This window comes from Varroa jacobsoni, unplaced genomic scaffold (assembly GCF_002532875.2).
Source record: "Varroa jacobsoni isolate VJ856 unplaced genomic scaffold, vjacob_1.0 contig00818, whole genome shotgun sequence".
Lineage (NCBI taxonomy): Eukaryota > Metazoa > Arthropoda > Arachnida > Mesostigmata > Varroidae > Varroa > Varroa jacobsoni.
Window position 1 is genome coordinate 39 of NW_019214534.1, and position 72,089 is coordinate 72,127.

The following is a 72,089-nucleotide window of genomic DNA, read 5'->3' on the forward strand; positions in this document are numbered from 1 at the left end:
GTTAAGTGAATAAATATACAGAAAACAATCGTAGGGTATGTATTGACCACGGCAGTGGTTAATTGACGGTATGATAATAAAGATACTATTTTTCAATAGCGAGTTTGCTTGTTTCATGCGACGTATTTACCCTTCACATGAAGATAGTATATCTGTGCAAGTAGCAAAGTCGCACAAGGTAGCAAGTTTATCTGCTACGATCAAACTCTGAAACAGTGGAAAATTAATCAGCAGCTTCAAACAAAGGAATTCAACAAAAAGCTTTCCTAACCCTCATAATAAACCGCAATTTTTTTCGATTGAAGCTAATTCTCGTAGATAACTCGCTTCTAGCATGCTTAGCTATATTCTTGAAAGGAAGATGTCCACATCTCAGTTACGATGGCATCGTGGCTAGAGTTTTTCTTTTTTACTGTATCATTTAAGAACGCCATTCTTTTACACGCATCATGAGCGGTCAAAATGGTAGTTTACGCCATACATATCATTTGACGATTGTCCTACACACATATTGACGTTTTAGATTAGATAGACATAGCGGTCTCCGGTACGCAAGGCCAACATAAGCCGCTCAGTCCCGCACCTTAGGCTCCCTCAAATTGACCGACCAGACCGGAAGGACAGATCGATGACTAAGATAAGATTCTATATCGATGTAGATCGTACCTAAGTATATTTGTAGGCAGCGCTTGTCATAAAGCTTGTCCATGTGATCCATTTCAGGTGAATCGAGCTCCACTTAGTCGTAAACACTAGGTTATTTAAGAGGTAACGATATTGTAAGGGATACGATTTCATTTAGGATAGAAGAAATTTACATAATACCATCTAAAGGACCTTTAAATTAAATTTTTATTCGCATTTGTTATAGGCTGAATGACACTAGCACGTATTCCTGATTTGTGGTTACTATGGGTCATGACAATTTGGATGGAGTGGTCACATGTTTAGGCCATCATCGTATCGAAGCTTTTCGCATAAGACCATGACGAACATTTGAAGGCCCTGTTTCCTGAACATGGGAATTCGCACCTCTTGGTCACCTTCATGAATTTCTGGTTACGTCTCGACGTATTTTCACGTGTTCCTTTTTATTTGTAACACATACGCAATATATGTTTCCATCATTCGTAATATCTCAAGATTAAGAAGACTGAGTAGAAAATATAAAGAAGTATCTTTCGATATCACTATAAATAAACGTTAATCAAAAGTAAGTGTTTCGAATGTGGGAAACCTATCCGTTCAAGCGGTGGCATCTTTTCGAAGCACTGCTGTCTCGTTGCGGGGAGACGTTGAGCAATTCACGACTCGACGCCACCACCGGAAAGGGACAAACGCCATAGAAAGACAAATTTAATAATCAAGACTCGTACGCGTTGTACTTTGCTTCATATCGGCTGGGGTTCGCATGGACCCTGAACATTGATTACCTGATGCAGAGCCTCCCTACGTAAGGCCTCGCTGTAGGATCTCATAGAGCTTGAAAACAGATATATGGTATAGTCATGAAAATATTTCAATGTTCTCGGAGTCCTTCCAAAAGCACTCATACGAGTAGACAAACTAGTTTGTTAAGCACACACTAAAGAGATTGACTATTGAATTTTTCCACAATATGGATTTCCACATAGGATTTTTTTCAAGGACAATCTGTCCGAACGTACATATATTACCCATTGTCATAAATAACATTAAAAGAAAAACTATTGTGAGAAGGATACTTTTCTCATATATTTCTTTTTCATAACTTTTGTTGTTACCGTCATTAAGTATACGTATGTTGGAGTCGTGAATGGTGCACTTGTTGAAAGACAGACGAGGGCACGTCACTGGACATCGCTGATCATTGAATTTGATTGCCCCCCGTACGTGTATGAGTTCGATGGAGAAACGCTAGCAGGCGGGGCGAGGACGTTTCGAAAATACTAAACTGTGCGCCTCAGGCCTAATTCGACGAAAGTGAGAATTTTTAAATATTAAAGATGGGTGGTCTAACTAGAGGTGGTCGAAACATGCAGTGAGACGATAGGCGAGAGTGAGAGAATGAGGGTGCACTCGGTACTGGCGTAGATGGATAATTTTGAAATTATTCTGTATTATACACCTTCATAATGCAGCCTACTAGTTTACTTAAAAGTTAAACGTTTGGATAAATAGCAAAGTAGTAATGTTTGGTGTAATCTGTACTCTAAGCCATTACCGGTAAGATTATAACGAGCGATATAGAATCCTAACTTCCTCAAACTTACGATTTATAATTGAGGGAGATGCCAAAGATGGACGAGCGGGTAATCAAAGGCTGAGTAACTGTAATAGATTAGAATACATGCAATGAAACTTTCGCTATGGTTTGCACTATTAGTAGTCATGAGATAGTAGTTTTATAACAAAACGTTAGGTCTAAACGGCATCCGCAGCAGAGCTGAGTTTGTCAATTATCGCATTTTTTTCAGTAGAAAAGTTGTATGAGGCCATCTGGGTAGAGGTTGTATATTAGAGGAATTGCCAGTAAAAGCTTCTTTTTTTTTTTATTTGTAAAGAGTAGCGAATTCTCGATGGATCAATGAACGCTGCAGTAGAAGCGTACCAAACCGATATGCAGACTCTATGTTTAACTTTACGAAGGAGTTTAAGCAAACTGGACATGTCATTCAAACTTCGAGTCGTAAATAAAATAGCCAGACAAAGGTATATGCTAACATTCGAAAGCTATAAGATCATTAAGTCTCTCTTTTTCGCTATAAAAAAGTATACTTAACCAAACGGATGACTAAGGTGAAAGCGACAGATATGTACCTCTAATGGAGGCTAGAAGCCATAGAATTCTGGGGCTTCTGAAGCAACAACAATTACTCGTTATGATAGCGCAGTGGTTGACGAGTTTGCATGGTGAATTTGGTGGTCCAGGTTCGAATCGGCGCGTAATCATGCTAAGGGTGAGCCGCGTGAAGTTGTTCCGAAGGCATAAAAACCAGACGTAAAAGGCGAAAAAAATCGGTTCACTTATAGAGGTACAATGAAGAAGAGCAGCTCCAGGTTTCGTCAATAAATGACACATACGATCTTACTCATTCTAAAAGTAAGAGAAAGAAACCAATGCAATGCCCACATCTTCTATTTATTAGAATTTCTAATCGTCACTTCTTGGACACCAGGGGTGTGATTGGCTGTCTGCTATTTCAAATACTGTACTTCCCAGCGTTCGTACGACAGACGGTACAACATACGTCGGATTTTAGCTCAAGCAATCGTGGCCATGGACAAATATAATCTATCGATATATATTCTACAATACAGGTGTAAACTCTTAATAGAACAAAAAATCAGGTAACCTTTTAGTTTTCATTCGTTTCTTGTGTTTTCCATGAAAAGCTTCAAAGGGTCACGGCTATCGGTAACGGGCGCTGTCGAGCTTCTCTAGTCTAATTCAGCCACGATCAGAAAAAAGAGGGATCACAAGCGAGTCGAGCAATGAAGCAGCGTATTATGGCAATGAAGATAGAGAACTTTTATACTATCATAGCTGCCGAGTCCAAAACTCTTCCCGATTGTCCCACTTTCCCGAGCCTTCTCCCTCATTAATCTCTTCGAATTAGCGCCTTAGATGGGCAGTACGTAAACTTGACGCTAAGCAATTAAGGACCAAGGAGATAAGGTAGGGGAGTATTACAAAACGCTGCTGTCACCAGAGGTCATCAAAGCAAGAAAACCAGATATCGTGCAGCTTTGTTTGATTCTGTTACGTCGTGACGATGACAAATGGCGTTGATGATGTAATAACGGCCTGTAAGACGCTATGGCTTCTTGTCGGCAGCTTATCAACTAGTTTTTTCGAGATACCTGTCTCTAATACTAATAATAGGATAATCAGAGGTCATTCATGTACATAATAAACCTACAGTTAAGTTGTTCTAGCTTGATCTTCGTAGCGCTATTATAATGTTTGTATATTTAGTGGAACTGCAAACGTGCATATAAAAGCAAGATGGCAGGTAGTGTATTCAAATTGTACCGCTTGCAGAAAACGCTTACATGCGTTAAGCTTCGATCTGTTACACAATCGACGTTGTCTCGGCTGTATATATCCTTAAGGAGGAGACAGTACGGAAAACATGGAGCTTCTCGATCATGTGGTGATTTAATCGCGCAGAGAACTGCTACAAAGGCACTTTGGAAAAGTGTCGAAAATGTAGTAAATGCTTAGCAGTTTAAAGGTAAACAATAAATGTATTGGTAGTAAATATTTTCAGACCTAGTACTTATAAAAACGCTATATATATGTATAGGTTTCAAGTGGTAAGATTATTTTTAGTGGCAATCTTTTTATCAGCTGAGATCTTTTCATGAGTGTCCTCCAATTTTGGAACGATCTTAAATAACGCAGCAATAAAAATAAGACTTGTCGCTACTATCCGCCGGCATTTCTGCATTTAGTGTCCTATATTTCACCTTCGTTTACAATATCGATACCAGTGAATGCTCAACTTGTAAGCTCCAAAATTTCACGTAATCTTACGGTAATATATTCCGGTAATATATACTCATGATATGAGATATATATATAAAAAGATACCATTAGGTAATTATATTAGTGGATTTTTCCTGCCGCTTCACGTGGCCTTCGTTACAAGTAATCAGTTGTATTAAAATCAGCCCTGAGGTCAGTTTCTACACTGGGAAAGAATAATACACTTCTCTATGGTTACATTATCAAAATTCCCATTTGTCGATCTGCTCAGCCCAATTGACTGACCTACAATATCTTGAAGCTAAACCCATAAAAAGACGATAGCCGATGATATTTACGATTCGCTGCCAATTCTTAGCAGTTCCATAAGACTCCCTTTAGTCTAATAGTTGAATTCAAATTCTGTAAGTGTGTTCTGAGAAGTTCTCCTCATCCTATAGATCGGATACCGTCTTATATATATATCATGTGTTGTTTTAGATAAACATAAGTCGATGGCAGGTGCTTTGCCAGCCTGCCGTATCACGTACAGGATTTTGCTTTGGGGACATGGTAATTTATGAGTCATTTGTATTGATCGTGCTACATACGGAGCCATAGACGAGCAAAGGTAAGACGTTGATTGCTCGAGCTGCAGAAATTTGACCTGAAAGCTCCTCCTGGATGAGTTTCTTAAAGGTCTTTGATATTGACCTCAAATGCTAGGCTCAACAATCCTATATAGCCAAAAGAAATATGATATTTATGGAAAACGATATTTCCATCAATCTACGTTATTCAACGAACTCGTTTCAAGTACAGAAAATGTCCATCCATTATGATTTAGTTTTTTCGTAAGGAGATAAAACGAACACGCGGCTGTGTACACTCGCGTAGGGTCACTTGACAAAGTTTTCAACAACTGCGTTTAGTGGTGTCGTGAAACTATAGCAAATCATCATAAATTAGTTTCCCAAAAATTAGTTTTAAGCAGCTTTTCTTACACTGTCACACAACTATAACGCGTTTTTGTTATATATAGTAGAACCATAGTTAGGGCACTTCTCGTTCGATGGCTTCGGCCTCGCTTCCACCTTGTTAAAGGTAACGGGTGTCTCCGTTGTCCTTGACAAGGTGGGGCCTTTATTTTATTAATTACATTATACAGAGGAATTAATATCTAGCAATAAATTTCGAATGATTTCAATGACGAACGAAGTAGGTGCATTTAAGCGCACGACTGAGCAAGTGTCGTTGCTAGCAGATAAAAAAAAAACCAAATCAATGCTTTCAGGAGATTTTTTACTTGCTCTAACTTCTGTAAGCGTAAGCTGTACAGTTGGAAGTGGCGGCATCGTTTAAGTCGTTTTTTTCAATTAAGGGTAAAACCTTTAGCGACAAACTGGTAAAAATATCAATTTAGCCGATGTATTAGTACCCGATAGCGGGGTACTACTAATACTATTGCTAATTCGCTCTAAAAGATTACGTCCAACTGTGTATATTTGATACAAACATGGTAAGAGGGACACTTAAACCAGTATGTGAGTACCTTCGACTCATTTGGCATTTTAGTACAAATTTGGACGCTATAGTCAAAAGCAGACCCTGCTTTTCCCGAGATCTGCTGGTTTCGAAGTCCTATCGGAATTGCCGGATCCTCATCTCTATAATATATACATATATTATACACCCTCCCTTTTGTACACATATATGTGTACAGAAGGGAGTGACACTTGCAGATCGAACTGATAATACAAAGCTGAACGAGAGTACAAGTTTTATTCGGAGTTATGTGTTTGAGAATGCACTAATCCATTGTACAGCGGTCCTTTTTTGCCTGTGTCGATTCAGTCTCATAGTTCGACCTTCTCGAAAAGAGGCCGTTGTACCAACCCAGTTTTTATTCAGAAAAATTGTGTAGTCGTTTGGCGGGGTGGGGTGGGGTGGGGTGGGGGTTGAAGTACCAATTTCTAGTTTCTTTTAACTACAGACATTGGCCAGAGCGCTGAGCTATCTGTATGATAATTTTTAGTTTCAGAGATTGTTGATGACTGCTTAGATGTATTGCAAATCCCATATTGTTTTCACGCTAACTGTGGCTTACTATTTTCCGTCAATATGGTCTATCGCTGTTCGACTTGTAAGCGAATAAGTCGCTTCTACTATGCCAAAAGGCTTTGTATATCAGTTCTGGATGGGAGGCAGCTGGTAATCGTGCTTCAGGGACACCAAGATACCTGTTCAGGCCCAAGTGCTGGCCGTACCACGCTACAACCTGATGATTACAATTATGATCTGCGCTTTGAACGAAATATACGGCTACGGTATTGGCCGGACGGCTGAAAAGCAAAGAGATTTAAATAACTGACGACATTTTGAGCACTCTAATAATTCTTTAGACAAGACATATGCGTATATGATTGGGTTATACTTACTGAGCTTTTATGAATTAATTAAATGATTTTATCTATCCCTTAGATTATGTTCATAGGGCATGTATGTTTAAGTTATTTTTATTGATCCGTGATAATAGAGCATGTTTACGAAGACGCAAGAGGATCAAAGAAGCTCAAAGCGGAAACTGACGCTTCAATACGTGCATGAAAACGTTGCAGGACGTACGTGCACTGGTGTCCTCGATGCCTAACCTAAGGTCACAAAGCGCTTATTAAATCGTCTAGACATATGTGAATAGTTTAAGGTCAGCAACTGGCATCGGGACTCCGAAGTATAAACCCTAGCTAGCGGTACCCTGTCTGAACAATGATCATCACCTGACTATATATACTTAATAACGTCAAATTCGTAATCCAAACTAAATAGGGTTTGACTCGATTGAGATACCTGGCTCGTAGATCGGAAGTTACTAACGAACACAATCGTTTGCTTAGCGCTGTTCAGACAGATGGCGAAATATGACAGCCCACTTAAATTACTCGGGTAAGTCTCAATTTTCTTTTAATTAATGCAAACGCTAATATTTTTATGTTTCAGAGTGGCATAGATGTGTGAAGTGGCTCATCTCTGCGATCAGCTTCAATTTTTTAAACTTAAAACGAACAAAAGCCTGACACGGCGCAGTAGCCGTATGTTAAACGGCTGGCTGTTTTGGGCTGCATAAAAAACGTACACAGGCCTAGCATGTGTATAACTCATTGTGTTACTGTACCTGGGTTATTACATTACTGCACCTGGGTATGACTAGCCCAATATTTCAATGGTCGAATCTTCCATATAAATCGAAGTAAGATTTGAGCTTTCAATAGTTACGGCTACTCTGAGCCAGAATAACTCTTCTGTGTTAGCTTCTATAGACAGCCCATTGACGCGCAACTTTTTCTATGTGTACCGAAATTTTTGAACGTTTGCATGATATTGCATAACGTCTACACGCATAGAGCTGACATCGACTTCTAACCAATCATATCATGTCCGTGCGGGTCACGCCAGCAGAGTTTGCGTGTTTCAGAGCATAATATAGCAGCAGCATCAATTTGTAGGCGAGCGCAGGACAAGATGTGACGCTTTTGTTATGGGTAATTACCCGTAAACAACGCACTCAGCTGCCCACCGAGGCATACCCCGATACGCTTAATTCAGCTTTCTCATTTATTCTTGGTTTTGGTATCCCTGGCATGCCTCTCGTTATGTCACTGTAGAGTACTGCTGGGTCCCATTCAGTGGGCGGCAGCTTGCTAGAATACAATAGTTAGCAGGTAACTCATGAGCGTGCTGGCCATTTTAGATAAGCAGGGTCCCCGAGACAACCAACGAGGTAATAAGTGGTGAACCAGGACAATTAGAAGTATATCTTGAGAAGACACATTGTAGTTTTATCCCCTGAGCTCCAATAACAATACTTACTGTATCTAGGAAAGACAAATACTACGGAACTACTCTGAAGTTAGTTTACACCGCCAGAGTCAACTTTATAATTTGGAGAAAGGCTGGTGACTTATTTTTCTAAAAAAAAAGTAGAGCTGCGGCTAGTTTCTGCGGGCCGTTAGAGTGTCGCGAAACATATTCATAGTACTATCCAGGGCATTGCGTCTCTTTTTCCATTCATCTTCCACTCATGGCTGCATCAAGTAATACATGCATTTCGAGATGTCAGAGGCTCGATTTCCAATGGCGCTCCGTCTTTGAAACGTAGTGAAATTATATTTTTAAAAGCTAGAAACAATAATCATCATGACGGTTATCGCATGTTGTGATGGTAATCAATACGATCTTTATCATTCCTGACGGTCACTAACTTCGGATCTGTAGAAATTATTCGTACCTACAAAAACGATCCGATCGAGGAGTAGTCATCGTGCATGCATGAGATCAGCATCGAGAAACTTAGCGTGACTTTGTGTTGGCTTCAAGCACATTAGAGAGCAACAATCGTCACCCCAAATGCTCGTCTGGCCCACACGAGTAAATCAATTGTTCGAAAACTACGTTTCGAGGGAAGAGGTGGTTCACTAGATAATTGCCTGACATAATATCGCCATGATAGCTACGTCTGTCTACATCAGTGTAATATGTTCGCGGCTCACGTTAAGTACCTAATATCTGTGCTAACCTATCGCTGCTTCATACGTTGCTATGATATGTACCGCAACGCATCTATTAGATAACACTCACGTGTTATAGTACTTCATAGTAAGTATTTCAGAAGACATTTGCCGCGGAAACTAGTTTGACCTAGATATCGTGCGCTTCCCGGCAATACACATTTTAAATGTCGAGCTTACCGAAAAACAAATTTGATAAAGATACAAAGAGCCATGGCGCTGTATGTCTGTCGCTGGTGTGCACACATCTATATATTGTCGAATGTAAACAATAGCAGGGCAAACGGCACTGCTCGCCGTCTGCTCTCCATTCAAGCGGATGCCTCGACAGACAAATATGAGCTTTTCTTCGATACGGATCTTGCGTTATAGCCTGCTGCTGAACGTATCTTTTAGCTTTCGGAATCTAAAAGCCTTATAAGTTTTATTTATCAAAAAAATCGGCAAGAGAATAGATAGTGGTGTCGAGAACGGGACGGCTTTAATACGGGTGCCCTACGGAAAATTAGCCATTCCTCCTTTGATAACTTCAGCGTTTTAAATGTGTATTATCAGGTGGCATTGTCTTGCTGTAAACATATACTAATCAGAAAAAATTAATTCAGTTTTGGTCACAAAATGCCCTTCGATACGCTTTTATAACAAGAATCGCTGACAGTTAAGCACGATTATTTTCACTCCATAAGGTGATGTTCGTAAATGGTATGAGGGTTCTTATAGATTCGCATGTGACTCTTTTGTCTTCCAGGTAGAAACACGAATCAACTGAAGGAATTATTTTCAATAAAAAATTAGGACCGATGCTGCACCTGCTATTCGGTCCGTTCATGCAGTAAGCTGACAACAATTTGTGTAATCGATAGCCTTTTTGTGTTTGTTGAATCTTGTAGGATCAAACATCAAAATCTTCTTGCGCCATGTTCCAGCTGACACCGTATGACTGGCTCCATTGTAGCAACTAGCACAAATTGGAAATGATCGGATTATACAGCCGATATCAAGGGACTGCGCTAAGGACTTTTCCGCTTAGGCCCTTTCTGAGTCCCTGAGAAGTGGATCGACTACGGCAGGCCCACTAATTTTGAATCTTGGTATCAGATAGCATAAAAAAGTCCTATAAAGAGCAGCATGTCCACTGTATACGATTCGACACATTGGGTCCGAGGACGGTCGTTTTTAAAAAAAGAAACGCCGATAAACCCAGTCCTACAACTTAAGTCCGTGATAACATGGCATTCCTTGCAGGTTTTTATGACCAATAACACGTTTGCGTCTGCGGGTCCTTCCGCAATTGTTTAAATATAGTTTTAACATATACTAGAGATGGATGACATTACATATATATTATGTATAACGCTTAATTATGTCACTGAAACATTTAGCTGGCCATACCGGATACAATCTTTAGGCGTAGATCCCTGCCGCGTAACGTTCGTCACCACGCGGATTTGCGTGTTCATGTCATTCGTGTTGCAAGCTATTATGTGGATCACGTCGCGAAGGTTCTTAAAGTGGAGGGATCAGCCAAGGCGGCGAAAAAAAGTTGCGAGGCAGGCTGCGAGCATTTGAGATCATTCAAGTAAGAAGAGTGTTGGAGTGACATGAAGTGAAGAAGAAACATGAAGAATCATTTTGAGCCGCTGGTGATTGGCTATGTCCATCTGCTTTTGGTCCAACCAAAAATGTTGCCAGATATATGATTCGTCCGCGGTGCGCGCTGAGAGTCAGATTGGATTATCCTTAAATTGGAGGATCCCTTTTTTTCGTTAGCTTACGTACTACTCTGGAAAATATCTGACAGAGATCATCGTCCTATTATTGTTATTATTATTATGGTACGATAACCATTGCAGGTTTTAGCGCCTGAGAAAACATGCTCTCAAGAAAAATCTGCAGTTATGTGAACTCCTTGAAGAACATTCGACATAATTCCGAGCTGAGACTTCCTAAGTGGCACATTGTGATGTTTAAATATGTGAATATTCCGACTGAATTTTCCAATCGAAGACAGACTTCAGCATTGATGCCCATTAAAAACAAGTAGCATGGTAAATAATACATCATCAGAATTTTAGTAAAACCCTCTTCACGAGAGAGGCTTTAATACTTGGACGTTATCACATAAGGAATTGGATAGCCCGTATTATCTATCACGTGTTCTACGATGCTTAATACATCTGTCGACCTATAAGAATTGGCAATGTCTGCGAACGCCTGCTACGGAGCAGGGCTTTTGTCTGAATCAGTGAACGAATTTGCTATAGCGGTTTGGCATGATACAGTGCTTACCATAGTAAAAGCACCGTATTGATGAGAGAACTGCACAATTCCTGGGAAACATTTCCTAGCAAATGAATTCCACGCGAACTAGTTGTAACTTTAGCCAGATTGCGAGACGGTCTGTGGATATTGTACGTGGATTGGTTACATATAGGCAGTGACCTATAGATTTATTGATTTGTTCATTCATTCAAAGACATTTGTCCTGAGAGAGTAATAATTACATGGACTGGTACACACTTTGGCCTAATTAGAGTAGCTATATGAACTGAAGCATATAACTGCATAAGATGGAACGAAACATTCATCGATTTGATACAAGATGGACATTATTTACGGATGTGTTTCAGAAATGTGTCCTAAAGTAGATCTGAAAAATCTCGGTTTACCCTTCCTCTATAACTCCGAGTCGTCAGACCCATGAGAGCTAGTACGCGGTGCTACATGCTGCAAGCCGACCGCTTAAAGCGCTGCCTAACGGCGGCACCACGTGTACAGGTAGGACATTTATTTGCCTTATTAGGCTTGACTTAGTACTGTGACCAGTCACTACATTAGCTCGACACCTGAGTAAAATCAAGTTACCATACCCGCTCCACGTTACTCTGTCAAAATTCCACGTAGCTGTATGCATAGTAAGCTTCAGTATTGTATTTGCATAACTATCCGCAAGGTCTTCAGAGACACACATATCACGCCGGGCTTCGTCGCTTCGACACCGCCTAAACTTCATTCGCATGAAAAAGTAGCGGATGAATTTTCACGCCCATAACAACAAGTTATTCTTTAGGTTACTTTTTTGCCAGCGAATGACGCATTTTGCGGTCAATACAAGAAGGATATGGAGGCGGACGCCTTAGAGGGCGGGGCGAAAATTCCGCTGTCCTTTACAATCTAGTACGCAGTCACCAAACGGCCAAATGCGATTCGCTGGGCGGAACGAGGTGGTGAGGGCATATCGGCGCTGGCTCGTTGGCTAGACTCATCAACAGCAAAACACTTCGGCCATTTAGAGCCTGTCGGCATCAGTAGCAGACGCAACGGCGATATCAGCACCAAGGTTGGAAGTTAACTGCCGGCTGATTAGATCTAAATAATGGCCAAATAGAACACAGACGTCAACCTTTACCGGCCAGTCACGTTACATGTCTGGGTTCAGTCATAGGCCGAGCGAAGAGAAGATATGTATATGCCAGGCGCGAAAAGGCTGTGCCGAACAGTAACAGCAACTGGCGCCATTGTCATTGTCGCTAGCACCCGTCATCGCACCCATAGATCATATCAACACAGATGCGTTGTTATATGATATTGTAATATATATTACCCGACTGGTGCCTTTATATAGTTGGTAATGCCTGCCAGTGCTGCCATCTGCCGGCGTTCATTGTGACACTACAGATTAACCGCTGGAACGTCGAGGTTTAGGCGCTGGTGGAACGCCTCCTAAACACATGCCCCCTGCCGGATACACTCGACATCTTTTCTAAAAGTACTTTTTTGGAGATTCACCCTTATGAACGTGTTACGTTCGGTAGAGTATAGTCATGCTGTAGCTTCAAATACTTTGACTGTACATAATATCACCGTTAATCTTTTGTAGCCTTTCATTGGCCACGGCCTAAGGTTCGTTAGTGGTACTAAAATTTAATCAAATACAATTCACGATAATGAAATTGTAGTAAATAATACCATTGTTCCACCGCAGTCTTGTACGCACGTGCCTCCAACCTCTTTTGGACAAACTTGCTCAGAAGGCATGTTGCTTCAAGGGTTTGTATCGGCTCAGACGATAACGTACATTTATCACTAGAGCTTATTTAAGTAGATCTCAGTGGCTTAAAGACCACCTATTTTGTAATCATAATTAACAAATGCATAAGTTCAAAAAGTGTGTGACTACGTTACTGAATTGCTTACTTCGTAGGAATCGTTGCGACTATTCGATTTGATATATTGAAGATCAAACTACCAGATACAACTGGTTCATTCCAATCGGGAACGACGTATATAGACCAGCGCTTATCTCAGGACAACATTCAAGCCTCTTTGTTTAAACTTATGAATTTAAGGATTTGTAGATATATTTGATATGTGGTATCGTGTAGTAATATTAGTACGTCATAATTAGAAATAGCAGCTAGCTTTCCATACTTGTATTTCTAATTGTACAGTTTAATATCCATACGATGATTTTTTTTCTCCGACTATATGAAGTGCAGACATAAAGAGATGGATTTTCTCTTTTCTATATAGACGGGTTATTCGACAAGTTTTTCTCGACAACAACATGGCGAGCCTGACAGATTGCAAACACAAATTCGTCAAATATATACTTTACCTCAAATCAACTCACTGATCTAAGCCCCTAGATAATCATTGAAATAGATATTTTTACGTCAACATAAGCATTTAATAAACCAATTTCTCGTTCGTGGAGTAGTAGTTGATAATACTTGAATAAGAGTTTTCAACGTTACACAATAATACTAGATTATCCGAAGTTATTTAAAGTTATGTACTGCCAACAGGCGAGATTTATTAAATATCTACACCCAGTCTATGGCTATCTAAGACTGTATAGCGATCGAGTGCGACTGAGTTCTATCGGAAAATAATGCCTAGACACAGTCTTCATTTAAAACTGAAAATCAAAGCTTAGTTATTATCTATTTGCTTGAAGTTAAGAGAGCTGGTGGCATCTATTGAAGTTTAGTGGTACAATTTGATGTGAATCGAAGGGTGACGACATTTCACGACGCTAAACGCAACAACACGACAAATTACGATGATCACATAAGCCACCTGCCTGTCGTGATTATGTGCTTCAAATGGTGTTAACGATAGTTACGTCTATGTTCTTATCTGTGCCAGTATCAATTTGTGAGAACCATCTTTTATATGTCTTACTCATCTGTACTATTTTTGTTACGATTTCATAGGACGTACTTTGGAAAGTCTCGTATCGGTTATACGAAGAACATGTGCAGCTATAGTTTACTACAAAGCTTCGCTTATCACGGCAGCTCGTTTGAGGTCCCGGGACATAGCCCTATACCGCGTTGAACCTCCTAAAATTTTTCTTTAAAATGATGGCACCAATCGTTGCGTATGCCAAAGGCGTTTTTGGTCAGGGTTTTCACGGGCGCCCTCATCATGAAGAAACTTCTTTGATGCTACTCAGATGGCTTCTAGCAGTAAATATCCAGATACTTCATATAGGCATTTACAACGCACTGTCCGCTAGTTATGCGCAGTTCGAATGTTAACCATAACAAATTTAACCCAAAAATAACCCACATTAAATTCTATTTTTTTGTTATAATGACTTTTTCTATAATGTGGTAGAGAGTTTAACTTTACTCCGAACAAAGACACATACACTATTTGGACTTGTCAGCAAGGAACAAATGTCCATTGTTCATTTTACAGTTACTTACTTAGTAGTAAGTTGAACTGGGCAGCTGAATTATATCGTTCTGATCATATAGCTGAATTATGTCGTTCTGATCATATTATTAATCCGTACGCAGATTTGATTTATCCAATGGCCCAGGACTCATGAGCGACTGAAAGACCTGTAAGAGTTTAAAAGGTCATAAACCGTTGTTCCTTCGATTCACTTCAATTGGTCGGACTTTGTTTTGAAGTCGCTGTTGAAAAGGTGCTGCTGTTCCTTATCGTCTGAAGAGGAAAGGTCGAGGATCGAGAAGGTCCAGTGGGACGCACTTACCTTCTGCGAGAAGTAAACGTTGGCTGGCAAGCTGATGTATTGTTACAGGAAAGAAGGCAGAGATTTCGTTATTGGCCGGCGCAAGCGAGCGGGATAGAACCTGCTGGAAGGCGGAACGAACTGATTCGTCCTTCCAGGTGATTGTCCAGAAAACGAACCTAAGGAGTAGATACCAAACAGCATTGCGTTGGTTGTAAGGAGCCGGCTATTATTTTTATTCTGCCTATTTCAATCTAATAGGTTCGGTTGGCAAGAAGGCTCCATTTGGAAGAAAGGGTTAGAGTGGGAGAGCTGTGACAGGCTCAAATTCACTGGAGCCTATTAGTGAAGTATTCGTCTGACAGCGTTTGGTTCAAATATGCTGTATCGACCCATATTAGCTACTGAGATGTCAAGGGGAAGTACTTCGATATCTATATTTGGAATAATGAGGAATAGCGAAAATGCTGACTGAAAAAAAAACTCGACTTCATGTTAGCTTGTGAGGGGTACCAATGTCGAATCAAAATGAACACAGCAGGTGCTGTCGATTATATACCAATTTTAGCAAATTGATAGTTAATTAATTGACATCTTGTAAGTTTTAGCGAAGAAGCAACTCTATGATCATTCTGTGTCCTTGTCAAGCGGTGATTTACAATGCTTAGAATTAAAGTACTTTTAATTATACTGATCAAGAAAAGAATTCAAACCCCAATCGCCTTTAACATATCTATATGTTTTCATTTTACTAACAGCAACTATATGATTTTAAAAGAAACATGTAGAATATTTTAAAGGGGTGCGCCTGACACAATGGTGTACATACAATAAATAGAAAGACGGAATATTTTTGGTCTCGTAATCTTTAAAGACTAACAGCAGCCTGGGTGACTAAGTATGTATAAAGCAATACAATATGGAGCTTCTGCCTTTTGTTACCATAGATCGACATTTACTTGAGCGGGCCTCTTTAAAGCTATTTAAAATTAAATCGTTTGTCTACTTATTCCGTCGCACAGCCTACCACCATCGGTTAGGACACATTTTCCTCCATGCACTGGGTATAATTAAAGTAATTCTTTTTTCCCAAGTTTCCGCCCAAGAGGAATACGTTTACGATTACGCCGGAAGGTTTTATTGGTGGCCAACAAAACAAAATGTACTCAGGAACAGATTCGAACCCATATAATGGCATATTCTTGTTCGGGCTACAGGAAACAATGCACTATCCTTTCATTACGGAGACGGTTATTGCTCTATCGCCGAGCCTATATGGGTTACCGTAGGACACTGAAAAGAGTAGACAACAGAAACTACTTTATCTCTTTCCAATTCGACTTCTCAGGCAGAAAGTGAACATTGTTCCGTAGTGACTGCGGTTTCGGCCGTACTCATCAGAAGGTTGATTAAAGTAGGTCTCCTCGATTGTAATATGCTCGTCTTCTGGTCAAATGATTCATCTGGTTTCACTTTTAGCTTGAGCCTAGTTTAGGCCAAAATTGGGAAGCACATTGCCCGTTGCTGCTTTAGCTGCTTATCCACTGATGGTAATGGTTGGTGAACGCATGCCTATATCCAACAGCCACATAATCTCGTCATCATGGTAAGACCTTACATTTCTTATTATATCCATATAGATTAGCATATATTTTTCGTTTGTTGGCTTTTGTCGGTGACTTGCACGCATCAGTCGTTTTTTGAGTGAGTGATTTGTTATTTACCGGTTTTTTTTTTGCTTTAGTAGAATCCAGCAGGTTTATTATGTTTACCTTCGTTTGTTCGTTTTTGACACATATGCTGGTGATGAACGTGTTGTAGGTTATTGCTTAAGTGCTTGTTTCTATTGCTGCTGTTCCCGTTTGCCCATCGAAGTATCATTAGGAAACTTTCTACACTAAAGTAAAACACAGAGATATGCAAACGTTTATTTTCTTTCAACAGTGAATATGAGCCTGCACGTCCGCAGATGGTGAGGTTATTGAAGCCACCTCCAACTAGGCCACTGGCTCAGTGACATGATGCTGGTAAGCACTGTTTAGTTACTGCCAGAACTGGTGTTGGCACAGGCGTTTCGCTTAAAGTGCAACTTGGACAACAGAATACCCATTTTGTGATCGCAGGCCGGCTTTTCTGCGAGAGCATGACCTTGCAGCGATGCGTCGCTCTGAACAGAACGAATTGCATTCGTATATCCTATCACACTAAAACAGTCACTAGCACAAAACGTGCATCTAACGTCTTCTAAAATTCTGGACTCGGCAAGCGTCACCCTCTCGCCAGCGCACCGCGGCTCGGGCAAAGCGGCTGTCTTTGGCTAAATTTGCAAATACAACAGTCGGGGGTACTCATAGCGATGTATAATATGTAACTACGTTTGAATACAGGATGAGGTGCGTTCATCTAACGTACCTAGTGAATCATTTGTGGAGTAGGCGTACCCATTACGAGTGTAAAGGACGAAACGGGCCATATCAGTTTCTTGCACAAAATAGACTTTTATAGTGAAACATTTAGTATTGTGTTCGATCACGCCCTCGTCAAAATAACACCAAGTGGAGCCGTGCAACAACTCAGTTTTTTCACATGATATAAATTATTTACTTAACTAAATTTTTTATATTTTACGATTTATAAATATATCGTCGCAAAAGTTTGCTCCAAATATCTATAAGTGTTTTTTTTACCTTTAGCTAGCTCTTATAGATTGACTAGATTTGCTAAAATAACCACTGAACACGGTTAGAACTATCTTGTATTTCGAAATCGAATCTGAACCCCTCGGCCTGGGACGCTGCTAACGTACGATTTTACAGAACATTTTGTTACGTATACGCAAATATGAGGAACGGTACAGAAGGAGATGCCAATTCAATGGATTGCTTTTATTTTCGTCCAATGCAGTTGGAATACTTTGTCTCTTCATTTCGGTTCTGTTTTAAAGGTACTTCATACAAACCTCGTATAATCCAGTAACGATAAGCGCGCGAAAGCTTACTCACCTATCTTACTAGTTATAGGCGTTCAGTCTTCGGCCAATCTTCTCAGCTCGTTTGCCACGAATCACCTTTCTACGGCGTCGTAATCTTTAGCATCTGGCCTCGTTAGTGACGCTGTGAGGATGAATAAAAGACCTATAGACGCGTCTTTTGTGACAGGCCTTTGATTAAGGACGGTCTCGGTTCTGTGTAGGAGGATCTAGTTTTCTTTAACACTGATCTCTCGCGTTTAATATCCTCTATTCATAGCCGCTCTATGTTCGTCACATTTTGTCGATGTTTGTGGCCTATTTCCCGTCGCTATCCGCCTTCTTATGCTCTGCTGTGCAATAGGAAAAACGTTTCGTTTTTTGCAAACCCAGACCGCGGTCATGTGGACCGCAACGCCTAATAGACTTCCTTCTAATCGCAAAATACATATTTCTTTATAGTAAAATAGACCTTTCCATGCTGATGTCGAATATCTCGATACCCACTCGTACATATTATTTCCTTTTTATTTTGGAAAAGACGTCAGACGAAAGTGATATGTAATGTCTGCTTGGTCGAGCTGTGAATGTGTTCTTTCTATCATTTTACTTTCTTACGGAAATCTGAATATACGTTACGGCCACATAAAATCTGTCAATATAGGCTAATTAAGTATAAGCACGCAGTTATTGATCAAGAAACTTCAGCTTATCATATTCTAAAACATTTAAAAAAATTTTTAGCGTGGATTACTAAGATGAAGTTGAATGTTCCGTGCAACCTTGTCTTTGTGCAAGCAGCAAAAGCAAGATAATAATGACTGCGCTCTAGGTGCAACCGGAGCGAAGACAATATTTTTTTTCTTATCATTGGAAGCTCGCCACAGCATTTAGATGTTGTTCTTGATTTGTACTTCACTGAAGAATCCCTTTTGTATTCGATATACTTAACAACCCGGCCATGGTGGGTTGACTTGACCAATGACTTTATTTAATTCTATAGACCTTAATGTTTAAGAAAGCATGCCAGTCCACTAGAGCGGATCTTCCTTTCTTACTTTTTGGCTTACATTCGGCAGCCATAGCAGAAAAGGCTGGACAAATTCTTACCGAGTGTTTAATTTAGTTCGCTAGCTGAGTCCAGCTATGGTGCTACAGCATTCTCTATGGGTGGAGGCGTAACGGTTGTTCTGACAGTGGTAGGACAGCGCTACAACGGGGCGTTAAGGTACTCGCGACAGAAAAGTACCACATTGATCCTGCTTCTCCGTCCTTGGCTCTAAACATGCGAAGCTTTGTTGCAACGTCCCTGCTCCTCGGAGTTATTTTGCTCATGCTCCTGGCTGTTAGTAGCGCTAGTAGTAGTAGCGCGGATAGAGTAGGCTACAAGGACTATTCGGAGAGTACGTACGACAAAGATGCGGGAGAAAATCTGTGGGAAACCTGGCGTCCTCTCCATTTCGGACAACTGCTTGGCCGGGGATGTTTATAGAAAGCAATACAGAGTCCACAAACCCTTCTGAAGAGGTCGCCGAGACCTGAGCCCGAAACAGTACTAGAATGGAAAACATCATCTACAAAGCGCCTACTGCTTTCGGACCATCAATTTTCACTTGAAGCCGGCGTCAACATCGTATATAGAGGTAAACGTAGGAGGCAGCAGCTTTAGACAGGACGTATATACATTTTTAATGATAACAAAAACGCATCTAAAAGCCTTTTATCAAAGCATGCATGGCTCAATCATTCGGGTAAAATTTCTGTGCAATACCGTATAATAATTAGCACTATGGTAATTAAGACTAAAATATAATAGCTTATTGCTAAGAATAACATCGAGTGATGTTGCCGGTTCGTCCGCAGGGCATCTTCAAGCAGGGTAACCTACGATGGCTAACCGTTGCCCTATCCTATTGACGTAACCGTCTAACAGAAGTGGTAGTCAGCTCATCTAATTAACTAGTTAATTAATTAAGTTAATTAATGCTATCATGTATTATTTTAGCATGGCTAGCTCCAATCGCTTCAGCAGAAACTAAAAGTCCGCTTTTTATTTTTCGCCATTAACGCATTTAGATGGCCAGTCCGAACGTTGGGACGCACTTTCCGCCAACTTCCTTTGTGTTGCATCACTACCTAATGGCGAATGTTATTAAACTAAATAGTTTATGCTTTGTTGAATGCGTCCGTTGGTGAACGCTAGTCACTATGTTGGCAAACTGAACAGTCAACGAGTTGTAGAAAGGGGTCCGTTACGCTGATCAGTTAAGGCAGACATCTAATGGTAGTACTAGTATGTATAGGTACGACTAGCGGAATGATATTGCCCCTGTTGTCCATTCTATTGTTCCACTGGTTCCCATTTACTTTTATATCTTGTTTTCTCTTTTTTGTCTCGGTGTTTCCGGAGTCACTTCCTTCCCTACTGACCTCCCACAGCCTTCTCCCACTGCCTTTCGCTATTTTGTTCGTACCATGTCATACCGGTCCGCGTGAACATTGGTGGCTCCGCTTATCCTAGTATTCTACAAAAAAACCTAGTCTTTGTCACTGCTTTTACCTCGCCCGCCCCTGACGTCCCCGACGTCAACGAAGCTGTCAAAAACATCAGCCTGAACGGTCAGCGTGAACCTAAAGAGCAAGGTCCACATGTCGGCCTTCTGCGTGCGTGTTCCGGGGCACAGCAAACTTGCCGCGGCGTTTTGTTGGAACGCGTCACAACGAATTCTGCAGGTCCAGTTACCTAGTTTGTGTGCTTTCGTTTCGTCTTTTGCTCCCTTCGCTGGTCATCGCTGTTCTTTTTCTCCTCACCCCAGACACGAATAGTTGTTACCATTCTCCCCCATTTCATAACAGTGCGGCAGCACGACTCTATGTCCATGTTCCGGCACGGGTCACTTCTTACTTTCCTGGCAGTTTTTTTCCATCTGCGTCTTTTTTTTTGCACATGAGCGCGCAAGTGGAAGCAAACGGGAAACGGAGATGGCGAAATACAAGCTTGTTGTTTGTCCCTCTACTGGTTCGATCCCATGAGCTACCCCTCAGCCGATCCAAACGAGACGATCGACAATACCAATGATACTTTTGACGCTGTACGTGTGTATACCAGTCAGTGTACTGCTCAGTTTGTATCACCCCGTTGGCACACCCCTCGGTGTCTGTTTCCGATCCCCTTATTAGGGCTACACGTGGAAAGTTGAGTATTGGTGACGCTCTGCACAGTGGAGTCACTCGACCTTTTCGGTGTTTGCCGTTGGCTTACTTATTTTTGTTGTTTACTGTTTCGTCATCTGTTTTTCTCAAGGTTTCTTACCTCTAGATCTCGCTCCTTGTTCTGCCTGTATGCGCACATTTAGTTTGTTTTCCATTTTTGTCTAGCGTCTTCTCTGGCATTTTCTGTTAGCCTGTTCAATATCTTCTACTTTATAGCGTCGCTGCGTCCTCCTACACTGTGGACGCCAGTTGCTGCTGGGCCGCAAACGGCAGCTGTTGAGACGCCCTTTGCCCTTAATTCCACTGACTTCAAATGTCGTCATCACTCGACATTGAACTTGTTTCTCAATTTCGTCGTCTCTAAAAATATGCCTAAATGCTAACGAATTTGGCCACCTCCATTTTAAAATCAAGACGGTATCGTATAGGCGGCCTGCTAATTGCGCATTCAAATCAAAATTGAGCAGGACGGTTGACGTCTTAAGAGGATAAGTAATTAAAAAAAAAGCAGCGGCAACTTGAGTTCAAAGTTGTGCTGTGTGGCGACGTTATGGTAAGTGCCTTTTGACGTTTTCCATTGTTTGACACTCCCTACTAGTCTTACTGTCCACAGAATTTGCTGTGTTTCCTGTGTCGTCATGTGCTTGTTTTGTTCACCGTTGCTTGTTCGACCTGTTGTTTTTTTTTCGTTGGTGTTGCTATAATCGCTACCACAACCGAAGCGATGACGCGGGATAGAGAAAAAAAGAAGCACGCCTGCATTTGGCATTCGGGCGAACGAGCTCATGTGCGTTTGCCCTTAAGCGTCCGTAATGTATGTTATATTGGGCTTAGTGGGTAAGGTCTGTGCACGTCCATGTCGGTGTCCTGCGTCACACCATTCTGAACGGTCATTGATTGTGCAAATAAACGCCCGAGTAAAGGGGATGTGCACGATTTCCTCAACGGTCTTTAAAGACAATTCGATCTTGTTCCGTTACAAATACACACGTCCACATACACAAACTGTTTTTGAAGTAAAAAATCAGATTTGACTTAACAACGGCAGCGCCGATAAGGATCATTGTGTTACATATTTCGATACATGTATGTATGTATGCACCAATGTGCAAGATTAAAGGTGTGAGTATGAGAAATGTAATGTTACAAAATGGCGTGGCCATAATAAAAAGTAACGATACGGATCAGAATATGTAGGTAACCGAGAACAGCCGACGAGCAACTAATCTAATCAATATACTGTTGCATCCTAGAGGACGCATCTAGATGGCGCACTTTCATACACGTATGTTTTATAAGCTATTGCTATAATGAAAAGAGCTCCATAATTGTGATGCAGTCCGCAATTACGTTTACATGCGTATCACGAAGGCCGGCTTTTATCGTTTGAAGACTATGCTTTTAAGAGATGGCTTGTGAACTCGCGTCAAAAGTTAGACAGTAAATGATCACCATTAGGACTATTTAATCGTTCTAGTAAGTGCTCGAATTGGGATGTATATGGTATATGGAGTTAATTTTATAACGAACGTCAAACTATAACACAGAGCTTGGTGATCCCTTCTACGCACTTGGATGTTGGCAGACGGCTACGAACAGACGGAAAACGCTGAGTACAAGGACGGACGCTGTATATCCACCTATTAGTTCAGACAGGTGGCATATAAAGCGCTACGTTTGCCATTTAGAGTATTAGGTAAAACGGGAAAACGTGTCCTAGTCGGTCGGCCGACAAATTTACCTTTGAACTTAAAAAATACATCGTAAGATCTATAGCTTAGAATCTCTAACCGTCCACCAATGCCTAGGTAGTCTTGAATTTGCCACGGGCAAGACTAACTCACGAAAAAGAGACGCTCAGTGCACAATTTATAATATTCTTAAACATAGCCTGAATTGTATATCGTCGTTTTTGTATCGTCGTGGGCTGCGTCAGCCCAGAAAAGCTGCCGTGTGCGTCCCTGACGATCTTCTTTTTTGTAGGGTTGAAACAATTTTCGCAATTGTTTTTTTTCTATTTGTTTTTTTTCTTACTTAGCCCTGTATACAAAAGGGACAAGGAAACGTTTAGTACCCGTATACGATACTTATAGATAACAGTAACACTCCCTATAAGATCGAAGGGATATTAGGGTATTATCAAATAAGTACATTTGTCGATCAATGATTGTTATGGAAACGGAGCCTTGTTAGCGGTGTGCACCAAAATGCTCACTCTGAACGTTATCGCAAGCATTGTCTTATTCCGGAAAATTTTCTAACCTCATCCTATGATCTTATATACACACAAACTTTATCTACTGACTGAAACAGTTAATCGCAAACGCAGTGGTACACAAACTATGGTTACTAAATTATGTCGCTGTTGCCCCTTCAAGCGATGATATATACGAGACAACATTACGAATGGGTAAATAGTGTTTCTAAATAAAACAGAAAATGACTCGATTTTTATAAGTGTTTATAGATTTTTTTGGAATGTAATAACGAAAAACTGTTTTATAAAGTCTCTATGAATATAGATCTCGATGAAAAAAAAAGTCAAACACGTACGCAGCACACTAGGTATAGAACTATGGTTTTGAATGTGCGATCTCGAACTCTACGAAATCTTTTTTTAGTGCTACGTTCATATATATATACGAGCAAGTGTCTAAGAAGCAAGTGCCATAACGACAAAGTTAATTCTACCACCTAGATAAATAGTGAAAGTTGCCCCTGACTAACTGTAGAAACAATGGCAACCCGTTAAATTCACATTTTCATATACGGGCTGGTAGTTAACTCTGTCAAAGGCTCTAGCAAAATAGGCACCGTCTAATGCTCGATTATCGACATCGGGATAAGCCAGCCCTAGTCTGTAAGCATTGGCCGTTGTTAAAAATCTGTATTCCTTCCACGAATTTGAAGACAGTTTCTTTAGAAGAAGAAGCTTCTTTAGACAAACATCCTTAAGAAGCATACAGCAACGACACTGATAGTAATAATAAATAAAGAAAATCAGGTTTGGAATGATCTGCTTTTGCTTGCTGATTCATTTTGCTACCGATACACACTACCAAAATGACCTAAATGCTTCGAAAACCTGCTAAAGAGTTCATCAGCTTCTTATGACAAAAAATGTTTTCTCTCTCTCTCTCTCTCTCTCTCAGCTTCTTCACGAAAGGCGGATTTTCGCATACCTTTCACATATTTAATCTTTCTCGCTCTTTCACTCTCGCGCAAATGCGCTATCTAATACACCGGTCTGTTCATAGAAGCCGATGTGTCTTGGTTATTAAGCAGGAGGCCACATTCGAATCCCTAAGCATTTTTATTGAGTTAAAATATGTTGCTACTTTTTCGATGTCATAACTGCTAGAATTAACATTACACTGGCTACAACAATGAGGCCAATAAAGTTGGTAAGGTGCCGTTCGACTGAATGTCCGCGAGAGGTATAAATAACTGAAGCAGGGGCACCGACGCCGGCCCTACTTTTTGCCCGCACCTGCACCAAATATAGTTTGCTTTTTCCTATGCCGTGCACGTCTATAAAATTAACCGAGGCATTAACGCAGCGTTGCATAAATAGCGCCTGGGCCTGTACGGCTGGGACCTGTTGGGCTGACGGGTTCGTTGAGATCTGAACCTCGTAAGTTAACACAAGGTTATCGGGAGCAGTGTATGGGGGTGGATTCCACAGAAGGCGTAAGCCGTGCATCGTCTCCTCGACGCTAATCATACTTGGGGGCCCAGGAGCTGAAAGTTAGAAATGGGAAATAGTTGGTAATTGCTTGACACGCCATAAGAAAAAAAAGTCACTTGGGTTAGATAGATGCAAGCCAAATTGCGGCCATCTTTGTAGTCAATTTATGTGTGAAATTTATTGATGATGATGATGACGATGGGCCTATGCGTGGTAATGCGTTTTCTAAAGTTAATTCTTGTGCCAAATCTGATAGTTACCGCACATGGAGAAGTTGTGGTTGAATGCTTCGAGACAAGAAGGCGTTTCAAACCATCTTGTGTAGTTGAAACCGCTAAATATTGTGCCTGTCGAATCCGTTGATTTAATTACCATTGTGTAGTTTTGGGTGAACGCTAGATCTTGGAGATCCTTTCGGAAGAAATCCTGCGGTAGACTGTGAATACGACGAGAGGTAGAACCATGAAGGTTGTTGATAATATCAATGGAGTAATCACACGATGGCAGAATCTGATGTTTAAAAACAATCGTTGCTTTGATTCGACGATTATAACCTTCCATACGTATTATGCGTACGTTCTTTGGAGCCTCAAATTCGCCTGGTTTAGGTGACGCGTATGTCCAGTGAGAAGACCTAGCAGGAAGAACGCCATCCACCGTAACAGGGGTCACTCGGTATTGATGCACGCCGCCTGCTTCAACGGGAATCATTGTTAACCCCGACCAACTCTAACGGATTACAAATAGCTATTATTATTATCAATCAGCTGTTTCAGTCGTAGTTCATTTTCATAGCCTCGTTCCATACTTTAAGGATACTTAGGACGCCACGTACATCTGCTACGCTTCTCGTAAGTCTGTGATAAAATATTATATAATTGGCTTATACTATTAGAGAATATATTATTATTTTATAGTTGACTGAATACCAAATGTACATAAATTATTAGTCAATTTTGTACCAGGTTCTGTTCTGATAGTTGAAAAAATAGTCGTTGATTTAAATCAGCAGGGTAAAATCAAACGTAGGAGGGAGACATTCAAGTAAGTTTTATTGATAAAGTATTGGGCAGGACTTGCCGTTTCTGTTCGTTAAAGGCAATAATTAAGAACGGCTTGCTTAATCTTTTTGCTCATTGTTGGCAGGACGTTCTTGCAAGTTACGCTTCGTTGTCAGGAAGAAACTTCCCCGAGTAAAGAGAGCCCCTGAGATTCATCTGGGAATCACATAAATCGTTGCGATGCAAGAAGTGTAACTGGTAAATACAATGATACACGTGCTCTGGGTTAAAAAATTAAAATTTTCCATCAGGCTCGAAAAGATGATATGACAGGCGAAAACTGCTATGGGAAAAGAAGTTACATTAAAATTGATGAGATCAATTTCTATAATAATAATAATAATAAGAAAATAAATAATAACAGTCTTGCTTTCGGTGCAGCGGCATAAATTTTTTTCGAAATAATTTTTCGAATTTACTATGTTATAGCTTTTTTTTTTTTTTTGTAATACGTCAGTCTTGTTGTCTCTAAAATACCATTAAAAAATAATACCATTTGACGTTGAAAACCGTATCGTAGCAGATCGGCTAAGAAGCGATTCCAGATTGGTCTGATTGAGATAGTTATAGTACTATAACGATCTGTAAATATATAAAGTACAGACGCACCTGGTGACATCTATAAAACCCATACTTAAAAGAGCGTTTCAAATTTTTTGCGCGAATGATTCAACTAAAATAACCGCTAATAGAAAAGTCGCTGGGAGTATCTAAATTCATGTCCGGTTTTATCTAAAGAGTAGGTAAAAGCGTCCCTGAAGCAGCACAGTAGACACCGAGATACTCTGATCATTTTTCGGCTACGCGACCCATATCAAGTCCACTAGAGACCAAAGTGGTAATGATATAAGACTAAATAGAGTAACCAGCGGTGAAGACAAACTGGAGTGAGTGAATCGCTGATTCGTCTGATACATAATAATCTTCCGTTTACCGTTTGCCCTTGTACTCTAGTACTTTGCTGAGTCATTTCTCGCCACCCGAACCAGTGTTCAATCAGCTATTAGTAGCTCATCTACGGTGTGCTTGCATATTTAATCAAGTTCAAGCGATTTAAATAAAAGAGAAGCTACAGATACAAGTTTAAGTTCTACAGTATCGTGAATTACCATTCCCTGTAACGTCCACGGTTCTTCGATGTTCGGCTGCGATCGGGTTCGGTGCTCGACGATAAACACAATAGGTACAGATGACCTTACGTACGTCCTGGATGTCGTGTTAGATAGATACAATTCGAACATAAATCCTGTGACGAATCTTTGAGTGTATTTTAGGCAAACTGCACGGGGCCGGTCTAGCTTCAATTCCGCGAGTTTCACTGAATCAGCCAACAGGTTTTTCGGCTGGGCAACTAAATGCTGACGGAAATCACCTACGATCCTGCATATGGCAAGCTGGCCATAAACAACAACGAACAGAAGGCTAGCTCATGTTAGCGAAAACACTTTTGTTCTAATATGATTGAATTCTACGAATGAGCTTTGTGAGTTTACATTACTATAGGGCACGAAGAACGCTAACGATCGCAGAACGTCTTATAAACTAACGCGTCAAAAACGTAATCGATATGATAAGGTGTCCAAAATCATTCTATTTTTTTTTTTTAGTTCGCTGATCCCTGTGATGTTATTGCGCACTTATATTATAATAAATATGCTCAACTCTTCGCTTTTCGAAAGAAACTTCAATCTTGTTTATGCCTACAGACCAAACAATGATAAGGTAAACTGAGATAAAATAGACTATATATATATATATATATATATATATACTAAAATTAACAGGACTATTTTTATTAAAAGGTCACGCACTACTTGAAAGACAAACCTACCGATCTGCATTGTCGGTTACACTCACTCGGGGGTAGTTCACAAGCTAATTCACAAGTCCTGCATTTCGCACTGGTTCTACAGTCAGTTTCTATTAGAAAACCAGGATCATTCCTCGTTTTCTCAAGTTCAGGCGCGGAGAATAGCAACCGACATTTCGCTTTACATCGTCCGACTTGAACCGCTGCTAAAAATTGAGACGAGTGCCTCACGGACTGCTCAGCAACCCGGGTCTTGTCCACACCGTCCTGTTGCGTTCCTGTATTGAGAACGTCCTGTTGGTATGAAAAAGACGTATTCAACAATCGTGGTACGCTTCCTCTCAGACCAAAATCGGGCCTTGGCGCATTGGTGTACAGTGAACGACTGAATATCGACGTGTTGCAGTGGCCAGTGAAAACGCAAGTGGCTAAAAGAAGTAGCAACATTGCCATTGCTGCGTTCGGATCTTGCTAATAAGCTAGGCGATCAGACGCTTTCAGCCCATTGATTGATCTGCGCTGGTTATAGATCAGGTTTATATAGCAGGCAGATTAATTCGAATAACTAACAATGTACATCTCCAACAGCAGTTGTCTCACAATGCCCTTTCAGCTGTTAAGCCGTCCGAGGGTAGGTTCCTTCGACACTGAGGGCCAATTTTTCATCTCAGCAGGACTAATTAGCACAGAGTCTACAAATGGTTTTCTGATGAAACGAGTTTTCCATTTCAAACGAGATATCACTCTAATTTAAAATTATTTCGTGATAATTGCTAAATTAGTTTAAAGTCAATACCATATGTCGGGTTTCTGAAGTAGGGGTACTGGCGTTTGTTTGGCGAAAATGCTGGCGAACTAAAACTAATAGTATTAGACAGGGGCATTTCGAGTGCAGCCGCAACATCTTTAGCAAGGGCTATGAAGTCAGCTTTTATCTGTTAACTGGTGATAAAAGTAAGTTGAAAATAAGATGAAGATTGCTTGATCAAGTGGGCTTCTAAAGTACAAGATGACATATTATTCCATTTCAAACTTGCCAAAAACCTACGATGAATGCCTATATCGTCTGGGAAACGATTATAAAAAGTTCTGTACACTGGCTATTGGCATATCTTGTGCCCTCTTCGATTTCGTGGTCATGACCTTACGAGTAAAGTGTCCTAACTAACATAGCGAATGCAAGAAAACGCAAATATTGCTGTGCCCGCAATTGTATTAAGACGGCTAACCTTGGTCGCGTGATTTCGAATCTTACGTGTCTCAAAGTTTGCTAGACAAATACGTCCCCACTGTACCGTTAACGAGACCTTTTCCATCGCAAAAAATGTATTCATCTACCACACTGCAATGCCGATTGAATGAATGCCGCATATATCATGGCTTCAATGGAATGATGTCTGATACTTCAACTCGCTCTCTATGATTTTAGCGATAAATACATCATGCTAATGTATGCTCTTCCTTAACAGACCCACACCAGAAACTAAATCATTTTAAGGCCAACAACATTCTGTAAATAAGTCATCACAAAATCATAATCGGCGTCTCCGGGTGTCTCCTCCTGCTCCTAGACGGCCTGTTTCGTAGCGAACGCATGAAGCATCTCATCCATATGTTCCATAAAGCCATCCAATTCGCTATCCGCACCGTTCACATGCACTTTGCAGAAATACTGAGTATAAAGTAAATCCGATACCTTCGTTGGCCTTCGAATACCTTCGTCCAGTGAGTTAAACGGAAACCATTTATTTGCTAAAAAGGATAACTTCCAAGGCTATTCCATATGGTTAAATTTGCATTGGAACTTAACGAACTAAGAAGATTACGACCGAGATGATATGAGTCAACACATTTTTCCCTACAGCATGAAAAGTTAGCTAGTGAATATGGTGTATACGTCACAAACAAGATCAACGTAAAAAAGAGATTGTCTTTTTAGTAACGCTATTTAGTTATCTTGCACAAACGATCTGGTCATGTAATGTAACTTGAAATCAGTTGAAACTATTCGCTCAACAGACTGAACCTGATCCGTACACAGTAACGAAGCCACGCTTTTCAAAATTATAGCCGGCAGATTAACTGACCAATCGCAGAAGTCCATGCAGGGGCATGGTGGGGGTGTTAGCTGCCTGAGGAAGAACAGTTGTTTCTTCGATGGCCGGCCAATCAATTGACAACGGAATGCGAAAATAAGAATTCTGTCTTTCGCCTTCTCTGGTCGACTGGGCAATTTTAGAGCAAAGGTCGCCGGCCTACGGATACGGCCGGCCTACGGATACGGCTGGCCTCCTCACACGCTGGAGCACGACAGCTTAACGCGAGCTTTACTTTACATTATACAAAAATCTAATAAAATTGCGACAAACTACCAATATCAACGTATCTGTTCTTTTTATAAACAGGGAAAAATTAGCAGTCCGAACGAAGTAACGGCACCGGTATAACTACATGTTTTTTTATAAATACATTTCGATTGGTGTGGTTAGAAAATTTTCACGCAAAACTCATATTCTTACGTAACAGAAGAGGCGGAACTTGGTTCGAATTGTTCTTTTTCTTAAAAGTACAATGACAGTATCACAGGGAGACTCACGCCGATCCATTACTTGCAATTAATTAGACAGGAAGTGAGTTAACAAAATTGCTCACGCTGCTCATGAATAACGTTCCGGATCTTCGAGAGTACTTAGTAAACATATATAAGGCAATTTCGTAAATTTAGCATCTAGACAAAACAGTCCAACAATGCTATACGCTATCAATGAAGATCCAGAGCAGTGAAAAATATATCTGCACATAGAATTCGGAACTAATGGAAATAAGATGTGCTGATGGAGCGAAGAAGCTTCACTCAAATAAAATGGCGAAATCTGCGTTCATCTACTGAGCCGTTCTGTTTTCACGGAAGAGCGGCAAGCGAGTTTCCTACAAGCGGTGCAACTTCTTATGGAAACGATTGATTTTTCCTACAGTGCATTGATGGTGACCAATTGCCTGAAGATAGGGCAACTAGCTGTTTTTTCACCGCACTTTCGAGATAATTTCGGTAAAAATAGCAAATTTCAATCGAGCATCAGTATCGTATTCGCGTTTCCTGACTAGAATCTTCTAAACAGATTGCTCAGATGATGGGGTTCTCGATACTATCCTACACGTTCCCAAATGACAGCAGTGTGCTTTTTCTTATCCGAAGCGATGACACACGCAAAGGTTTAAAAGTTAAAATTGTATAGGGATTCACTTCTGAAGTTTGTAAATCACTACTACCCCGTTGTCATCAGCGAATTGACAGAAAAACGATTTTGGCCATTTTCAATCTATGTGGCTTTACAATTTTAATATTAATTTTAGATAAACGAGGTCATAAAAATTTAAGCTAAGCTACACCATTGGGATTTCTGTTTTTTCGTCTATAAACATTGATTTTAGAAAGGACGCTAGAAGCGATTAGCCTTAGCTGGGATGTTATGGTAGGCTTCTATTAGGCGCTGCAGTTACCTTCGCATGCCCCAGGGGTCTACTTATTACAGTGAGATTTATTGAAAATACACGTGGAGAGAAGCTGTAAGTTTATAATAATTACTTTCATAACAATACGATTAAAATATAAAAATATCGCTATTTCGTCTTATAAGGGCGCATATGGTAGATAGGGAACTTTACATTCCCTTTTCACTTTATTTTTCTGCAAGCTCAGAAAAAATTGGGCAAATCCAGATCATTATCAGCAGCTGTTAAATTACCGATACTTTGCATATACCTATAGTGTGGCATATACATCTGGATGATCGGGCCAGCTGGTTATCCTAGCGTAACAGGGTCAGTTTCCAGAATTAAAATAGAGACTCGAATGCCCAGAACGCTAGGATCGTTCCTATGGAAATTTACAGCAGTTTTGTAGAATAGAATATTAACTAGATAAGTTCCAACGGTCATTGTGTTCGAGTTTTTCGGCGGCTTTTTGGCCTTTTTTTACTAACTGGCCTGTTATTAACCCAAAATTCACTTCCGCCGATATCTTTTGTATATTGCGCTTTCGTGCGGAGCTTAACGAGCGTCTACTTGTCTCTATCATTCTAGGCACTTTGCCATTATGGATTAGGCTCCACTGGTTTAGGCTCTAGCTCAGCGATGTGATCAGTGTGAATGACGTTTATGTTAAATCAAAAACGACCTTGTACTACGTGTAAACATTTCGATCAAATATATGATTTTTGCTAAACGCAGCCTGAACTCGTAAAAAAACGTTTGACTTTATATATCCATGTAGATAACACCCATGACGCTTAGTACAAGTCCATTGTACAGCATAACAAGTACGCTAGTAGTTATCTTGCTTGTCTTCAACGTTGAACGGATTGCACTCTTCACCCGCTAGTTGAATGTGATCTACGTTTTTGTCGGTGCCACCGCCGCCGCCGCCGTCGTCGTCTTAGTCGTGTCGTCCTGAGTCGAATCCTCTAAGGACAGCATAAGTAATGGATTTTTCCATTTTGCTAACTATCGCGTGTAGCTTTTAGCAGCTCTAGCCGCAGTGGTAATGTTTTTCCATCTAGCGAATAGTACATACAGGATGCCGGCTGCAACGAATGAGACCGATAACACCGAGAAGTCAGCTTATCGCGTACAAAGTGAAGTGTTTACTTTTGCCTATCCCGTTGTTTGTCGAACTTCTGTATCCAATTGCCGCCACGTGGCGGCAATTGGATACAGAAGAAACTAGTCCTTCTCATGCCACTTAACAGTGTAACATTGAATACATATGGACTGAGAGGGCTACTATACATTGTACTGTCAACGTTGTTACCGGCTATTCAACATATAAAAATTTACATTGACTACGATTTATGGAGTGCGCTGTTTTTTGTTCTCGTGTACTGTGCCAGCTGAAAGCATTGGGTTTACCCTATTTATCCTAGTCGACAATCATGTAAAAAGTAAAGAAAAGCCAATGGCCTACCTCACCTTGAAGCCGATTTATTGTCGCGTCAGATAGCAAACCACAGCAAATTGACGAACCACAAAACCGGAGAGAAAAATAATATCCCTGCTACCAGAAATTTTTGAAGAAGGCAGTCGACCAGAAACAATATTAGCTATAGCGTGAGCAGTTCTTTACGTACGTTTTCCAACATAAAGTGGCAATTACCGTGTTCTTCAGCTAGTGCATTATATCTGTGCTTCAGAGGCGCTAACAGCCTAACCCTCATCTAAAGGCAACTGCAGATAATCGGTGTTACAGTCGTCTGTCTATGCGACGTGGGCACGTAAAGCAACCTTGACGAGCTCGCTGACAACGAAAGCTGACCACCTTTTCAAGCTCAGAAGTTCACGTTCTATTGCTTAGTGTTCGGCCCATTTCATGCTGCGTGATGTGCTGATGCTGGGTCGCTCATCCGGTCCTTGAATGGAGCCAAGCCACAACACATAGAAATGATAATGGACACAATGAAGAGCGATCCTCTGCCTATACGCAACGTGAAGCTCATGCCCTGTACGCTCTCAACTCCAATCGCTGCGCGGGCAATTTAAAAGTTCATACCGATAAAAGCAGACAACTCTGCCAATTATACGAGCGTTAGCCTCGAACGTGGCCGCAGATGTCACTGGCCTGAACAACTCTGCATTGAATCAGTGTACAATATGTGCGGACATTTTTCGCTGCCGTTAATTTAGCTCAGCTGAATAGTCGACCTCTTCATTTGAGTTAACTATTTTAGATGCTAGTACTTAGTACGTGATCGAACAACAACCTACGAAATGTCGGAGAAGATGCTTGTTGCCGTACATTACATAACCTTTCGATTATATAATACTTCGTTGATATATATGTTAGTTAGTTTAGTGTACTACTTATAAAACGTATTTAGGATTTCCACAAAAACATTGCTGCAATCCGATATAGTTTTTACTTATTCCCTTTGTTAGAGCAAATGAGCGGGCTATCCATATCGTATGTAGGAGCCCCAGCTGCAGGCAATTGTGCAATACCCGCATAAGGAAATCTTTGATGGGTGTAGGGCACGCGGAGGCCGTCATTGCCCCCGTTACGGATAAGTTGTTTCCTGAAGTGCTTTGCTGGTGTCTCAAGTAATGCCCCGCATATTTACTGAGCAATTTAGTAATTTCGCATTCTGCAAAGAGACCTGGGTTCATGTCGATAAATTTTAGCCCCCTTGCAGGGAAAGCACATCCTTTGCCGCGGCGTAGCCGGGCTTTCAGTTAATTTGCTGACTGCATTAGTGGCGTTCAAAAATATACATAATCCAAGATGAACGAGAAATGAAGCTAAGCCTCATTGCAAAAAACCCTTCATGCCTACTTCGAATTTCCTTGTTGTTGAATTGTTAAGTTTTTTGCCACAGCTGTAGTTTCGCCATTTACCTGAGAGCACATATTGATGCAAGATCTATACAAACTCTAGTTACTGTCAACATTAAATAGGTCAACACATGTCATCCTTCACCTTCTATCTTCTCGTTCCAAATCTGTATCATAGTTATGCCTGCTAAGCTGCTCACGCTCCCAGACGCATATTATTTGACATTCAATGAAATGTTAGTTTTTAATAGGAATATCCACGAATAAAAAAAGTTGAATGGATACTGTGGTGCTTTTGTTTGTAGCTGAGTATGTCTGTTTAGTGGTGATATTTACAGACCGCTGCGCAGCGGACAGCGGACGAAGGCTTTTTTTTGTAACGCTTTTGTAGAACGAGGATACGTTTAATGGTAAACACAAGCACCTGTTCTTACCACATGTTAAATGCGATAAAAGAGCGTGTTGTGTGATTACGGGGCGAACATACATCAACGCTTAATCACCTTTACGTACGCAAAAGATGCTACATAGTGCGCAATATCTGAATCCGGAAATACACGAATCTATCGGTCACTGCTTGCACAAAGCAAGATCATTCATACCTGTCTATGCTTGAGGTTTTGACAATGTAAGTTACATTGTACAGTGCATCGCGGTGTGTCACAAGACCGATGCGATCAACTTAAATAAGGTCTGACTAAACAGAATGGATTTTTGTAGACTTTGCCCATAGTAAAAGAGCATACAGAGAGCGATAGGTAAAAGTATCTGGGAAAATCACCACACCGACTACAACCGGAACAGACGGAACTAATTAAAGAGAAAAAAAATTAAATCACTGAATCTATCTTATAAGCCGAGCCTGTTCGCGCGTTTGTACCGCTATTTGTACACACAATACACCTGCATTGTATATTAGATAAACTTACCCAATCTAGGATCGTGCATGTGTTGCAGCATAGGTCAATGGTGTAAAGTAACGTTATTGGTTCTTTCAGCCAGAAAATCATACGTATTATACGTTCATAATTTAAGATTATGACCTTAAGTCCTTGATATCACAGAAAAACAGTAAATAAGGTACTCGACATATTATATTATTGTTGCGAGATCTGTCCTTCTGGTTTACAATTGTATCTGAAATAGTGCCATTAAATATAATTCGGCAAGTCTCAACTGTGACGAGGACGGAAATGCGCGAAAGTCTGAAGCGTATTTTTTATGTATTTAATTTTAATGTAACAATTTTAATGTAAACAATGAAACGTGATTAACAAAATAAACCAGCACTAGGCGAAATAGCTCCATCATTTTCAATCAAAGCTGTTGACATGGTTCATTATCGTTTATCGCTGACGGATAGTTTGATGCCATTTCCATTCGACGTACCTGATCACACCTTCGCATACACACGAGGCTACTTCAACGCTACAATCGAATTTCGACCCCATCTTCTTGTCACTATCATGTCTCCTCATGTGCCCTTCACTGTGAAGACCATCTCGAGCTAATTTTGGTTGCACTTATTCGTGGAGGACCGAAGGTCGAACGTATTCATCGGTGACGTATGGTATTTCGACGTCGTTGACGTTTATGTGCTGCAGCTGGAGAGCTCAGCAATGCTATATGGGGTCATTGTCGTTCTCACTGTTATTCCAGTTGTTGCTTTGTGAGCAAAGCTTCTCTTCGAAAAACAGCTTTTTCAGCTAACGTCTGAGACTAGATAAATTATGTGTAAAAGACGCTACCACGCAAATAAAGTGAATAAATAAATGAATTTAGAAAAGAAACCATTCATTTCTATTCAACAATTTTATTACGTTATGTTCGATTAACCCATCGTTGACCTCTCCCGGAACTTTTACTTTTCCTTTTGTTTCTACCTCCAACAAAGTTCAACATTTTGATATTAGGGGCACGCGATTTGGTAACAAGCAGCTTAGCTAAGCCTAAAGACAAAGGATTTTTATAGCTACGGCCTAACTACCCCCCAAAAAAAGATCGCTATTACAGCCAATGATCTGTTTTAGCGCTTCAGAGACTCACTAACTGTATTTGCATATGCGTATTGAATAGGCTTCGGATCCAATTATGGCATTGAATCAGCGATGAGCGGTTACAATTCGGTGACCTAGTAAGCTTTCTCGTTTGCTAGGACAGTTCAAAAGGTTATCTCACACCCCTGTGTAGGTGGGTACTGGGTAATGGGTTTGACCAGTACAGACAGGATATCAGATGCTGTTGGTGGTTAGGGAAAACGAACGAAGCATATTATAGTGAGCACTGGCCTTCTACTTCGTTGACAAAACGCGCGCCTAGACCTGACCCTATTGAGCCCAGCATCGAACTACAACTAAAACAGCAGGTTTTAAATTGTCGTTGACCTTTTTTTACATGCAGAGCTTGCGACAGCATCTTCACGGCATCGTGCCCTGCTACTCCTGTCTCCAGGAATGCTAAGATTTGCACAGACAATGTATCTTAATATGCGCATGTGTGTTATGTGTCTATTTATCCATATAATAAGGGGGGCATAAGATGAGTATCCATAGATAAATATGCACACACTCCTTGTACCCCCAGAGGTTCCCAAATGCCGACTTTCCCGCCAACAATTGGACCCTGCTGGCTACGGACTGCTGAACTGCGGTGGCTCCAAAGACGTTTCATAAATTTTATACACACCTTTAAAATGGGTTGGCACAGCCTTTCAAAGGACAAGGTTAAAGTCTAGCAGGCCGGTGTGCATATACGGTCGCTGAGTCGTATGGTTAATCCCTCCACAATCTTATTCAGCAGAGATAGCACAACGTCGTAGAAAACTGTAAAATCAAAGCAGGAAAAGAACGAAAGACTGCGGCCTTAACGGCGGCGAACGAAAGCGAGAGCATCAAGGTAGGATCACGTTGGTACATTTTATTATTAGCTCAGCGAAAAAATTCTACGTACAAAAGAAAAAAAGGAAGCATCTGTCCTCTCACGCGGCGGCGGCGGCGGCGGCGGCGGCGGCAGAAGTCGTTGTGGCGTAGCTAAAATGATCTACGTCAGTAGTTAGAAGGCACCGCCAGCAGTAGCGTGTGAGACGTCGGCAGCAGCCACAGGGCCAACTGACGCAGTAACAGTAGGCGCTCTTTATATCTTCTATAAAAACAGGGGAGGTCATTTAGAATAGCCGACGCGGGACAAATTTTTCCCTTGTCGTTTTTAGTCTCTAGTAGTTTATCGTGGGCCATTATTATAGAAACAATTCGTTCGATGGAAACGCATATCTATAGTAGCACCGTCACCGTTGGTCAGACTCTAAGAAGGGACTGGATCAGTCGTCAATAATAACAGTAACAAGAGGCCCGCTTAATTAAACGGACTAGCAGACAGCTTGCGACCAGATAGACAATTGACGAGAGTCAAAATAACACTAGTGAACGAGAAATTGAGTCTAACACGAGTGTAAAATTAAAATAGAGTGTACAATACAAAAGCACAAGAGTAAAGCATCACAATGAGACCAATGTGGCCAGATTTTATTCGGTCAGGTGGAATTAGTAGTATAAGTTCCGAAAGTAATGAATGTTGGTTACGCGTCATCACTATTGGGCAATGCCGAATAAGGTACATGTCTACAAATAGATAAAGGAAGACGAAGCGCAAAAAGGGTCCCACTTTCTGTTTGTTTTACCTATTTGCTAAATTCGCTTCCAATCGAAATTTCCTCACGGAGAGACGCCTATCTTCAGTGGTTAACAATGTTATGCCATGTCATCTATATACAAGTACTGAAAAAAATCCGATCCTAGTGAGCGCTTCTCCATCTTCCAGGTAAGGGTCTTTTACGTCCGGTATCGCTGTTAGGCATCGTGTCAGACGGCTGGCTTTTAGCACGAAACAAAGGGGGGTAAAGGCTCATCGAAGTACAAAGAGGCCATTATTATTGAGGGCAGTGTAGCGCAGCTTCCTGTATGTTGAGGAAGCGATAACACTTTAATGCGTTCAATTAGCTTGCTTTTCTTCTTTATATCTCTCGGAAAGCATTAATAATTATTATAATCATTAATAATTCCATTAATTAATTATAATAACTGGTTGACATGCAATTATTGTACTTATATATATATATATATATATATATATATATATAAAAGCTAAAGGCTGCACTTTTACAAGTTACGTTATTGACTTATTTTTGAGAATTTTCTTGTAAAAGTCCATATTTAGGCAACATATGACATTTGCTGTTTCGTTCCAAAGTCACATAGGACACGCTCGAGTTACTTTGATGACGTGTCAATAGAGAACTTAGCATTAACGCAGCATATAATAGATGCCCCTGTAGACAATTACCTTGAATCATTGGTTCAATGCTTCTTAAATCTCGCCGGAACAATTGCGAATAGTTGAGATTAGATCGGCTTTTTTTATATATATAACTCTTCATTGATTGGTGTTTCTACAAAGGACAAGTCATACACTTTTTAAGATACTGTGGTGCCCTAAATTGTCTCAATTCGTTGGAGAGGCGGGTCCGTCGTAAACAAATGGACGTAGACACGTACATACCTTAAGCTCCCTGAACATGAGCCACTGTCGCCCCCGTAACTTGTAATTTTCGTACAAAGACGAAAGCTGTGTGCTACAGTGAACGTTAAGCACTTCTCTAATCCTCTTGTCTTGGGCGTGATGTCGCAACATCTCGGATGTCCTAATTTTATTTCTGTGTGCCAGGACCGTTTCGTAGACAATTCTAAGGCCTGAATAAGAGATTATCCGATTATAGACATCGCTTGTGCAGGGGAAGATATGCAAGGATATACCCTATTAAAGTGTGTCTCCCATTGAAAATATCTTTACGCCAAGGGCTTGAGATCCTATCTGTGTCGACTTATGTCGGTTTGTATGGACACGTCCGGAAAAAAATGTTCGACCGCCTCGCCACCGAATAGAATCGAGTTCTGTAGTTTTTGGCCTGTTCTAGTTAAAAAATAATAACAATATATATGTGTAATAGATATTTTAATGGCACCACAAGTCTCATATAAAAAAAAATACTAATTTTATCCGGCTTACTGATTGCTTGTTTGCATTTGCCTTTACATATATTATTTTACTTTTATAAAATACAATTTTTGTATGTCAAAGCAATGCAGCCTTTATATATTCGATACCACCTTGAACATAAAGATGAATCACACGAGTGTCAATTTTTTTACTATTTATATATGATATATTTAAGTAATTTTCCCCTAAGTGAGTAATGCAATAATAAGTTGTGCTTATTTGTTCTTGGTTCGACCGTATGAATGATTGATTGTACCTGTTACGTTCCCGATTGATCGTGCAGTTAGTACTTATAAGCCTGTAAGCAACAGGCCATTATACGAGTCTGTGGAGCGATAGCTTCGTAATGTGCTTACCTACTCATCGATGTAGGGCACAAATACAGTATTCCGCACTGTATCCTTACGCGGTGCGATTTATTTACATGGGAGGTGGGGGGGGGGGATGGGGTTACAGAACAGTTCGCTATTTATTAACTATCGGCCTAAGCAGATAGATAAGACGACAAAATGTTTAGGGCAGCATAGATTTTATTGGCTGAAAAGCGGTAGCAGTATTGTTGAATAACGTCTAGGGTCATCCTTTGGATACTCGTAATAAAATATTAATAGGTTTCAACGGATCCAGCCTATGGTTAGTAGTTATGGAGAGAAAATTACGACGACCTCGCACCAACGGCCCCCCATATCTTTAGAATTAGTTTCTATTGTCGCTTATACAAACTACTTACACAGCTCTAACTGCCGAAGTGTTTATTTGCTGATCTAGTCCTGGATTTTTAGGCTTGTTATTAACAACTAACTTAGCTAGGGTTTGGCATGTTTATAGAGGTGTCTTTGCATAAATCACTGTCTTAATATTTTAAAGAAATAACGCTATGTAATCAAACTGCAGACCAGCTACAATTTCGACTGTTAGCATAAATCGAAAGGCAAAATAAATATACAAATATAGATGCACATTTTATTAGAATCTGTCCAGTTTGGTTTCTACACTTGATGGAAATATTATCGTCTTTGAAACGTAATGATAGGGTGTACATCCGTCGTTTTCCAACAATATCCAGCTAACCTTTACATGTACAAGGAATTTAATAAATTGTTACCTTCCCTTTAAAGATGGATTTCAAAGGATGATGATCATTCACTGTTCATGATACCTGGTGTTTTGAGCTTTGCAACAAATTATTTCGACCCATATTGTTTATGATCGTAATTTTTTCTTAGTCGGCACTCGTAGCATAACTAATATAACACGACGGAACGATTTGGTCTGGGTAATATGGAGGATCTTTTGCTCGGACCTTTTAACACAAATGTTTGATGCCGCGATCGATCCACACTACTTTTTCCCATACTCCGATAACGTAAAACTGATCTCAACTGAAAATTGGGTATGAATACGGCTACATTGTAGATGTGTGATATGTCTGTGTAAATGTGCTAGCGCCTTTTTGGCCTACTACTTGTGAAGCTTTCATTTGCGGCTTTTAGCCAGCCCGATTTTAAACATATCATTCTTAGGGACCCGCAGGACCACATTTCGGAGATGACCACACGCATCGCGCAAAATGCATGAAAATGTTGAAAGAGATCCCATGGCGCTTGGTTTGCATAGGTAAAAAGTTTTGCCTACTAACGTAATGGTAGAGCGCTACCGAGAGATAATAGAGGTAGTTGTCTGCTACTCTAAACGAAGTACAAAGCATACATTTTTGCTCAAATGACGCTAGCTGGAGATTCAGGCAGGTCTGTTGCACTCCACATAGAAAAATTTTCTCCTTTCTGGTGTCTTTTTTGCTTCATGAAATACAGCTGAACAAGAAAAGAACGCAAGCTGCCAACAGCAAGAGTCTGTATGTAGGCCCAAATAGTATGGCGGATAAAAGGCGCCATCAGCGAAATGGCGAGTGTGCTTTTTCTGATTGTTTTCTCCTACCTAAAGCTAGCAGGACACAGCAGCTGCTACCTCGGATTCCACAGACGAATGATGTCCGGAAAGCCATACCAGCAACTGCTTATCATGACGAAGAGCACTACACAAATATAACGCCTTATATATATATGCACGTATATGTATTTGCCTGGGTATGTGATCCTTCAATGTGATTCAAAGTGAGGTAGCTCTTCACGAGTAATACTTCGCTCAGGGATGCAAGTGCAGTTCTTCTAGATACTGCCCAATCACGTCCGTACTTTAAAATTAGCAGAACCCCCCTGTCACGCGTCGATGATTTATGATTTGTAGGCCGTGCATATGTATAGCGAAGGCTCTAATAACAACATTTTAATAAAATCATATTGCTTAGGGCAATCTTTGGCGAGAAAGGTCTAGCTCCTGAGTCTGTTGATATCCGCTCGTAAATCTCGTGACCAGAGGAAATCAAAGGAATAAAAAGTGATCTTGTTTATGTGGAGAGTTCTTTTAATACCGATAGCCGTAGTACCAGATGTCAATAACAACGAAGTTATTCCCGCTATCGACTCCAGTTAATTTCAGATCACAGGGGTCTTCTTGACAAAGAAAATGTTTGGAAAGGGTAAAATAAGAAAATAATTCGCGATAGCAAAATCATCTGACCTGATTCGGCATTCGGATCATTCAGGAGTTGTCAAACGATGCGCGAGTTCGAAGACAATCCGATATGCGATCTTACAGAGTAACAAAAATGGCGTCGCACACGAGACTTAGTATGCAGTAATCGTTTCGTGAGTTTACGACCATAGCAATAATATGATTTGATCTTCTGCAGTGGTCAGCTAATTATTATTTATTTATAGTTATGTCTCAATTATTAAAGCGCGTTAGACGACGCTGGGGGTACGTCGTAGCGCCAGAACCGTGCAACTAAATTCGGACATTACAGTCTGTTTTTCTCAAGAAAATAGTTAAACTACCAGTATAGGTTAAGATCACCATATTGGAATATGCGTCCACTGACTTTTCCACACTCTCGATGTAAAAAATACTATGATTTTTCTTTATAGAATAGAAAAAAAAACAATATATATATAGGTTTAATATCTTTTATCTCTACGGTAAATTTGATAGTGTTTATAAGTGGTTGTATTACGCGTCGGTATAGATTTATGCTAAAAACGAGGTTGCGACTATCGACTACTAATCTTCTGAGAGAAGCGAATGCTTTAGTAGCTTAAAATCAGTTCAATGGTCTCCAAAAAAATATTCTGCTTCTGAAATCCAAAAATACATTTTTTTATACATCACAAACAAGCCTCTAATTACATCCAAAATAGTCAACACGGATAAAACCTCGCGCGTTTTGTGTCTTGCTTGAAAATTGCTACAAAACAAACTTAGCCGAATTATTTAGCTATAAAATTTATAAAATATACTTATATTAGCTATAAAATTGAGCGTTTAAAGTACCACACCTGTTAACACCCAAGCTCATGAAATCTACTATACATGTTTGATCTGAAAATTAAATAACAGTCAACGAGCTCTGGAAGAGGTTTACTCTTTATGGTTTGTCACAAGCGGAATTTATCTTTTCGCTGGTTCAAAAACATTAACAGGAGTGACATATTATACTTGCCAATCGACCAGTTTCTCAGAATCCAGTGGTGCCTTGAGCGCCAACAGTATAGGCACTGAATTTGATTGGGTTCTACGAAACTTTGGAAGACTGAGAACCGCATGAGGCTGGCCGAAAAGTTTAGCCACACTGTGACTTCTCTAACCAACTAACTGGTTAAATATGGAGCCCTGTTCGGTCCTTCGTATGAGAATGTAACAGGTACTTCAGTAATACCAGTGTGTATTGGCCATATGCAGCAGATTTTGCTATCACGCAGACTTTCCTACATGCGCTTCAAAACACTACCGTGTAGACAATTGATATCTTCAAGTTAATGCAGCCAAGTCAGAGAAGTGGCAGTTTATAATCGATGTCTGAAAAACTAACACACAAATCATAGGCGGTACATTTCAAAAGTAAATATACAGGTAGTAGTTTAACTTTGATCTGTTAAAATTGACGCAGAGGTAGTTAGAAAATTAGACCGAAGCATATGTCACGGAAAATTATATTATCTATTTCATTATTCATTCTAAGCTTTTTTTCCTTAATAAATACTGATCGATTTCAACAAATGTATTGAGAAAAAGAGGCATTTGCATTGAGCAATGTGTTTTTTTGTCCTTTGTCATTAAACAGGGCTGTTGTCTGTTAAGAATGTGTTTGTCGTTACCGCACCAACCATGATCATATTTATTTTCCACTGTTTTTCCATAGTGCTAAAAGAGCTGAAACCACACGCCTATTTTTACATAGAAGGCTGTTGTTTAGCAGAGAAGGATGGTTGCGTCCTTAAGCTCGGGGTACAAAAACAATTTATCATCTTCGAAATGTTATATATAGAGGCTGAGAAGGCACAACCTAGAATTTAACCTTAAAGACACTGAATCAATGAAAAGAATAGAAACGTGACGAAAATGATGATTATAGGGTAACAAAAATGACGAATGTTACTGTCACCCTTGTTGTATCGTATCGGAGAGTCTACTGTTACCAATTCCACGTCTTCTGAAAAAATAAATTCTTTTCCGAAGCTACTATTTGCAATCGAACACGCAGTTTACCGCATACGGGCTTCGAGTCACTAATGACTCGAGTTTTTTTTTGGGTTCCGCAGCTGCCTAGCGCCAGATAGGGAAAACAAGATTGTGCATGCACCTATTGTGTACACACTGTTGTTTAATTCTTGAAATGTTTAATTCAATGGCCCACGTCCACTTGCAAAGGTCGGTTAATTATAAAACATAAAAATTATATTATATTCTCTGTGAAAGTCTAAGGTCAACAGGTGACTGCCAATGAAATATGGCAAAGATTGGGCACGATCCTAACTTAATCCTTTGCCGATTCAACTAGTTATACTAGAGCATATATCGATAGATACGTCGTTGTTAAAAGCAAAGGCATACAAAAATGCTATCTTCGTAAAAGCCACGCACCCAGTCTTCTTTTTGCCTCTGGAAATAAAAATCTGATACAACCAGTCGCTGAGCATTTGCCTTAGCCAAGCTATTTGTCGTAACGATAAAGCATTACTGTAGCAGCAGATTACAGCCAACATTTATTATCATTCTATGCGATCATTGCGTAGTAAAGCACTTAAAAAAGATCTGTCTCCAAAGATCGACAAGGAGGATCAATAAATATAAGTGTCGTTGCAGCTGACTCTCAAACGTGAAACGTCGCCGAGGGACTGCTGATCGGGCAGGAAATTGCCACCGCCGGTAACGGATTAAGTAAGAAAAACAACAGCTCGTGACCATCGTCTCTCATCCCCTACGCCTATATTTGTGGATGACCGATCTTGCGTCCTCTTTACTAGATCGCTTCATTCACATAAAGGGGCGAGTCCTCAGGCCGGTCCTATCATCGAAGTGACAGCGTTACATTATACCAATTCTTACTATATAGCAATCGAATAGTGAAGAATTGACGACATGGATGAACGAAAGCCACGGCGAGGGGAAGCGATGGTTTCCTTCGGGGAAGACTATTGTATCTAATTAGTGTCGTCAGCATCTCTACAAGCCCTGACAATAATCCCGCCTGTTTCTCTTCATGCTTTTTCTATAAGGTCCCATTGACTATCTTTGACCAAAAACAGAAAGTTGACTTGAGCTTAAGGTACATTGCCATCCGTTTACGTCTTATTTTCTGTATTTGTCCTTGTTCATCGAAATTTGTCTAGAAAACGCCGATGCAACATCAAAGTGTTCTTAAATTTCCTTTTAATTTTCAACCTAAAAGTTAAGTGCTGATATCATACGGGTGACTCGCAATATTTTTTTTTTCACCATTAAGCTCCTTAGCAGCAAATTTACGAGCGAAGATGGTCCAATTGATGGTATAATATAGGTTAACTTCATGAACGCCGTTTAATACTGTGATAAAATTTCTTTCTCTCTCTCTCTCTCTCTCTCTGACTGGCGCTGCTAGTTGATGACAGCTGAGCATTTATAAAAAAAAAGTAATAGATATAAACCACTATAGTATCCAATGGTTAAAATCGCACCAGATATGCAGTTGTTTGTAAGAAGAGTAAAAATAAATTAATCTAGTGAATAAAAAAAAACGATCAAATTGATATTGTAAGGACTTTATTGCCCAGTATTTTATTATCGGCGTAATTGAACCGATTTTTTAAATGCTCGTAACGTTATACTTATACAAATCAACTGCTAGATTGGGTAATTTAAAAACAATGTATTTTATCCGCCGCAAGTGTTCACTACATTGTTAAGGCTAAGCAATCACGTCACAAAACAAGCACGATGTACTATTAATTCCACTATCTTTTTTGGAATGTTATATTATAAATAATTGTATTTACAAAGTATAACTTTTAGCGTTTGAAGTTATAAATAAGAAATCGACTAGATAAAGGTTTGACCTCTAAATAGTTTAACCGACAGATGTCAGGTTTGAATATCAACACCTCTATCGGCTGATCCACCAGTAGTTGAGCCAGCTAGCCGTCGAAACTAAAGTATTCTTGGGTCTGCACCAGTAATGCGTCTAATTGTTGCTTAAGCTGGCTGAACGTCGGTCGGCCATCGGGGGATTCATGCCAGCATGCTTTCATGATCTCATAAAGCTCTATCGAGCAGGTTTCCGGCTGATGCAAACGAACGCCTTGTCGAAGCTGCTCAATAACCACATCTGGGGGTAAAGCCCCGAAGGGTTGTTCACCAAAAGTCGCAATCTCCCACATGAGCACGCCGAATGACCAGACATCCGACTTTTCCGAATACTCTGCTCGAGAGAACGATTCCAGTGCCATCCACCGAAACGGCAGTTTACCGGCCGACCGTTTGTAGTATAAACCTTCTGTGTATATATCACGGGAAAGGCCAAAATCGGTGATTTTGACTTTTGCATCTGATTCCAATAGAATATTGCGTGCCGCCAAATCTCTATGAACGAGCCGCCTTTCAGCGAGGTACTCCATACCTGACGAAATCTGCCATGCGAAACTGGTCATTTTCGTTTCTGAGAGGCTCGCGCTCTCGACTTCGTTTCGGATTCGATCTAGGTAAGTTTTTAAATCGCCAAAAGGACAGTATTCGATAAGCATTGAAGCGTTATTCTCTTCTAAGCAAAAGCCTCTGAGACCGACGATGTGCGGATGGCTTCCCACACGCTTGAGAAACTCTATTTCTTGCCGAAATGCTTTTCGTTCTTCTGGCGGTAGGTTCTTATTAGGCATTTTAAGGGCTAAGACTTCTTTTTTGCCATCAATACGCACAACTGCTTTGTACACCTGGCCAAACGCACCGGAGCCAAGGCACTCTTCGACTTTTTCAAGCAAAAATCTTTCTCTTCTTTCGTGTAGCCCATAGAGTGGATTGTTCAGTAGAACACCAACGCCACGTACACGCTGGTGAACCGCTGAAAACAGCTCGGAATTTTGACTCCTAAGAAAGAGTTTCTTTTTTTTATAGGCTTTCCGCATGCGCGATTCGATCTCTGCGGGAATATAATCGGCACGTGTGTCAGACGTGTTCAAGTTCATATTCGTAAATGTCTCGACCCCATCGATACGTTTGGCCTCTCTCTTTGCCTTTATGTTACTCCAGATTATAGCTGACACAATAATCAGAGTACAGCCAATAGACACACAGCTGATAGCAATAGAAAAGAGGTGGTCTGAGAAACCCTTCGATGAAAATCTAAGATGATAATATTTTTCAGCTCTCGCACCAATGCCGGCATTGCTCACAGCCCTTACCGATACGACATAATGATCTGCATCCAACGACTCTTCCACGTAGTTAACTGAAGCATTCACATAGCGAGTGATATTGAGTGGCGCAGAGTTCCTTGCCCAATTCAAATGTGCATTTTTCCTGATAGCAAGCCAGTAACCCATCACAGGGTTATCTGGACTAGTGTATGGAGGCGGATTCCACGTAATTCGTAAGCCGCGCCTTGTTCCTGTGACGCTGACCAGGCTTGGCGGTCCCGGAGCTGGAACAAAGTCAAAAACGCTCTAATAATTAGCCAACGTTCCCTTTGTCCTGAAGAAATGAAGTAATCAAGCTAATAAAGTTGACGCCGTTGCATTTAGCTCTTCGTATTTAGATTTATGATTATTGATTATTTTAATTATATTTGTCTTGGATCAATAGCACTCCGGACGCAATTTTGAAACGCTTCTGACGTGAAGCTCTCAAACTTCCTGAGCACTGAATCCTGCTGTCATGCCTCGGTCCGAAAAGCGAGATCTGCGTTTCCTGACTCAACTCAGAAACGTAGGTTTTATATCTTATTTTTTTCAATATAAAATTTGCCGAAATTCGAAATGTAGATTTAAATGTATCGCACGCGCATTAGTTAACTTGCTTGGTGAATCCCTAAGTTAACCTTTAATACGAAAACGAAAATTGATATTCTGCGATTTGCTGATGAAACACTACATTGACGATAACTTCCTGGACTATAGTCGTTTGTATATCATTCGTATCATCAATGTATAGAGTATCTTAAAATCCTCCTTCTATCGCTGTAAATAAAAATATGATTTTGTTAAATACGATCATTAAACAGTGCGCCTATTTATATCTACATTTATCGTTACGTTGACTGTGATAGTTACCGCAGCTGGAGAAATTGTGCCTGAATGCGTCGAGACAGGTGAGCGTTTCGAACGGCAGTCTGAAAGCCTCCCCCTTTTCCTCGCCCGTAAAATCTGTCGATCGGATTATCAGCGTATAATTCATAGCAAACTCCAGTTTATCGAGGTCCTTTTGAAACAAATCATACGGCTCCGATCGGCTGTAGATTTGACGCGCTCGTTCCGACTGCGGAAGAATATAAATGGAATATTGACATGACGGCAGTCCTTTGTGCGTGAGGGCGATACTAGCTGTTATTCCAAGGTTGCTGCCTCTTTGCTGGACGACGCGTACTTCCGTCGGAGCTTCGAATCTGCCCGGTTCCTGCGGGACAGACGTCCAACGCGAAACCCTCGCAGCTAAAACGCCGTCCACTGTCACTGGGGTTATACGATATTGATATTGGCCACCCGGTGGGACGAAGATGGGCATCAAACCTTGCGAAAGCTGAGATATAGCATGCACAGAAAATAACTGTTATTCAGTATCAATTTGAAACCAACCCATACTTTATACTAGAATTCATAGTAGATTTACGTTTTCCAGGATAACACTTCTGCTGTCCACGAATAAAGATCTATTCCAATTTTAGTAATTTCAACATTCCCTACAGTATGTTCCTGTAAATGTTCTTATCTATGAACAATAGAAATATTTAAGCTGTACAATACCATGCCTAGAACTCGCCACGACTCGTCCACGTACGCTCGATCCTGCGGTCGTGATCGATGCTCGACAATGAAGACAACAGGCACAGATGAGCTCAAGTACAGCCTAGAGGTCGTATTAAATAGAGACCATTTAAATAAAAAGCCTACGGCAGCCTTTTTAACGTAGTTGAAGCAAATTGCCCGCGGTCGATCCAATCGCAAATCTGCTAACTTCGCTGAACTAGTCAATACTGTCTGTGCCAGCTCTTTACGGAAATTGCAAGCGATTGTACATTCAGCACGCTAAAAACGACAGTAATAAAGTGAAGCCATTTTTCAGGTTAAACAAGTGACTACCATCAGTAATTTCACTTTATTTTTAATTATTTGTTTCTTCATCAGCTCATTCTATTTAATTGATGTTAGTAGCAATAGACTTGTATCCTCGGATAGCTTCACTGCCTAGACTGGCGAAGCATAGGAGTACGTCGAAAACAAATAATCTATCGATTCTTCGTTGCTTGATGAGGGTGTAACTCAATATTACGATGTATAAAGAGGTCATTTAAGTTTAAATCATTTTCAGAAGGTAGGCGATAGACCTACCGATTTACACTGTTGATCACAGCCGTCTTCAGGTACCTCGCAGGCTGCTTCACAAATACGACACTTTTCATTGTTTCCGCAGTTGGCATCTGTTAGAAAACCTCGGTTATTTCGCAATCTTCCAAGATCAGGAGCAAGTAGAAGGAGACACATAGCTTTACATCTGCCGATTCGAACAGCGGTAATAAATTCACTAGCGTTTGACATCGGCGATTTAAACGACGTTGGCATGTCTCGCATATCCTGCAGAAGCTGTCTATCAAATGTACTTGCGCTTGCTAGCGATGATGGACTGACAAATTGTGGCACGGCACTACCATGGATGACCTCGCTGAAAGAATTTGCAGTGATCCCCAGAAGGCTGTAATTGCCTATGGTAGACCGATTTTCTCCATTTGTGAAGAGGTTAACAGAGGAATACGTCGCGTCGTTGTCCAACGCACGACCAAACAGTGATGAGTTGCACTTAGTGAAGAACAAGACGATGGACAAAAGAACTTTGACTAATACGAACATATTCATCATTGCCACTCGGGTTCTTGGACGAGGTCAAAACGCTCAGCTTCACGGGACTGGTTCCATTAAAGCATCTAACCTGTTGATCATACACTTCTAGTTAAACTTCATGGTGCTTAAATCTTTCAATAAAGTTCGATTAATTTCAACAGCGCGATCGATCACAAAATACGGAGAGCAATCGATCGATCATTTGAGACTCCTTCAACTAAGTGGAAACATGATGTCGCGTTCATTATATTGAAGCCCGCGACAGTTAGTGGGCTTTGGGGAAAGGGTTCGTCTGAGCTGAAACCTCATATGTCTTTCTCATGAAGTGTGCCTAGCATGTGGTGCTAATTTAAGACTAAGAACAGACTCAGATATTCAACATTAAATAGAACGCGTTTTGATAATTATACGTAGGCAATTATTAGCGAAAGCCTTTTAGTCTGTATATAACAAAATATATTAGATAATTAAACCTGGTTGAGTCAGGTGACTTTCTCTCTCAAAACCTTCGTCGTAGGCGATGACCTCTAGGGTCGGCTATTGTTCAACTCCAAAACGTGTAAAGGTTGCGTACATTTATGAAGCCAGAAGCAAATCATAAACATAAAGCACGCTTTTGTGCATAGCATAGCATAGCTTATTATAAAGTCAGGTTTGTGTATCGTCGTTGGGCGTATTTGGTAACAACTTCTATTTCTAACCGAAACTTCAGTGAAATGACAAATTTAAAAGAAATAATTCTATTAGAAGTTACGTATAATAAACGCTAAATACAATGACGCAGTTTTGTATTGGACTGGGTAGCGACCCATAAATGTCTACGCTTTATTATTTTCCTTAAATAAATAATAAAAATAATACTTCAGTACGGTTTCACTCTTAGACCGAGGTTTGACCGACGAGGAAAGTCTAGTACTACCATAACTTCTTTCGGTCAACCTTGACCTGATGCAGGTGAACAGGGGAACTAAGTTCTAAAGGCTTCCTTCGTAAAATTCATAGTTTAGAATTAAGTGAACTACGTTTTCATGTCCGAGAAATAAGTACATACAGCTTAGTGTATAGCGAAACTGTGTGTGCTCTTCACATGTGGCTGCCTGTTCAAAATACGCAATCTACCTTTTGCCCATCCGTTATGCGACCTTGTGTTGCAAGGACTTCCAGTGGAAAATTCAGGAGCATCATCCAAGCTGTGCTATTATATAACAAGTACGTATGTAAGCTATTTAAGTGATATAATAGAATTTGGTAACAATGTGTAATTTATGTGTCAACCGTATAAAAGTAGTTTGCAACTCTTTTCAGTCATTATACTGCTATGCAATTTGATAATAGGTTTTCCGTATTTAGTTGCTGCAAGGTCTTGTACTAACAAAAACATTTACTCACATATATCGACATACCTACTTAAACATACGCAATAGAAAAAAATAGAATCTGTTAGCGAAAGCTCAAAGACTTAGAAAAGTTCCCCTCGAACCGAGCTCAAAGTTTAGCTTTCGCACGAATTAGGCGCCAGACCCGATTTCATCGGAACCATTCATTGTTGCAAATATATGACTCTGCTTGTCAGAAGGGGTTCAGCGCTCCCTTGCATCGAATCCGCTCTTGCAAATCGGCGAGTCTGAGGGGCAAACGACGGGGCTGGTGATTTCTTAGAGTCGAGAATTTTGAGTTACTACTACGAGGGGTCTGCCAGTTACCTGAAATACAGTGAATAGGATAATAATGATTGCAGCAATTTCAAACAAATACACTTTTGTAAAGACTTCGTTATACACCTTCTGTATAAGGCTTCAATGACAGCATACACTACATATAATCTCCGGGGACTCATCGTATCTCATCAGAAAGAACAGGGTGATGCCTGTAATTGACTGGTACAATCCACCAATCGACGGCGATCAGTTCAATTTATCTGCACGATAGAATAGTCATCAGGATCGCGCTATTTACTATCACAAGAAGAGCACATTGTTCACAACTGGTATAAGATGGAAGCATGCTATTATTACATTATGGCTTGCCCAAATCCGCTTATTCGAAGAATAAGGAATGAAATGCAATTTATGCTCATATGTATATAGATTAGAAGGCGCCTGAGCATCAGAGTTCTATTTGACCCCAAGACCTCTGATGGCTCCTACCTTCAAACCTCGAACAATGTAGCTCTAACATTGGGCAGATCGAGCTGCACCTACCTAACGACCTGTAGCTGGGAAAAACTGTCAGCTCTTCATCAATGAATACATCTCTTATATATTTCCATGCAGAATATACGCTTCGCCTGCACTAATCCATCCTTACATGCAAATTGTAGTCGGAATGTGAGGTAGGACAACGAGAAGGTCGCAAAGGAAAACGTACGTATAAAATTTGCAAAATGCCTTTCTATACACGATGCATAATATGATCGCAGCTAACCTGGCTAACTTACATATCGATATTGTCAATGTTAAATGCGAAAAATTCGGCCTACATGGGGACCGTAATGTTCAATAAAGTTTCGATTATCAAGTTATAAAATCGAAAAAGATTGCGAACCGTATTTGGTCAAACAATCTAAACAGTCATCGAAATGTTGTAGGTGAGTATAGCATTTTTTGACGCGGTGCTCCAAACTCCACATAAGACATTCCATGCTCTCTAGAAGTCTGTAACGCTGCCTATGACGATGCGGAACTATCCATTGTTCTGAAGCTTTATACTTTAGCTTTATTACGAATAGCTTTATTACTTCAAATGTACTAACAAAAAAAAGACCAGAATTTTCCACAAGAGAAAAACGGAAATTTTTACGAAAAACACCGATTCCTGTAAAGGGAGTTACAACATGACGGTTTAAAAAGCACTGTTTTTGACAGCTTCTACATGATGTCCTGTCTATAAAGATCATTTTCTTGGAGAACACTTTCAATCCCCTATATGGAACGAATAGCAGAGCTATCTGAACGGCTACCCAACGCAAATGTTGGCATTATTTTAAGTAATTTGTTAATTTAATTAATTATGTTATCCTAGTTTGTTTTTGTGATTACTTTCTCATTACGTATAGCTAGATAGTGTATTTTAACGATGGACACCATATCAGAGATGCATAATTTCATAGAGTGACACTAGGTAAAGCTTCGGTGAACACTTTTACATGGCAAAACGTTATACAATACGAATCGATTGTCCTTACTCAAGACTGTAATTACGGTACAAGGTTTTCATTTTACGCTTTAATACAACGAGCACTTTGCCGTCGTCTTCTAATGCATGCTCTGAAGATGCATGATGTGTGATGACAAAAAAGACATCTCACTTCATGCAAATTTCGGCCCACTGCTTACCATAGCAGATATGCGTCCATTCGCTACCCCTGGTACTGAACAATTTAAATGAAGATCAATTAGTATCCAATGTGTTCGAGCCAAATAACCCCTCACCGAAATTATTATTTTTGCCCGAAATCGACGATCCACCTTAGTTCTCATTCGGCTTCGGAAAAACAAAAGCAACAGTTTCAGGAAGCCGAAAAGTGCCCAATAGAAAATGTATATTTAAAGAGCAATTAAATGGGCCAAAAAGCAGTTTTTGACGTGTCCGGACCTATACGTAAATGGTAACGGCCGTTTCGAGGAATAGAATATTGACTTCCAATTGGGTCGTTCAAATAAACTCGAAGCTTTCTTGGGACTTTTTCAATGGCGTGAAAAAAAATGGCGTGAAGGTAATCCAAATTTTAGTTTCGCTGTAATTCTTCGTATACAGCATAACGGGTTGACACAATAACAAATTGACACCTAGTAATGTTATCGCAGATCAAAAAGAGATTTTCTAAAAATGGTAAGTAAATGCCTTAAGTCTAGAATTTAACATGTACTTATAATAGTGAGTGTTGAATGAAAATTATCATCAAGAGTGACACTTTGGGTACATGTAAGAACTACCTTGTAAGAACAAGTTCAGAGTCTCACCCAGAGGGTTGTATACATTGAACTGTCAAAAAAGTATTTACCGTTTTTAAGTCAAAATTAAAGCAAACGTTTCTCTATATATGCTCTATCCACGTTATTTTGACCGAACACTTTCTGCCATTTTTCTGGTGGCAGTTTAATTCCATAACTGTAGAACTTCAGTAGTTTCTGGGTGACAAATGGTGACAGGAGATCTTTGCAATCTTTTGTTGAAAATAAATTCGCATTAGATAGTTCTGCAACGATCAAACAGATGATAGTTTAACCGCGCAGGATCCGGGCTGTACGGGGAATACACTGGAACTTTCTGTCCAGTATCTCTCAATTTTGCCGTGTAGTTCTGTGTGTGCTCTGGCATTGTCATGGTGAAGGACGACCGCTCACTGATCTTCCCAGTTGTCGACAGTAGAAATACAAATAAAGCATTTTGTCAGGCGGCAGCAACTCATAATACACGATTTCTTCAAAGTCTCGCTAAACACATAGAGCATCGTAATAAAATTGTAGAATACAACGAATCTTTGTAGAAATCACTCATCTTCAAAACATTCTGTTTTAAATCTCGATAAAACTTTCAGATAACATCAATGTCACCCGACACGACTCATCTGGTTCGAGTTATGTGACTTTGAAGGCTAGATTTTGACTAGAAAGGTGGTTGGTGATTTTTCAGTGGCTCGATACGATCCTCTAACGAATGCCTCCCCTTTTATTATAGGCGTTTAGGCTGCGACTTCGTTTTTTGTCTTTTTAATTTTGACTCGAGACGTTCGCGCGTTATCTTGTTATTTCTTTTACTTTTGCCAACAGATCGGAGGTTATTTCGTATCATGCCTTAAAGTGTCAACAGGTGGTCATAAACTCTGACTAAGGTAAAATTAATGTTTCGAGTTTTATGGCACTGCTTCTAGACATTATTTCGAACGGCTGCCCCCTCCGGCCCGACAGAAGCGCCCGGTCTCAAACGTTAACCATATTACTTGTATATTTAGTAAAGAAGCAAATAGCCACTAAGCCATTGCAAGAACGGATTATTGTTAGCCGCTCTTCCGTTGGCTTTCTTAACAAAATGTCTGCTATCGACAGCATAGCCGATTTCATTGGCTGGCTCTTCGTTCCTGCCAAGGATTCGGTTAAGGACTTGTGATGATCCAGGACGGCATCTTTAAATATTTTATCGAAATTCTTTTCCGCGGTTGGCATTATCTCTTCAGTTGCTCCCTCTCTGGCAGTATAACAGATAGCCTGTCAACGATTCCGCGACTTTTTAGAAGCATTTTGGATTTGGCGTTTGATAAGACTAAAGGACATTAGAATAGCCTTCAACACTTGCCAAGATTGTTTCTCTTTAGACATTTGATATACCAAAATTATAACCTAAAAAAGACATAGCATTACTTGTCTTGGCACAAGTGACAATAAAATGAAAGGCAAAACAGAGTAACTAGAAGTTTTAACAGGTATCCACAACAAAAGTCCCATCGTTGGCATAAAAGATGATGAATTCGTTGCTGCATAGAAACAAGGGCTCAAAAAGCTTAATAGGAGCATTTTGAAAAGTAAAAAAAGGATGGTAATGCTCAAATTGTCACGGATTCTCTCGTAGAGGATATACCTGTTACAGTATAGATGCGAACGTTCATTCAATTGATTCAGGATGTTAATGAGTTCCATCCGAGTAATACTGAGTTAATTACAGTAAACGTTAAATCAGCAGGACCATGCCTAAAGAGAAGGTACGTTTCGTAATGATACAAATTCGTCAAGAGGCCGGAGGAACCGTCCGTTTTTTTTCAGAATTTCATCTAATGGGCGGCCTGATCATTCTTCATTGTTAGGTGGAACTTGGCCAATATGCATTACAAATCCAAATGTTTAACGTAAAAAACATGTAAGAAGCTGGTCGTACAATCGGCAAAAAAAGCTGTCCAATTATCAAAACGTTACCACTGAAGGTAAATGATTATAAATTTTTTCCTCTGTAAAAACACATCTTAGAAAGACGCCCTCAGCTCTTAAGTCAGCTATATTAAAGTTAGCTATTACGAGTCAAAACAAAGCGCCTGCTCGATACTAAAAGCAGCAAAAAGGAATATAGACGCTGGCCGTGTCAAGACATTTTTTAACCAATCGTGTTTCTTTCCGATTGCATGGTGTACCAAGACGACGTTACGGTTGCAAGAAATAAAAGACAATACCATGTGCAATGATTCGTGGAAGTAGAGCAAGAGGTTGCTGCTAACGATTAAAAGGCCAATGGTAAGCGCATCATACAGATCGCCAAATTGTGTGGTACTTATATGTTTAAATATAAAAAACCTTTTATATTAGCTACAGATTGTCTTCGGGTGGTATTTCGTCACACTAATACCCAAGCAATAGCCAGAGTAACCATAGACATGGTATAGCGGCCAGGAAATGCTAGTAATCGAGAGAAAAGCATGGCATGCCATATTTTTTACTAACTGAGAGAACTTGAGATTTTTCGATATTTAGCAATATACAGTTGCCACCGTTTTCTACCTCGGTCACAAACTAGGGCAGAGACAAAAAAAAGATGGGAATGCAAGGGTTATTATATGGGGAACTTATATGTAAAAAAAGAGCACACATAGTTCCTCTATTTAAGAAATATCGCAGTTACTACTATTGTTATCATTCACGATGTCCTTGCCACAGAACAAAGGGCGCATCCTCGTCGCCAATACAATAGCACCCCAATTTTGCTGTCTAGGTAGAAGATTAATACCCACGCTAATGATACATTGAATGTATTACCTTATTTCACATAATATCTAACACAAAATGGTGTTCCAGATTTTTAAAAGCTAGTTCATAGTTGGCAAGAGGTATTCGTACCTGAAAAATAATTCATTACTGCCACGTCTTGACCTTTAGCTGATTGTTACTAAATAAGCGTTACCAATTATTATAGATAGTGATCTCGGTCAGTCTAACATTATCTGATCAACCTTGCCAATGCGCCAGCCTGCATTCACAGAGAAACACAATGCGTAATCCATGTAACAGTATAATTTTATATATATATAAATCAGTCCCGCTGATTTTCGTAATCTTTCGATTTATCGCAGTCACAAGACGCCGTTTATACAGGGGGTTTCATATGCAGCCGATGGCCTTCCTTTGATACTGCCCTCACACGTGACCTACGTATCGTTAAATTATTGTTATCAGAACGTTTGCAGTATGGTAAGTTCTGCTAGTCCGGATATCCTCACCTCTATGTATAGGCGCTTCACTGAGTTATGAAGTTATAAGTTAGTTATAAACTAGCACATTTCTTTGAGCGAAGCATTTTAAACTGGGCTGATTGGGAGCTTAATAGTCATACTTGTGGAAACAACTGGCAAAAAACTCGTTACTCAAAAAATTATTTATATTAGAATATCTAGTTTTTATTCGTTGCTGAGAAAATTCAAAGTATTGGTCAATACATAGCATTGAGCCATAAGAATCACTGTCTTTTGAAATGATACGGATAGACCAGACGCCAATGAGTGAAAAACGGTTTTATCTTTTCGGTTTTTCAATTCTGTTAACCCAAGTCATTGTCTCTAGCCTACCGGAGATCAAGTCGAATAGATCGCATGTGAAACTGCGTTAACATAGAAAAGAGAAACTGCTTGACAGGGAACTCAATTGGCTTGAAGGCAACGACATGCTACGTGAGAACTCACGAGTCCCACAGCCAAAACGAAACTAAAAGTCTCACGTGACAGTACATGTTAGTCATAAAGTATTTTAGCTTCCTTCAAAGAACAATGTTTCGATTGCTTAGAAGCCACTTCATATACCTACCCATGCCCCCTTCGATGCCAAACGATGAGACGCCGTGTCAGCGCACTTGATTGACACCTACATTAAAAAAAAAGTTGGGTAAAACGAAAATACAATGTTGTCAAAAGTCTGATATGATAGGTAGACACTGTGGTTCGATAAAAAAAAAAATGATGTGAATGACCAATGAACACAAAGTGTGCCACGTCTGAAGTGGAACTTTGCTCTGAAGCAATGAATGGATTCTGTTGCAGTCGCTCAGGCATAACCAGTGTTAAAATTATAGCCATAAACTCATCAGGGGACATTAGCAGATGTTTGGGGAACCCAGAGACGTATTACTGGAATGATACATAGAGATTCTAGAAAATCGTTTATAAACCGCTGTCTCGAATAAGTTAATATTTCGGTTAAATGCTAGTTAGTGATTTCCTAAGCCATAAAAACAAGCAGAGTCACTTCGAGGGACTTTGGAATAATAAGCGATTCATCTGATCCTACCAAGTGAAATACTTCTCTCGTCTCTGAAAAATATTTTGTCCATGTATTTACACAATTTTTTTGTGGGCATATTTTGTGCATTTTTCTTGGTGGCATCAGGGGTTTACAGTGGCATATACAACTAAACGCCAGAGTAGACCGCTTTGTGTGCTTGAATCCAAAATTACTTTCAGTACTCGTAAAATCTTGCAAAGAGCCTAAAGTGACCTTGGACGCATTGGTCATATTTTCGTTTTTGCCCACGCATTATATTCCTGTGTTTTTAACTGGACTTTAAGTCAAACGCTAAAGTGATACGCACTAACAATGGATCGTTGGTGTTCCATATGGCGTACACGAATTGGGAGACACGTGACTGGCGTTTCATTAATGATACAGTTAGACTCAATGCTCATCAAACAATAATGAATGAAACATTCCCAATAGACACCTCTCTATTTCTATGGAGGTGGCGGCCGAAAGGATAACATTCTCGTTATTGTATTAACTTACAACTTGTAAAGATTTTTTTGTTTTTTTCGACCTTAGGGTGCGATCAGAATAGAATGAATACCTGTTTGGCCGCCGTCCGTACAAAACAGGGAACAGATCCTTTATGTCACCAGTGTAAATCTATGGTGGTACTTCAGGACGGTAAAAAAACGTACGACTTTGACGTGTAATGTTATAGCCTCTGTCGTAGATGCGCTATATAAAATGCAATGAATGAACAATATAAAATGCGCAATGATTAGTGCGTCCAGCTTGACAAAATGCGCGATGGAACTCCTTCGTAGGACGTGTTTCGAAGGGTAGGATCTGGCAAAAAGTTATTGGTGTCTATACATGAATTTCATTACGTATAGGTATTGGCCATGTGTGGTCACGTGTGTAATGTATCGTATGTAAATCGGTCTATTACACTGACGATACTAGGTTTTATTTCTAGATAATTTATTTAATCTATTTATTTTATTTCGAGATTGTTTGAAATGTACTAGGGTTGTCCTTGCGACAATGTGTACCCAATGTAACTAGCATTAAGAACGATTACAGCTTTAATTCGGAGGTTTCAATCTGCCAATAGAGTCTTTAATCGTACGTAGGGTAATATGGTAGACATGTACTTTATTGCTGAAATACGCTACATAGAAATAATTCCAACAAGATGTTCTGAGAGCAGGGTAGAAGCTCCAAGAATGCAGAGGTTCGAAACGACGCAGAATGCCTTGGAAGGCCAACTGTTGGAGCCAGTTGAGTTAGAAATTAGATATTCGTCTCTCTAAAACGAGCGTCCTATTCCATATCGAAAATGTGTGTGTATCACAAATGGCTTTTTGAGTTATTTTGGTGAAATATTGAGCCTTTCAAGTCTAGGCTCTAATGACGGTCTTTTGATGTACCTTTATCGAGTAGTTTATACGCCGCCTGAACATCGGCAGCAATGCCGACCGTCGGTTTCGAGCCAAAATTAAAACCTTAACTTTAGGGCGCATTCGTCCAGAGCGACAAGATAAAACAACAGCTAGTCTTCGCTCTTTTTTAGACGTCCTTTGTTCTTAGAAAAAATCGGATGTACGATAAGTGGATCAAAGCGTGTCCATTACGACAAGCAACATTTTTTTTCTGAATTGGAACGTACTATATATACATATGTATAATTTTGGCTTAAAAGGAATGCATTTTCTATATATTTCTGCAATAGGTAGGAAATTATCCTTGCCTTTAGGAGCACTTGTGTCTTTCTGTGTCCGAAATAACTGCAAGTACGATCCTGAAGCTGTCTGGCGTTATTTGAGGGCGCTTACTCCATTTTGAGCAATGAACATGCAATATTCAAGTACGTCAAAGTTGCGTTCCTCGAGTGTACCCTTCGTACACAAGCTGTCAGATTTTTTTGTTGCAAAAGCTTTTTTTGTTTCACAAAAGAATCAGACTCTCTCGTGTTGAACCGCAACATCTGTTTCGATAGAGGCAATATGTATTATATACGGAATCTCCTGTAAAATACTTCGAATGCGATCTATAGCTATGTACGATATGTACTTTTTTAAGCTATGGTGACTTAACGAAAAAAAAAAATATTCCGTTCTGCATCGTATCTAATAGAGCAGGTTATGCTTTGCTTCCTTTAAGATATGTAACGGAATTTCATTCCGCAGGGTTGGTCGCACCTGGAGTGACTTTCAATTCCTGTAAGTGTTTTTTCCTTCGAACTTAGGTAGAAATAAAGTCGCTCGATAATTTTTAGCCTTACACACATTTCTCCGTCGTTTACTATTTTATATCTGCTTAAACATTTTTAGTATTTTACGTAATTCGTAGTTAATAGTTTCTTTTGAAGTAAGTGAATTGTACGTGTAGTTTGAAACCTTGGAAAGTTATGTCTACGCTTCTTAATTGAATTTTTCTAACATTTTCTCCTAGTTTAAGCATTGCTTTCGTGCCAGGAAGTTTGACTATAATAGACATTACGCCAGCTGCGTGCTCCTTGCGAGATATACAGTCTGTTATCTTCGCTTCGAGTGCATCAATTGCAAATATTGGCCTAAGATGAAAAAAGTTGCACACATAAAGTTCCCTTGTTTAAACATTCATTCTACACTTCGTACCGTGTGCACGCTGCCTTAGCGTACTATAGATTGTAAAAGATGCGCCTTTTACAAAGTTCTGTTCAATTTGGACGCGTTCTTCCTTAAAGCGAAACTAAGGAACTATGCTGCGTGCGGCAATTGACTCGTCAGTTAACTTCCAAATCTTCTATATCTGAAAAATGCGACTAAATTTAATTATACATCAGTGCTTAAGACAAGAGAGTATATGGATAAATCTCAAAAGGGACGCTCAGACACCCATGATGAACGACATCACTGGTAGCCGATGCAGTCCTTCAAAATATAAGCATATCGCCGTGCATACAAATCATTGACCCGCGATCTTCGTTGCCTTATTGTGTTTCCATTAGAGCCAATGATGATACTCTTGATAAATTAAGAACAAATTATCTGTGCATGATTAGGTTGAATTGGCTTTTAGAAAGCGTTCATAATTTGTTAGAATTCAATGTTTTACCTTACGATTATGAGATTTTATTTAAAGACTGAATACCGATTGTTTTGGTTGTACTTCTGCGTATCCATAATTAAAAGTCGATGTTGTCCGGTCACTGTTATGTGATATCTCAGGCAAGCGTCTTTCGTACTCAACATAAATACTAACACTTTTTAGAATCCTTCTAAGATAACTAAGGGGACTCGATCCTTTTCGCTCTAACAGAAATTACAAGCTGTGTTATTCCAGCCTATGCTCACAGACAAATCTCGTATCTCCCCATCTACTCTTGTAACAAACCATGTACGTGTTCAGGCTCAATCACCCTCTATGTTTCGAGTTTGATTTCCGGTATTGCCGTTAAGCGTTCCATGCGTCAAACGGCTGGCTTTTAGTACGAAATAAAGTCTGCCCGTGCCCAGGTTCGAACCTAGACCATAACGTGTCCCTAGGTTTTGCCCTGCGGGCCAAGCATCTGATGAAATGTCCCACGTCGATACCCGACGTGAAACTCGAATTCGATAACTTTGTGTTAGGCTCGTTTGATATCTCGTAAGAGGATGTGCTACTGGGAAGCTACGTGATCTCACACGTTCGTAAACGTTTCTATAACTACGTAATAAGCCGTATGTGGTTAGTATTTAAGCTAGTCTGTTTGAAACAAAACAAGCGTATCAATAAGACGAATACCGAAGAAATAAGAAAGAACACACTCGACAATTATACTTTTATCGTAGACCAATAATTTTCTTTCGAAATCCAAATGTCTTGACGTTTTTTTTCTATAAGGCTCATAGTTTTGCCTGCTCGCAAATCAAAAAAATTAATAGCTGATATTAGAGTCATTTTTTTGCCTTTCGACTCACCCGCCTGTAGAAATTGTCCTTTATGCCTTGACGCTAGTTATAATCCATGGAACAATGCCGGATTCACCTTAATATAAATTAACGATAGCTCACTAATGAACCTGTTGGCCTTCGGAGCAATTCTTCATTGTTTCCGCAAAAAGTGATTCAGCAACACTTTGCTCTTTCCATCCTTCAGGCCTCCATCCTTTCATCTGAACAATCCGTCCGCAATTGGTCGGCCTTCCTTATTCGCAGATCTATGTACCACCCGTAGAAGAAGTTATACGTTTTAACGATGAATATCAGTCGTCTCCTAGGAAAGCGTCTTTGATACGCGTGATATTGATATTAAGCTATGCCTGTTTAGGAGCTAAAGTCGTTTCATTGACAAGAAAAATAGGAATGAGCGTATGAATAATAAGCTATTCAGTCTGTCTAACATCCAATGGCAACAGGGAAATTGAATGGGTATGCTGAAGAGGGATATGTTTTAGGCTCAGCCGGAAAGTGACTTCATTAAAATTATCTTGTGATTTAATGAAAGAACGTCTATGACAGCTCGGCTGCAATGGAATGATATCAATTATTTCTCTCATTTAAAAAGATAGCCCAGTATATCACTCGAACGACGACTGCGAAAACGGTTTTTCTCTTTTAGTTCTATTAGTTTTCCCTGACCACTTGGCACCTCTTTGATAGAGGTTTATTTGCACAATTAATTTCTTTTCGTCGAACTCCACGAAGGAGATTCGGCAACGGGGGTTAACCCACGACAATCCGATACCCGCCTTGTGGAGGCGGCAGCAACAACAGAGTACCATGATGGTCCTACGGCCGCTGCTGCCGTAATGACAATGGACGGGTGCTCGGCACACCACACGCAATGTTGATAATCCTCATAGTTGTCTTCTTCGCCATGGCTGCCAATCGTCACTGCCAGATTGATTTTCAATGATCACTCGTGACTGTCGCCGTTAGTCTTCACAGACGTTAGTATCGAGGCCGAAGATCTGGCAACCGTTGTTGTAACACTTCTATGGAGCTTTTTACGCAAAACTAAGCAACAATTGGCTTTCCCTCCTTTCTTTTAGTTCAATGCAAAATATTAGCCGCATTCGTGTGCTGTACTATTCGCTACCGTATTGAATTCATGCTGCTATCACTGTTGCCAACGGTGTCTTGCGTCGGTGACATCGCTCGCCATTAAGTCAACTCGAATTATCTACTCCTTGACTGTACAGTCATTTTACAGGGGATGCACGAGCACAAGACAAGCCCATTCTACTCATCTACATATCTGATCGACACCCTCAACCCCAGAAGAACAAAACCAAACAACGGGTCGCGAGTCCATCGCATTCGGTACAAACTAATTGACGCACTAAGTCACCTAACGACTTCGTCCCCTTTGCTCGTTGGACAATGGTCGGGTGGTCAAAAATGGCTACGTGCAATTGTGCTGACAGCCAAGCGGACACGCGTTCCTCATTTGTTGGCACAGAGGTCGATGGCGATATTTCTGAACGAAGCCATAGAAGGACAAGGACATACTTCGCATCGTGATGTGGAAAGAAAAAGGGAAATAGAAGACGGGGCAAGACATATGAACGTGTAAAGCACATGAGCGAAAACCTGAGAAAGTCTGAGGAACAGAAATAGGGCGCTTTCAATAAGTCTTTGTCTATGTGTGTGCGCGTAGAGAGTACATTCTGAAAATCGAAAGAGAGGCGAAATAACCTGCACGAAATGTGATGAGTTGAACACTTTCTACTTAAGCCAAGGTAAATTCCGTACGTGTGGCCAACGCTGACGGGCCTGAACTGGCGGTTCCATTTGTTGTAAGTTGACTGTTGTTGGGTTGCCCTGCGATCGGTGATCGCGGGTGGGAACGACGGTGATCTGACATGGAACGGGGAACCGCTAACGCAGAACGAGCAAACAGGCCGTAGTCACTTCATGCCTAAGTGAGGCAAAAGATGATTTTTGCTGTCTTTGAAGGTGAAAACCGAAACAAAGCCTGAACCCTCAGATCATCTCACCTCCAGTGCGGTCTCCTCCCAGTCCACTATTGTCGCGCTTTTTCCGTACGACCGGGGCTAGAACAAGTCAACAGAAAGAAAGTGTCAAGGTAGAATTCCTCAACGATAGGTTAAGTTGACTTCAGGAGCCTGCGGACGATCTTTTTCCCTGCGGGTAACTGGATGGTGAACGAGATGAAATGAAAGAACGAGATAACAAACGAAGACTTAATTAGTTTAAATGCTTTTCCCTAATGGCTTCTTCTGCCAGAATCTGCTTCGTTAAAATTGGAGACCCGCATGCTTTTATCTGCTCTATCAGCGGATCAGACTTTTTTTGGCGAAAGCTACCTTATCAATTGAAGTGCGACGTACGTAAAACCACGCTGCGGATAAGTCTGAATAGAATACGTATGAGCGACATCGGTAGACTTGCTAGAATTGCCACTGCTACAGCCCCTGTTCACACCGTTAAAGGTTTACTGGTTATTAAAGTTCGTCTAGCTTTATCGGTACGTATATTGAATAAGTTTAGATTGTGCTTAAGCGACCAAGCTTCATCGTTGAGTTATGGATTGAATGAAACACGAACTAAATATTATAATAAAATCAATATTTTCGCATAATTCGATTTTCGCCTATGAGATGAGATCGTTATCGAGGCTGAGTCATGAGGGTAAAAGTGGTTTCAGTCAGCTTCGTTTGACCCATTATCGAGGTTTGTTGTGAAAATGTTTGCCATCGTTACAACACACGAGTTAGAGCCGAAAAATAAACGGCTTGACAAAAGCCCATAGCAAGGCAGCCCAACTTCTGAGTTGGCTATGCGATAGGCTTTCGCACGTGTCCTGTGAGCTGCTTCCAGTCCCGCAATAAGTCGATGGCATTCTTGAATGAGCCTATTGATAACACTTAAAGAAGACAGGCGTGCAACTTCATTTGATGGGGATTTATCACGATTCTCTAGAGCTGTCTTTCCCAAGCCCTTAGTGTATCATGTGACAAAGGAAGTCTTAGATCGCTCTATAGGACTATGCTAGTATCGTGCTTTTACTTGTCAAAACATTGTGACGCCGTCATCCGGCCAGGTATAGCTTACCCTGAGCCCGGAACCCTTCTCTGCCAAAGCGGCGCAAGTGCTACTTCGAAGAAAAAAATGTACTTACTGTAATAATTGACACTATCCCTTACATTAGCTGCTGATGATACGTTATGTGATGCGCAGGGTTTGAGGAATAAAGCAGTATTTTTATAATCTGCATAATTACGACCGCATTTTAGATTGTTGCGGCTTATATGTTATATAAGGGTCAAATATTGCAAGAATATGAACGATTTAACCTATCAAGTGAGCTGATGTGTTAAAAAGAGAAAAAAAAAAGTTGCAACTTTTGTACTGGTTTGCTTTCCGTTTTTATGTTACGATATAGTCGATATTTAATACTGGTACTATAGGCATACTAAGCCACTTAAAAAACGCTTTTTACTTGCTAAAACATGTGGTATTGCTCAATTCAAAGATGGCGTGCAGTTGTACTTTGGAAAATGTCTGTTAGTGAATAGCGCAGACGTCTATGACGCACTGACGGTACGTTTGTCTTTATTTAATTACAAACAAATTAAAAAACAGAGTTTTTAAAATGCTACTTGCATATAAACAAACGTACGAAATTCATGACATGCCATGTCTGGCATACGAAGCAGCATAATGGTAATCTGCTTAAGTAATTCTCGAGTGACTCGGGCCCAAAACTGTGTTTTACCCTAAATTAAGAATTTGTTTTTTTTTTCAGAACTATCCGACATCAGCTTAGATTGGACCGAGCTCGATAATGCTAACAGTATTTCCGCACGTTGATCAAGTGGAATGGCTGTAAGATACAACATACTCTGGCCACGTTGCTTTCGTAGGATTACAATCCCTCAATCAAAAAATGTATGCCAGGTAGTGATAGTGCATGGCGATCACCTGCCTCCAAGTGACGGTGCAAATATAAAAAGTCGTAGCATATGTCGGACGGCTCGATCTGGTGTGAAAATAGCTGTTACGCTTTCGACATGTATTATACCTCCCTCTTTGACTGGTCCGGCCTATGTACGTATAACAATATGGACACGTTTCATAGAACATAATCAGGGCAGACTAATGTCCGATAATCATCAGTCTCGATATGTTGGCTTGTACACAAGACTGTTACGAGTCTCCCTAAGTTTCTCTTGATGAGTCAATTGGTGGATCAGCAAGCCGAATTTAGCCAAGCTAACCGCCAGATTTAGATAAGACCTGCTAGGGACTTCCTGCCTGTAAGAAGCGAAGCTTCAAACTCTTCATTTGCCACATTACATGGCACTGCCATCATAGCTCTTCACCACAGCGGGACGACTAAGTCGTGCTACTGCGGGGTAGATCGTTGTCGTAATGGCTACTGTAGTTATAGCCGCAAGCGATGCTACGAACAGGGAACATGACTTGCGCGTAATTGTATATAAGGAACGCAAGTTGGGTGATAGCAGACAGATTTGCTAGTTGCTAGGAGCCTGTCTGACCATTCGTTCCTTAGCGCACTACTGTATATTCTGCTAGGCCGTTACGGCTGCGACGGACGCTATCGGCGGCAACGACAGCTCTAGCGCCGGCGGTTCCCAAGTTGCCATCGGCGGTAGTAGCAACAGCGACAGTAGGGGCAGCAATAGTTTCTCCGCTTATTTCGCTTGCGACACACGTTGAGCTCTGGACAACACTAGAAGGTTAACTTAATGTTCGGACAAGGGAGGAAGGTCAGCCGGCGTGCTTGTCTGTACGGGAAACGGAGAAGGGGCTGGAAACTAGCGGCTACCCTTTCGGACTACAAAAGCGCAGCACCTCCTGCAGCCTTTATAGCGGTAGCGATAAGCTCGACACAGGTCAAGATTGATGGTGCCTTAGTGTGGTTAGGCTTCGAAAGCGGCAGCGGGCGTAACGCTTTACGCCGCCGCGCCTGGTTACATGGTAGTCTGGGGCCGACGGACGCGAGGACCTTCCGAATAATGAAAATAGAACTTAGTAAGCTCTTAAGCAGGCCTCTAGAAATAAGCATTCCTATTATACTGTCTCTTTGGTACTATTTTGCGGTAAAAAGCTGTGCCGGCCCTTTAGAAAATCACATGAGCCTACCACAGGGTTTGCGATTAGGGTCGTAATCGGAAACAAGTAACATTACAAACGAATGGTTGTGAGCTCTTGTTGCAGCCTTCGTTTTGTGAATCTCTTTATCTCGAGTTTAATCTTTACTCGATTTGTTCGTTTATTCCCTTTTTATATACATAACATAATTATAATGTGATCGTACGAGTGCGTCGGGATGTAACCCACCGTTTTGAGTGGCTTCACATAAAAGAGGCTTTAGTAACAATAAAAAACGATAATAGCGGTAATTACGACATGCACACAACAATAAGAACAAAGCGACTACACCAGCGAAATGCTCTGATGTAAAACGCAATAGTAATCTTAACACCGTTATTTACTGCATAAAGCGGAATATAGTCTAGTGTACATGTGCATATATCCGATTTGGGTTTCTTACCCACCAGCCAAATCTTGAGCCTTGCACTTTTCTGCGAGGATTTGCTTGCTGTTGGATTTAAACTGTCTGCATCTGATCTGGGTCGTTGTCAAGCTTTTATTAGCTCCAGCTGCTCCGTCTGTCCTACTGGGAACAGGGCCTGTCTAGAACCTTTTCCCTATCGGTCGCTTCAATATATGTGTATCATAAAGCTAAACGAAAGCCTGAAAAGAACATTTGCACTGCGCTTATATTTCCTTTGTTTCCCTGTAAGAAATCGGAACGAAGAGAAAGACCTTCTGTCTCTATTTGCAAGCGTCAGCCGGTGTAACTTGAGGAGGGTTTTAACACCTCAGAATTCGAGTAGTTTCCGGGTCGGCTTTCCTACTTGACCCGAATCCTGCACTGGTATATTTACCTGACGCCTCAAAGAAAGGCTAGTATTCCTCCCGACCCTGCCATAAGAAGTAATTCAAATGAAGATGATTGTATACACGTTCGTGTAGCCCAGGCCATAAAAAATGCTTGTAAAAAAATTAGTATGCATCGATGTAGCTAAACATATCCTTTCTGTTTTTCAGTTCAGTTCAATCAAATAAGTAGGCGATAAATTCTTTTTGGCAAACTGGTAAAGAAGTGTTTCTCGAATACGTGATCTTTTTCTCACTATACGCCCTCGTCTTCCCCGTTACCAGTTTTGCCTCCATCATAGCCATCATTAGACGGTGCCAAAGCTATCGGTCAAGCAATAGCTGAGCATCGATTGACTACACTCACGATATTTCTGAATATGCACTCAGGACCTACTCAGTGTATTGCGGAATAGGAATATAGACTGTCTTGGCAAGGCCTGATGCCCAATCGTAGGTGCTCTACAGCAGTAGACGACAACTACTTGCTTTTTGTTGTGTGGGCATTTCAAATGGAAAACACCATTGACAAGCTTCTTGTTGCAGGCGTTTGTCACACAGTGTGAGATCATTGCGGTGACGATGCTATATTTATGAGCATCCCGCAATACGGGATTATTATTAACGGTATTAAGAGGTGTGTCCCGTGAAATAAAAGCTTGCCTGTTATCATCATACGTAAGAAAGTTTTCGCCTCCCTATTGTCTTTTCGTCTGCCACCGCCTTCAAGTAGGCGCTTCTAAATGAGGCACGGTGGCATATGCGAATCAAAAAGATGCCAGGTCCACTAGGTAGCGGTGTCTTCGGCCGTATACTTGGTCCACAGTTGAATAGCTGAGATAAAGCAATTCATGGTAAGCGAATCTTCTCATGGCAAGCGCTCACCGACGACACTAATCTGATAGCGGATGAATGACTTGATTACGTCAGCGAAACTTCGTATGCAATACAGCTTCGGCTGGAACCAGCTGTCTAACGAGCTTAGCGGGCAAGGACGCCATAGCAGAATCTATAGTACTATTTCTGGTTTTGAGCGTAATGTATCAAGCTGTCAAACACTTTTTTGATTCGCCATTTTGCCTGTCGGTTTCCTTTCCACTTTGTCCTCGAAAACCCCTGCCTCCTGCATCACCTCCTCTTACCCCAATCTACCAGGACAGAGTAGAGCAGGTGGTGGTCCTGCTTCCTGAATATTCCTAAAAGCAAACGTGCCTTTTTCCCACTCGACACCTTACATGGCCACGCGGCTGCCGCCTCTTCACAAGGTTTCGGCCGTTAGTTCCATCTAATTCCTACACTTAAAGCATACGGAATATAGCAAGCAGCCATAGCTCGCACAACCTCAGCTTGGTCTTTTCCTATGGTGTATCAGGCAGCTTTCAGTAGCGTAGCGTGATACAAACACAGCAAGACGGACGCATGATTTATAATGCGCTTAGGGCTTCCAACTAACTTCCCACCGTCTCTCCCAAAGCGATCCTTCAACGGAAGCACAGCACAGCCCGACATACTCCGGCCTTACCGGTCTGATGTTTTCAACTCCGGCTAACTTTATCCACATATTACTCGCTCACAACACTTTAGAACGAAGGCAGGCTAATATTGCTATCAGCGATCCCTGGCAGTCGCTGCTATGACTGTAGTCGAGACTATCGCCTTCGGAGTCAAACCACCCTCCATCTATAAGAATGATAAAAAGAAAGCTGACAGGAAGTGCTGCTTACCGAACACACCGGCAATCGCCACAGAGGCACTTGTTATCAGAAAAACGTATGCGGAAGCTTCTGTTGATTACGAGTTATGTACGGGTTTAGGGGAGCGCCGAGGTGAAGCCAGAGAGACTGTTAGCGCACCCAGCAACAATGTAACAAGCCGCTAGATAGCTTTATGAATGATTATTGTAAATTCGATGGGCTCGTGCATCGATCTAAGTAAGTGTCAACATTTCCGTCGTCGCCATCGCCCACGAATCTGCAGTACAAGTTTTAAAGTGCCCTCAGTGCCCATCCCGAAAAGTAGAACTTTGCACCTTCTATAATTATGTTTGAAAACGGTCGTCGCTCCCAAACGAGGCAAACACGATCGTTTTAAAGGAAAATCACACGCTAATTACTAATAGAATATCTTTGAAAAGCTGTATAGTTGATTTTCCGGAAAACGTTTCCGACTCCGTAAAGAGATACACGCTATTGGGCGCAATTTCCCGGTGCACTCGTTTGTGCATGTAACAAAGGACTTTTCTTTACTCGACTCACTTGAGTATCGCGAACTAAGGTTTCATAGCATGACAAAATTATCCCACGATTAACTAGTTACTGCTTCAGGATTATCGGTGCTGATGTTTGCTAAGTCGTCCACTTTGGCTAGTAACCCTGAAACTTACTTAAATCAAAAATACTTATAGCAGCATATGAACGAAGAGCACGGACCGCCGACTTATGGCTCAAATGTTTTGTGTTTTGACATAATCAGAAAGGATGAAAGTATTGCGGACGCTCTTTTGAGCTCAAAATATTACGGACCATTTTACGAAAAGCAGAGGCATAGTAATGAATGTTATCAAAACAAACTACAATATATTAAGATCTTTAAGGGTGTATGTCTCTATGTGTATAGTCGTATCTCACAGAAACGTTAAGAATACCAGTACTACGCGTACATTGTCGGAATATAAAAATATATTAACTATAGCCTTGTAGTTGACATTGCTGCTCGAATCTACCGTTGTCTTTAACGCCTTTACTTATTGTTAGTTTCTCAAACTATTTAGCGTTGAAATATGATGTAGTTAGGCCTTGTACGGGACACTATTAGGAAACCTAATTTTGCTTTTTTCACTGACGCGCCATGCCTTCACTGGGCACCCACTCCATCAAAATACGCAGGCCCGTTAACAGCAGTTGAACGTTGCCCTCAGCTATTGAAGCAGGCGTTTACTCAATATTCGGGACCTTCGTTCCAAGACGACCATCTGCTTCGCTTGCCACGTGCACGAGAGCTCAATCCACGGAAAGCACTACTCCATCGCTGTAGAGCCTTAATCGCATGCCCACCTATATCAGCATTCACACAATAACTTTCAGTTGTGTATTCGTCTAACGAAACAGCTTTAGCGGCCTCTGTAAAACGATTCTTGTTCTGAGCAGACGAAGCATCATCGACCTTCAACGTTAGCCAGATAATGAAGCTTCGGTCAACCGTAATTCTTCGTTTCACGTAGTAGTAATAAAGCTAGTTCATTCGAACACAAATAAATATTCATTATATCGGTATATAGTCGTGCAGCATTATACTTGATCAATTGAAAAGCTTATGAAACATATATCCGTTATCATAGAACTTATTACGGAGTATGTGATTGACCTTGCCTACTATATAATCATTGTAACTTACACATTACTTTCGTAACTAATGGTAGTACATAGTTCGTAGTCGTCCCCCATTTAATAGGCAGCCTCTACCTATAGAAAAGGAGAATTGCTTTTTTTTTTTTTTTTTGTCTTGCCGACATACACCTGCGAAGTTGACATAGAACTTTCTCCACACGAACCACGCCACTGGCGCGTTTCCAAACCTTACCCGTTATCTACAGGCGAAAACCAAGCTGTGAAATTGAAATATGTTGCGGTAACGTTCAAACGCTTCTTCTAGTTATTTGAATTCTCATCTCGATTACGGTTGACTCGTTATCTTATTTGTGTTACTATCATATATGGAATTTTCCATTGTTCTTTTTGCCCAACCTAGTTTCGTCCTTGATGGGCGTTGACCTAAACCGTAACGGTCGTCGTTGTGACGCGCAACCTCCAGCGTGAACGAGGGACGGCTTGACATCCGAAAAGGAATGATAAAACAGGACACTGGCTTCCCGACGAAGTAAACGCGCTTCTACGTGTTCTTCTCAGCGCCTCGCCAAAGTGGAGCGTCCTTAATGCTGCTGGGGTAGTGCCCTTTTTAGCGAGCCTGATTTCTGTGCCAGGCACGATCCCAGCGCAACTAGTTACCTTGCTGGTGTCAGATCGGCGCGAAAGTGTTCGAAGCTCTTACCTGGTATGCGACTAATTGCCACGGATGCCGTAGTCGGTACTGCAGGCTGTATATATATTACTCATTTTTTTGCCGCTATTCCTGCCCTTAGCGATGGTATTTCTCGGAGTCACTGTCATAGAATGCAATGTTGGCTACGATATAAGCATTGATGCTTAATAACAAAGGCCGCGCGGTCGACAAGTTGACAAGATTAAACATCCTAAGATGGATCCGGGTTATTAGTAGGATCGAAAAAAGCGAAGACCAAAATCAACATTAGGTCGCCCATCACATAGCACCCTAGTTAGTCGCTAACAAACAGATAATATATTATGTAATAACATTAGTGATTAGAACAGCAAACTCCCGGCGGAACGGGTGAAGATTACCGAGTATCTAGACGCTATCGC

General features: G+C 40.6%; 1 protein-coding gene and 1 long non-coding RNA gene across 4 annotated transcripts; both read right to left on the bottom strand.

Moving 5' to 3' along the window:
• Positions 1-1,715: 1,715 nt before the first annotated feature.
• LOC111271641 (uncharacterized) lies at positions 1,716-15,197 on the bottom strand. 3 transcript variants are annotated; one of them, XR_015315412.1, is made up of 5 exons: positions 15,026-15,197; positions 14,733-14,870; positions 2,800-2,933; positions 2,253-2,310; positions 1,716-1,948 (listed from the first exon to the last, which is right to left on the bottom strand). It is a non-coding gene; the product is annotated as an uncharacterized LOC111271641 (long non-coding RNA). The 3 variants fall into 3 exon arrangements; XR_002686994.2 differs by lacking the exons at positions 14,733-14,870; positions 15,026-15,197 and adding an exon at positions 3,336-3,545; XR_002686993.2 differs by lacking the exons at positions 14,733-14,870; positions 15,026-15,197 and adding an exon at positions 3,336-3,545 and having other exon boundaries at positions 2,800-3,076.
• Positions 15,198-24,509: 9,312 nt separating this feature from the next.
• Positions 24,510-25,476, bottom strand: LOC111271642 (uncharacterized). The gene is made up of 2 exons (XM_022852575.2): positions 25,134-25,476; positions 24,510-24,926 (listed from the first exon to the last, which is right to left on the bottom strand). The coding sequence occupies exons 1-2, from the start codon at positions 25,432-25,434 to the stop codon at positions 24,520-24,522; spliced, it is 708 nt and encodes a 235-aa protein (XP_022708310.2). The 5' UTR covers positions 25,435-25,476; the 3' UTR covers positions 24,510-24,519.
• Between the last annotated feature and the right edge of the window lie 46,613 nt (positions 25,477-72,089).

What these genes read in the sequence shown, in the direction of transcription:
- LOC111271642 (XM_022852575.2), bottom strand. Translation starts at nt 25,434, where the DNA reads ATGGAAGGTTATAATCGTCGAATCAAAGCAACGATTGTTTTTAAACAT. An exon ending in CCACAACTTCTCCATGTGCG is followed by an intron (nt 24,927 to 25,133) that starts GTAACTATCAGA and finishes TCTAACTTTCAG; the next exon opens with CTCCTGGGCCCCCAAGTATG.